General features: G+C 36.6%; 2 protein-coding genes and 1 pseudogene across 3 annotated transcripts; 1 reads left to right on the forward strand and 2 right to left on the reverse strand.

Annotated features, from left to right (window-relative positions):
- Positions 1–4,224: 4,224 nt before the first annotated feature.
- LOC113306950 (ralA-binding protein 1-like) lies at positions 4,225–8,482 on the forward strand. Of its 2 annotated transcripts, XM_026555870.1 has the most exons (7): positions 4,225–4,344; positions 4,441–4,696; positions 5,288–5,383; positions 6,096–6,157; positions 7,070–7,293; positions 7,911–8,043; positions 8,161–8,482. In XM_026555870.1, exons 2-7 carry the CDS (start codon positions 4,681–4,683, stop codon positions 8,299–8,301), a joined length of 672 nt encoding a protein of 223 aa, XP_026411655.1. In that variant the 5' UTR covers positions 4,225–4,344; positions 4,441–4,680; the 3' UTR covers positions 8,302–8,482. The 2 variants fall into 2 exon arrangements, with proteins under 2 accessions (XP_026411655.1, XP_026411654.1); XM_026555869.1 differs by lacking the exons at positions 4,225–4,344; positions 4,441–4,696; positions 5,288–5,383 and adding an exon at positions 5,444–6,007.
- A 400-nt stretch (positions 8,483–8,882) lies between these two features.
- LOC113305296 lies at positions 8,883–10,534 on the reverse strand (annotated as a pseudogene).
- Positions 10,535–65,083: 54,549 nt separating this feature from the next.
- LOC113301341 (cytochrome P450 704C1-like) lies at positions 65,084–67,566 on the reverse strand. Its single transcript, XM_026550104.1, has 6 exons — positions 67,100–67,566; positions 66,765–66,980; positions 66,404–66,694; positions 66,006–66,326; positions 65,604–65,807; positions 65,084–65,422 (listed from the first exon to the last, which is right to left on the reverse strand). Exons 1-6 carry the CDS (start codon positions 67,409–67,411, stop codon positions 65,237–65,239), a joined length of 1,530 nt encoding a protein of 509 aa, XP_026405889.1. The 5' UTR covers positions 67,412–67,566; the 3' UTR covers positions 65,084–65,236.
- Between the last annotated feature and the right edge of the window lie 4,523 nt (positions 67,567–72,089).

Here is a 72,089-nt window from a genome sequence, read left to right on the forward strand (position 1 = left end):
CAAACAAAAAAACCTACAAAAAAGGTGCATAAACGGGGATAGTCCCCCGTCAAAAAAAAAAAGTCGAAAAGAAAAGAAAAAGTTTTAACGTGGGATTGTCCCCCATTTTGTACTAAAAGTTTCTTTTTCTTGACGGGGATAGTTCCCAGTCTAGTGTGAAACTCCCAACTACTCGTTCGGCTGAACGAGTGTGTGGAAGGATTTGGGAGAAAAGTGGGTTGAAACCTACCCATATGAGAGCCTAATTTGCTCAAATTGGTAGTGCACTCTTTCATTTGAAAAGGTGACACTACCCATAACCCTTGTTCTGAGGGAATTCACGAAAAAAATTTCAACATTGTTAATGGGTACCATCTTATTGTGGAGGGTACAAAACCATATAAAACAAACTAAAAAAATACCATATTCTAGTACCCTGATTTTAGTATATCCTTCCCAATAAACGTGTACCCTATTAACACTATATATGTAAATTTCGGGTAACTTACTCTGTTCGAATTGTCAAATCAATTAGGTCAAGACTGGTCTCCTGTACCTGATAGTTTGTTAGAATTTGATGAAGTGTGATATTATCAAGGTGGTGAAATCTTTTTAGAGAAGTGGGTGGATTGATTGGAGATCAAAGTCTAATATTTTCCTCTTATCTACGTAGACAGGGCCGGCCCTGGGATTTCACTGCCCCGAAATGAAGGAAACTCTGTTGCTCCGTCCCCATGATCTCTGCTATCGTTACCAGTAATACCACTGCATACTTCTCAGTTATGGCATACATTAAGCATGCGATCGATATGTATCAAGTTGCAAAATGTTTATCGAAAATAGAACATACTTTACAATTTTTACACATATCAAACAAGAAATGGTTCATAAAGTAGTAATAACAAAAGTTCAGAAGATATGAAAAGCCAACCTTTAACTAAGAAATACTTCTTTCCCTCTAGGTGCTTGTGACTAAAATCAAAAGCAACCGCATTTGGAAAGCATCCATTCTTAATAAAAACTGTAAAACTTCTATTGGCTTACTAAACACATGAATTAGCTAATAAATTTATCATGAATATTGATTCCATATATAATACCCTGCCATTAATATCACTAGATGTTGTCAATAGACTATTACCAATATCTCCAACGGTTTATGATACACCTTGATATACCAAGTTTTCAACCCTGTATACATGGGAAATGTGTTCCTTCAGCTATGATTCCTATGCACATGAAACAAATTTCAATGAAAATTCAGTGTGATCTAGATACTGCTTTTGTGACTATTATTGGGGCACCAAGAGTTCATTGTGCGTAGCCGAATCGAAGCTGATTTCGTCGGTTGATCGTAGCGATGACGTAATACTCTCTAATTCAGTTGACTATGATTTCTATTTTTCTACACCATTTTCTTAAGAAGAACATGATTTTGGCTAACAGGGTTCAGTTCTAAGTGTTTGACGATGATGTTAGTGGAAGACATAGTAACGTACACAACTAAGCTAATTAATCCTCATGAAAGGGAATATGGATACCAAGAAACAACGAAATGTTCGCCATAACGATACCGCGAGTAAATCTAGCGAAATCCCACCGGATATGGAGGATCAAGTGGAAGTCTTGTAGGGATAAAAAAAAAATTGGTCTGTGTAATATGTGTGTGTGACTTCTTATATATTTAGCACTAGAAAATTCTCCTAAATCTCTTAGAATTACATCCTCTTTTTATTCGTAATTACTATTAAAATTTTCCTTTTCGTTTTATACAGAAAACCACCCATAGACAAATAACTGATTTTGCTGCCCCTCTTCACTGTTGCCCCAAAGTCAATCTTCGTTGACTTTGCCTCAGGGCTGGTGCTGTACGTAGAGGAGTATGCTGAAGAGGTGAAGGAATTGACATCCATAAATCTTACTAGTTCCATTTACAAAGCCATTCTAAAGTTCTTGCTAACAGATTGTAGACTATATTTCACAAGTAAATCTTTATCCACCGGTCTTCCTTTGGGAAGGGGAGATAAGTTTTGGAATTCATCTTATTTCAAAATGAATATCTGGATTCCAGATCAAATCCAAGGTCCTTGGTATTTTTCGCAAAGTTGATTGTGAAAAATTATTTGACAATGTTAAATGGTCATTTGTGGATCACATTCTTGTATGATACCATATGCTATTTTAAACCCATACGACTAATAATATATAAGGGTATCGATCATAAGTGTAAGTCTAGAAATACTCCAGAGTATCTAGGAGTACCCTAGAGTGTACTTAATTAAGTCAATATATTTCCTTGAGAATTTCCGGATCATTGAGGATGTGCTCTCTCAAGCCTATAAATATGTAATCTTAGACTTAAAGCTAAGGATCCAAAATATCTCATCCTTGACCCCAATTTGAAAAGTTTATTAATGAAATGGAAGTTCTTTCACTAGTGTCTCTTTTCTTATGCTTTAACTTAGTATTGAGTTTATCTCTACATGGATATAAGGGGTTTAGCTTCTAATCAACTACATTATGTCGCCGTTTAAGGGGATTTTTTGACTCCACTTTATGCAACCGAGATAAAGTTAGTTAGTTATGCTTTCATTTATGATTTTTACTACTGTTCTTTATTTCTCACCAAAGTTGTTTTAAGTTTCTACTCTGCATGATTACTATGCAATATTTATCTTTACTTTCAAGCTTTATTTTACGTTCTTTTCTGTTATTATCCGATCCCTCACGAATGTTATCCCCATTTAGCCATTGCGGGTGGGTTTTAGCGGGTACCATCGTGGTCATCCAGCAACAGCTTCCAGAGAGGTCATCAATCGTTGGATTATTCTCACCCGAACACACCTAACTGCAGAGTTTATTTCAACTTTGGAGCCAACCACTATCAAGTATCGGATATTATAATGTCATCCTCTTAGATTAGAGTTGTCCCCAGCCATGGAATATAAAGCCCAGATATCCAACGTTCTCTGCTACTGATGTGACCGGTACCTGACCCAACCCAACTAGCGAACTCTCTCACGTTCGACAAGTGACCAATCATCGGTTTTGATACCATATGTAATGACCCGATCATCCACTGTTATTATCCCCACTTAACTACTGCGATTATCATGTAGTGTGAGATTTCCAATGGACATCGCTGCAGTTATCCAACAATAGCTTCTTAGGAGGTTACTCATCCCTGGATTGCTCCCACTCGAGTGTGCTTAACTGTATAGTTTTTTGCCAATTCTAGAACCAATTGTGCTGAAAAGGCCTGTGTGTTCAAAAAGGAAAATCCATTACTTATATTCCATTCGGAGAACCCTACCTGTTGAATATCGGTATTACAATACCACTACCTTAAATTGGAGTTGTCCTCGGCTCCGGAATGTATATATAAGCTTAAGTCTCCAATGTTCCTTGCCGCTCATGAAACCAGTACCTGGCCCAACCCGTCCAACGTACTCTGTCATCTTTGACAAGTGACTCATCATAACCTCCGATAACGTTTGAAATGACCCGATCCTCCACTGATATTGTCCCTACTTAGCCACTGCAGTCATCCAGTAGTATGAGATTTTTATTGGCACTACTGCGGTTATCCGATATCAACTTCCCGAAAGGTAATTCATCATGTGACTACTTTCGCCCAAGCATGCTTAACTGAGAAGTTTTTCCCACAACTCAATCAAGTTTAATCATCACGTTTCGACTCAAACAATCACTTATAATCCCTTTGGCTAACCGTCATAATTTTTCGTATTTTCTTTTACAGTTTTTCACATGAGTAAATCAGAAAACAATACGAGGAAAAAAAACATTGAAAAAGCAAGTGTAATCGACTTTCTATCCATTTTCATCCTATAAATTCTTCAAGTTTTTTGTTTTTTTGGAGAAAAAGAAATCCTGCTAAACATGGAATCAATAAATATGTTTGTGTACCATGTAGCTCCATCTTCACTCCCCTCCTTACCATGTTCTATCTCTAGTTGATCTCTCACTTAATTATGACTACCCTCATTCTTGACTGTTCAAATTTAGTGTAATGCAACCATTTAATATGTCAAATCTTTTTTATGGGGTAATTTACGTTACCTTCCCTGCCGAAGATCATAATTTAAGTTACCTCCCCTACATAAATAAAATTGATGAAACCTCCCCTGGTTACGTATTCCGTCCAAAAGCTCTGTTATCTGCCAACTAAGACGTTTACGTGTGGCATATAAAACAGATCGTCACACGTGTAGCACTTAGATACCTAAAATTTCCTCGACAAAAAATAATACAAAACCTCCGATCCAACAGGGGTAGAATGCTGGAGACAGAGATTCTGGGTTCATTCAACAACTCGTTAAAAATGCTCCACTATTTCCAGATCTGGTTCTCTTCCAATTTTTTTGTTGGGTTGTTTTGATTAATCAAGAAATGAAAATTGTTTTCGATGATGATATTAATTCTCTGGTGTCTGTTTTGTAGATATTAAGGATGGCTACCATTATTGAATATGAAGGACAGTGGTTTGAGTCTTTGAGATGAGCAAATTCACGGAGAAATTGGAAAAGATACAAAATCCTCGGATCAATTAATCATCTGATTAACTAAGGTACCGATTCAATTTGTTTTTCATATCATCAGTGACTCTTAAAGACGATGATGACCCACTTGCTGTAAGACGACGGAGACCAAGAAGAATTTTGTGGTAGCTTACGATTTGATATGGACGGAATTTTGGGTGAGTTAGGATTCAACAGCTGAATTAAACATAAGAGTAGCTGTTCTAAAGGAACTAATTTGTGATTGCTTGATGTATAATTTGGGACCTAATTTTGAATATACTTATCTGTATATAGATTTGCGATTAATTGGTAGTGGTGGTGACGATCAACGAAGACCTTAAGTACAAATCGGGGATTCAATTCTTATTTTTTTCAAAAATTTTGTATACTTTCATCATATCAATTGCCGTTTTTTTTTCTGTTATGAAAATATCAATTGCAGGGTTAATTGAGAAGAAGAACAACCATGGTACAAAACCGTCCGATATTTTCGTCTGATGGTGTACTCGTGTCTAGAAAATGTCCTCCCATATAAAATCAGTACTTGCGAATTTATTTATTTTTTTCCTGTTCTTATGAAGAACAACGTCACCGGAGATAAGAAGATGACAGAGATAAAGAAGAAAAAAGCATGTTCACTTTTTTCTTTGTTTAGATATTTTGTAATTTTCTCTTTTTTGTGCCACCCGTATCTCTTTTTGCCACGTGGAAATTTTTGCTGAGTCAGCGTATTTTTTTTTGCCATGCGTGTATTCTTGCTGAATCAGCTAACTTGGTTTGGACGGAATATGTAACGAGGGGAGGTTTCACTAATTTTATCTCTGTAGGGGAGGTAACTCAAATTATGATCTTCGTCACGGGAGGTAATGCAAATTACTTTTTTTTTTTTTGCTTTTTTTTTTGGATAGGATAATACAGTGGTCCCTAAATTATATCCAAACTCTTTTAAATAAAATTGATTTGAAAACTACGACGAACCCCTAACTCGGCGGTGATAATAGCGCATAAAAACCGTCTGACCACTTGATAGCTTTCGAAATACACTACTAGATTTTTGAATTATGACATTCAGCGTGGCCCAGGGCAAGAGGGACAAATAACTTTGATAGGTCATCCCGACCTAAATATAATTTACTAGGGGCACCCAGGTCCCACACCCATGGTGGGTTGACTAAAAAGTCAAGATATATGCCGAACTCATCACTCTCATAATAGATAATAGGTTTTCTTCCCGACTTCCCCAAACCAAAGCAGCCATCTTTAACAGTAGAGGCGAGCAGCAGAAAACGAGAGAGAGATGGGAGGGAAAGGAGTTCGAAGAAGAGAGAAGAACTATAACAAAGCACATGGAGACAAATACAAACGTCTACCACCACCACCTAAATCTAATGACATCGATGCTATGCCTTCTAAACTTCGTAAACTCATGGAGTTCACTTCTCCTAAACCTAATATCAAGGATATCCCTCATTCAGAATCAAACCTAAGTACTCTCTCTTTCTCTGTATTTCTGTTATAAGTTACTTCTAGGTTGATTTTTATTTTAACATTTTGGGTTTTATGTTGTTTTACCAGGATCTTCAAAAGGTAGTGAAAGTAGTAAAGGCAAAAAGAAAGGCACCACTGGAACTGATAAAGTGAGTCTGAAATTGGGATTCTTTAAAGTATTTTTCTGGTATTGAAAAATTCTGTGTAAGTTGGTTATTTGCTAGCATAGGGTTTTATTTTTTGTATGAAATTGGGGTTTTAGGATTTAGGGTTTGATTTGTTTTTGGAAAAGGAAGTTCCTTAGGGAATTAGTATGTGTTTCATTGTTTTGCTGGGTTTTTGTATAGTAATACAGATGGGATTATATCTCTATGCTCCCCATTAATGTTTCAATTTTTTTATGTTTATGTTGATTTTTTTCTTTATAGAACTAACTTGCTTTTGTTGGGCATGTCTGGAATGAAGTTTTTAGAGCTTGGTTAGTTCAAATACAGTTTACTAATGATACACATGATGTATGAATGCGTGAAATGTTTGGAGTCTGTAGTCTGTACCTATCTCAGTGAGTCAGTCGCGTTTATATACCTACATTTTCAGGATAATAAGTGGCATTGGTGTTTGTGATGGCATTGATGCTATTGTAGTTCAAAAATTACAGCGGCTTTCTCAGGTAGTTACTTTCTAATGATTGAAACACTAGTGGAGGAAGATACTGGCTTTTGTTTCATTGTTAACATTCCTTGCATTAGATAAGATAGCTAGCTCGCTCCATTAACAAGATGTTAGGAGATTACAGTTAATCAACAGGGTTTATTTCTTGTGTTTTGATGATATAGATGCTAGATGTTTTCGCCTTTTCATGACTTGTGTGTTGGGTATTAGGCTTGATGTAGGGGCGTCTTGTGATTTTTTATTCATTAACATCCATTATGTTGTATGCATTTTATTTTGGTTACCTCGAGTGATGCTACCACATCATCTTTATTGAGGCCACGAGCCGCAACAGTATTTAGTTTTGGTTGGTTATCTTGTGGTTGTTCTAAGATATAGTTTGTTTTCAGAAACCAAATCCGAAGGATGAGATTGACTCTAAACCTGCTAGATTCAGTGAGGATGGCGATGATGAAAATATTGTAACACCTAAACAAGAAGACAGCGGAGATGAAGGTGTGGACAAAGATGATAAGAAAAATAAAAAGAGGAAGAGGAAGCCAGTTAATGACCTTCGTTTCGACACATTGGAAGGTCGTCCCAAGGGATTAAAAAGAAAGGAGCGCAAGAAAAAGTAAGTATCCTTGATCACCTGCTAAATTCAGTCTTCTTGATAACGAGAAAGGTGTTTCCTAGTTTCCTGGATAAGGGTTTGATAGTTTCCTTTTTCTTTTTGATAATCCCTCGGCTTTCCTTCTATTTTCGTACTAAGCTGCATAGGGGTCTAAGGTATTTACAATTACGGCAGTATCTTCTTTTTTTTCTTTTTTTTTTTTAAATCTGGATAAGTCAAAAAAATAATCTCTTATTGGATCTTTCAGCTAAAATGTGTAGTTAAAAAAAATGTTCATGAGTAAAGAGGTTATATGTGCAGTATGCCCAAAGTGCTTTGTCGAGTAAGCCGTCAGTCAGCCACATCTTCTCTTACATAAATGTGTAAGCTGACCTATCGGTCTATCGCCATCTGTAACTAGATTCGTTTAAAATATAAAAAGGGTAAACATGAATAATATGTATTTGCTCATCTCTATAGAAAGCTAAAATTCCATCTTTATTTTCTCTACATCTCTGTGGTAAACTGCTTGCTGGTGCGCAAGATCCATCCCTCGTGTTTTTTTAGAGGTGATAATCTTAGCTCTGATATGTTCCTTAAATTGAAGATTCTGATAATTGGAGGTTATGTTCATTTAGGTACTTAGAAGCCAAAAAGAACAAACATAAAAAAGGAAAGACAGAGGATGATATGCTGGGCTTCCAAGGACATGAGAAAATCAGGTTTGGAGATGTAGTTGAAGCTCCACCAAAATTGACTACAGTTCCTAAGGTGAATTTTCAAAGTTCTCATACTGAAGAATCTAACTAAATACTTGTCAGTTCTCTTATTAAATCTTGTAAGAGTAGAATTATGACACTAAAATCAAAATTTTGTGTTCTGTTGTAGGCATCAAAACAACCTGTCCAAGCTGCTTTTCAGGAAAGGCTTCGCTTGCAGGCCATTGAAGCTTACAGAGACCGTAAAAAATGGGTCTCAAGGCCTGGACTTCAAATTCCTGCTGCTGAAATTGCAAACCCATCTGTCTAATACTCTAATTTCTGTAAGTTTAAGGTAGAATGTTTGTTATTTTATCATGCCATCTCCTAAGCATATTTTTGATTAATTGAGACTATAGTTTTGAAGTTACATGGTTCATCTTCTCTGTAATTTTGGAAATGACATTAGTTTTGTTACCCAAAAAGATTAAAAAAAAAAATTTGGTCCAAAATGTTTTTTGTACTCATCCCTGGCCTGAGTCGCATCTGAAAGTATAAGAAATGAAACACAGATTCTAGCTTTTTAGTTTGTTCGTTTCTTTGGTAGAATGGTAAGATAGTATATTGCAATAGTTGCATTATAAGAAGATATACCAGGTCAATCATTATAAGAGATGATTATTTTCTTGCTATGATAGAACTGGTGTTTACTTGTACAAATGCACTTTAAACCGAAAAAATCAAACAAGCCTTAAATTGATAATAATGAGATCCCAACTTTTCTCTGTCTAGATGACATTTTTATCCAATTTTGGGAAAAGCATGAAGATGTAGTCCACCCTTGATATGAAGATTGATCATGGTTCTGTAGTTGACTACTTTTGTCTGATCAACCAACTTGAATGTGAAGAATCACAGTAAAACGGCAGAAAAAATCTTCATTTGCATATACGCAAAATCTTTACCCAAACAAATACGAGGCCCTGCCTGTAAAACCAACAAAACTATCAACAGTTAGAAGTTATTCATTGTTGTTTTGTTTTGGAGGGCTTCTTAGGTTTGTAATTTAAGCTCTGTTGCATAATAAAGAAATCTTATTCTTAGTAGATGGACTGAGAGGTGTGTGAAGAGCCCTTAACAGCCTCTCACCAAGGGTAATCTGGTTACTCAGGGTAATTGTTTCACCTGAAATGCTGTGAACTTAAAAGGGCTCTCATTTTGGAAAACCCCATTATTGTTGAGCCATCTTTCTGGCCGGAATACTTCTGCATCATCTCCCCATATAAATTTCATTCTTCCCATTGCATATGGGAGATAAGCTACCAACATCAAATCCATCAGGCAATGTATCGTCAGAAAAACATATCTTTGCATCCTGCAGTTCCAGGAAGACAATTCCTAGGGTTTAAAACATAGGTCAATAGACGAGTGCTGGAATCGAACTCATACAGAAACAAGTTTTGTTATGGTTTATGATATTACTGCCGAGGATAAAAGAGGTCGATAGTTAAAATTACCATAGGAACTGCAGCTATAAACGTAGAAATGTAAAACTTGACTGGGCTAAGTCTTTAGAAACTCACAGAAGCATCATTTGGTGAACAAGACATTTGATCAATCTTGGTATGAATTAGTTTATAGACAAACTCGTCAATCACTTTCACATTTTTCTTTAGTTTTGCTTCGGGTCCGATATTTAGAAACCTCTTGATCGTCCATGAGGCATCAACATAACGCCACGCCGTCATTTCACTTGAATCATCAAATGCATTGGCAAACAATGTTCCTTCATCACTTGATCCGCACATGCTATCTAGCTGAATACCGAAGGCGACTTGTAATGTTGAATCCAAAGTTGCTTTCAGAAACAAATCCTGCCAAGGAATAAAATCAGAAAAGGTCCTATTAACATACTTGAAATTTTGAATTCCTGTCACTCAATGAAAATCTATTGAAAGGTTGGAGTTTGCATCCTCAGATACTACTCGAGCAAGTTTTGCTGCGTTCTTTTGGAAGACCACACTACTGAAGTTTCTCAATACTCGAACTCATAGCTAGATATTTTTCTCCGATGACGCCATTTATCGCCATCTACTGCGAAGATTCCATCCCCCAAAAGATCTTTCAAATTGTTGTAGTTGTACGATCCCTACAATGAGTATTTATTTTTTATAAACTAAAACAGACGATCTAAAATTCCTTCTATGTTATAGCCAGAAATAAGTTTTTAGTGTCAGATTGAAAATTGAGAAAATTTGATTAATCGATTCTTTCATTGTCACCTTGCCTTAGTTTTGAAAGTTGGGTTTGAGTATGTACTCAACGTTTGCAGGATCAGATGTATAAACCTCGCTACGGAAAGGACTGAGTAATCTATAAGTTTTATATTTGAAACAATGATCTGTCATATAGTCCCAAACTCTATTGAAATTGAGTAGTTGATTGACGGAAATGCTATTCCCCTCACGTTTAAGCACTCTACTATGCGCACCGTACGACGTGGCAAGGAGAGTTACCACGTCATCTTTTACTCTCATTGATTTTTCTCTCTCCAACTTTTTCATCTCTGTGAAAAAAACTTTCCCTTCTCTCGGGTCCGGGTCTTCCTGGATATCACTAATTCCGGACCCTACTTATAAAGGTTGGGTCCGGTTCTTAATGGTTCCGGGTCCGGTTCTTAATATGTGTACCCAAAACCGGACCCGTTTAAAATCGCGGGTACCCGTTGGTTCCAAGTACCCATTGGATATTAAAAAAACTATAAAGAAAATCTTTAAAACTTAATTTCTTTTTCTTTTTAACTTGAATCTAAATTATTTTTATAAAAATTTATTATTATTTCTTTATTAATGTACTAAGTAAAGATTAAATGTAAGAGAAAAATTAAAAAGATCAAAGCCAAACTAACAAAACACCTATAATTTTGCTAAAAAGATGAATAAAACTTATAAAAGGATAAATAACCGGGTACCTAGCGGGTATTATCCGGTCGGACCCGTTAACATTCTGATCCAATCGGGTAATTACCCGTCGGGAGTTAAGTTACTAATGGGTCCAACTTTAGGACCCAGAACCGGACCCGAATCTAGCGGGTCTGGTTCCGGCTCTGGGTAATGGGTACCCATTGACAACCCTAGTATCTTTTCTTCCTCCTCATCTTATCATCATTTGACAATTGCCGGCGACCGGATAATACTCTGACGATGTAGAGGGAGAAAACTAACAGTGATATTGTTGAGAATGCAGCGTAAAAGGTGTTTTTGAAGCATTCCATGAGTACTTCCAGTACAACTGTGTCTTGAAGCTTTTCTTAATTATCAGTATCTCAATGTTTTTGGTTTCTTGTTTTCTTTTATGTCTAGTATGTTTGGTTAGTCCGAAAATGTTAGGGAGCTCCCACTTTTATACCCCAAAACTTTGACACCGCTAGGTGTCAAGTTTTCATTGGTCCATTCTTAAAACAGACCCCCTGTATTTTCAGGTGGGGTAGGGTGAGATAGAAAATCAACGGTGGATGTTGATGACACATAGTGGTGTCAAAACTTGGGCTAGGGAGCCTCCGCTTTTATACCCCAAAACTTTGACATCGCTATGTGTCAAGTTTTCATTGATCCATTCTTAAAACGGACCCCTGTATTTTCAGGTGGGGAAGGGTGAGATAGAAAATCAACGGTGGATATTGATGACACATAGTGGTATCAAAGCTTAGGGTATAAAAGCGAGGGCTCCCTAGCATCTCCCTAGTCCACATAAAACTAGTAATGTGGACTCACTACAACACTGGCAAAGCTAGTAATTATATGGACGTATAATGCAGAGACAGTAGGTGCAGGACTGCAGCGCAGACATGTAGTTAGGGGATGAAAACGGATTGAGAGATTTACTATTTAGTCCAGAAAATCCGACCCGGATTACTGGATGGTCCAGCGGATATAACAATTAATGGCTAGTCCAATAAAGTTTAAAAACATGTTATTTTACCTATATACCCTGGACCACGTGATATGTGTACAGTTTCCGTCTGTTTTCTTTTCAGTTTTTTTCCAGTTGCGTTCTCTATCTCTTCTGCAACCTAAATTGAAAAACGCAAACTGCTTCGTCTTTCTTCACATTCAGAAAACTGCTTCGTCTCTCTTATGCAACCTAACTCAATGGATTAATCACCATTATCAGAAAAAGATCGAAAAATCACCATTATCAGAAACGAAAACTGCTTCTTCTTTCAGTTTCTGACCTAATTTTCATTAAATTCAATTGAAGAAGAAATGGGTACAAGTAGAAAAATTAAGAGGACGATTACAGAAGAAATTACTGAAGTATCTCCATCACCAGTGAAAAGAAGAAAGAAATCTGACGATGATTCACCAACAGAAGCCTCCCCTGCTTCTAAATCTCCTACACTATTGAAAAGAAGAAGGAAATTTGTCGATGATTCAGTAACAGAAACCTCCCCTACTGCTAAATCTCGTACACCAGTGAAAAGAAGAAGGAAGTCTACCGATGATTCACCAACAGGAACCTCCCCTACTGCTAAATCTCCCACAACAAGAAGTATGAGTAAGGTTCCTCAGGAAAAAGGTAAATCAAATCAAAAACAAAGCCTAGAATATACTTCATATTGACATGCAATATTCCCAAAACCTAAAATATGTATTGTTACATATTGAAATGTAGTGTTGTTTAACTAATACATAATAAAATTTAGTATGTCAATTTATATGTGTACTACATATCAATATGTTGTCTGCAATTTGTACTTCATTTTGACAAGTTATATGTTGTACCATACTGATATGTAATGTGTACAAAACTTTTGGTTTACAAAAACAGCAAAAACCAAAGGAAAGAAAGCAGATGCTGCTCCTGAAGCAAAAAGCAAAAGAAAAACAGCAGCGGCAGCTACTAAAGCAAAAGGAAAAACAGCGACAAAGGCTACTACTCCTTCACCACCAGCAAAGGGGAACAAAATACTTTTCCTGAGAGCTGCTACTCCTTCTCCAAAAGGAAAGGGAAAAGCAAAAAGGGGTAAAGCAAAAGCGCTCCTGAAAGAAGGTTTGTAATGTTAAAAGTGAAGATAATTCTTAATAACGAGGGGGCGCTGCCCCCTCGACCCCCGTAAATTGTGGTTCATATGTAGTTATCAGTATGTAGTTATAAAATTACAAGTATGTTGTGGTATTTGATATGTAGTTGTTTCATGTTCATGGTAGATACATTAACTACATATTTGATATGGTGTAGGGGAAGATAAGGGGAAGAAAGCACTTTCCATGAGAGCTGCTACTCCTTCACCAAAAGCAAAAGGCGGGAAAGCAAATGTAGAAGGTATGTAGTACAACTACATATAAGAACAAAGCGTATGAATAATATGTATCCTTAATAACATATGTTTATGAGTATGTAATGATGCATTGTTGTGTGATAGACGCATTTATGTGTCTAATATGTCTCTATTGTATGTATTGTTAGTGCTCAATTTTGTATTTATTGTGTTCTTTTATGTCTTTGTAGGAATTTTTAGATAAATAAGCCCTTGCGGCGAAATGGGCTCAAAAAGCAGTGTTTTACACCCCGGAGAAATGTATCGTAGGCACCCCAGAAATGCACTGGAAGAACCCCAGAAATGTCCCGGAGGAACCCCAGAAAAATTACTGTTTCAGCCCCAAAAATTACTATTTCCACCCAAATTGCTAAGGGGACACCACTGTTTGCTAAGGGGACACCATATTCACGATTCAAAAAAAATGAATTTGGAGGGAAGAAAACATGCAGACACTGTTGAAGTTTGGTCGGATTGTTGGAGGAATTCTAGCGAGATTCAATCGCTGGAAATTATTGGGTTAAGCCTGTTAAGGCTAAACAGGCCGAATGCAAATGATTTTAGCGATCAAGTTGGGCTGAAATGACCGGGAGAGAAGATCAAAGTCCAAACAGGGGATAACAATATTTTTGGAAACATAGAGAGAATATCGAGTTCTCTGTTGGGTTTGTGGAAGATACTCGAGTAAAGAGGGAATATATGGTACCTATATCGAATCCTAGAAGATTGAAAAAACGAAATATCTGCCATTAATGCGTGAACAAAGTCCACAGGGAAAGAAACATCGAATATGGCTGTGAAGAATATTGGAAGATATTCGGGATTAAATCAAGGATATTTTGAAGGTTGTTGGGTATAAAAGGACCCCTTGGGTTTAGTAGAGAGGCTGTCGAGAGTTGGGAGGAGAGAAGGAACGCTGCAGAATCGAGAACCATGATTGCTCTCTGCTGCTACTGCTGCCATTGATGAAGATGAAGAACACGAAGAACGGACTCGCAGCAGCAGTCGTTTATCAACAATGTCTAAGACGCACACTCGTGGGTCGTAGTTCGTCGTACAACAACAGTTATCATTTATCGTTCTTCTTGTAACAGCTGAACAACGCCTTTGCAACAGTTATTTCTGTTGCGATTTTTCTGTTCAATTGTTTTATACCTTTTCATCATTTGTAAACCACTTTTTGAGCAATAAATAATTATTTTGAGAGCATTTTTACTATGATGAGCTAAAACCCAACACTGGGACGACGGAGGAGGCCAAACTTCATACTTGGGGTAATTTCATTTAATTCTTTTTTATGACTTTTGCATTAATTTAAAATTTAAATATGATTTGAATTAATTGGTTGTTATTTAATTTGATGATGTATGCTTGGCTTAGGTGTTTTGATACATCATGCTTAGGACTTACAATCAATGTTTTGAAAATCTACTTTGGCAAAATAAGAGTCCATATAATTTATGTTTTGAGCGATTATTGTCGAGAATAAATCATTGAGCCCTATTTATGAAGATTGGCCGAATCATTAGTCCCAGTACCTCTCTCCCATTGTGACAAATATTGTGTATATATTTTTATTTTTAAATCTTTACAAGTCCGAGCAACGAACTTTTACTACCACTTTCAAAATTAAAACAAAAAATGGCGCCGCCGACGCGGACTTGTATATAGATTGATTTATTTTTTTTAGGTTTATTATTTTTTTAGAATTGTTTGTTCCTTTTTACGTTTCTTTTTGTCTTTATTTTGCAGGTTCAAAGTGAAAACTAAGGACTTGGAGAGGAAAAATCTTAAAGCGAAAAGAGAAGAAAAAGGACAATTTTAGGATTTAATTTTTAATTTTTTTTTTTTTTTAGAGTGTGTGAGGAAAACTGTAATTTTTTTTTTATTTATTTTGGACTTTGGACTTTAAACAATTGGACTTTATTTTTTTAACCCAACGGAAGGGTATTATTATTAAAAAATAAAATAAATATTATATAAACTGTGTGCAGGGAAGGACGACGATTACTATATCGTCTCGGTCCCTCGGGTTCGCACACGGCATAGGAGTCGTGGCCCGAGTCGACGACAACGGTTCATCGCCCGTCTGGTACGGGAGGTAAGTCCAATCGAAACACCCGCGAATCTCCTGCAAGCGGGTTACTGTCTGCCTTAAGGTGATAATTGTTTGAGGACGAACCGGCTGTCTTTATTTTCCTAGTAAATGGCAAGGCCTGGCCTAAATAAGATAAGGGTTCGGATTTCATCACCGTTCCCTTCTTGCCCGCCTTAGGAAAACGAAACCTAACTCGAACCCAAGCTTAAAATTTGGAATAGAACGAGACCGATAGGGTAACGAGCTTAATAGGAAACTCGTTCGAAAAATATTGGTTGCTCTTTAAGCACACTCCAAAGTTCATGATGGTTTCTGTGAGTTGAATGCGTGACTGCGCCGCCTTGTGATAGCGGTGAGGCCTTGGGTATCAAATCTCCACTGAGCTTCCCTCGCCTCAATTCAACTTACTTTGACTCGGATTGATTCCAGAGGGGTTTTCTCAAATTGCAACGAATTCCCTTTTGAAAGATAGAAGCTGGTCTAGAAACAATCTAAGTGGAGCCATCATGCTTTTTGTTTGCTAGAAATCTTTAGGTTTGTTTTGGTGGAGTCGAGTCGGCCTTGTTTGTGGTTGTGTAGAATTCCCTTGCAATTAAGAATGTCGAGATGGTATGATAGAAGCCAATACAATGAATATCGACCTGAATTTGAATATGGACACCATCCTTTTTATGACCATGTTGGGAATAGTGGTTGGGAACGCCATCCTTTGGAAGGATATGGGTCATACCCTGGTGAGCCCAATTACTATCCACACATGCATCAGTCTTACGAGCAAGAAGATTATAGTACTAGTTCTTCGTCTCTAGAGGAGACAATCAAACTATTGAAAACTAGTCCCTATTATGATCCTTCTGAACCTGTTCTTCCTCTAGAAGAGTCTCTCAAACAATTAACTGAGAATACAAATAGGTTTGTATTAGAAATGAATAAACAAAATGCACCCATGAGTGAACCTTTTATACACAATACCATAAGGAAGCCATGTGAGTCGATTCAAAAGCTTTTATTAGAGGCCCAGAACAGAACTGCTCAAGATAGTCTTAATTTCCAATATAGTGTTTCCAATAGTACCCTTGAAAATGAGGATAGTTGTTTGCCTAATTTAGAGGACGAGGTTAGAATTGGTAACACTACTTGTTTTGATAAGGTTCGATCTTTTTCATGTTATTATAGTGATGATTATGATGAGGATAGTATTGATGAAGAACATGAAATATGTAGGCATAGTGATCAGGAATTTGTTACTCCGATTGAGCTTTATAATGATAGTGTTGTTTCTAATAAAAATCCAAATAATTTTAATAATTATTCACCTATTCAAAAGGACGAGGATTTAACTAGAGATACCATCGTTTTAGACGATGTAGTTCAAGATCCTTTATCCTGCAGTATGTTGGATAATCCATTATTTGATGTGCCTATTAGTGAATCGGAGGAGGTAACTATGATTAAAACCTTAGTTTATGAGCCTTTCGCTGATAATCCTTTATATGATTGTGATGATAGTTTAGAGGAAAGAGTTTACCCTGAGAATACTATTTTAGAATCTAGCGATTTAGAAACACTAGTCTTAGAAGATGATAAACTCGTAGAAATGAGTGAGGATGAACCCAACTTAGAAGAATCTATTGACCATTTCCAGGAATCTGATGACCTAGAAATTAGGGAAGTTGTGACTAATCTTTCTAGAGACACAGAAAACTCTAAGTTTGGGGGTGATTATCATTCTCCGTGTGTTTTAACTCTTAGTAAGTACCCTCCTGTAGGACTTGACATTTGTGCCTCAACCATCTTACAAGATTATCTTCATACACGTTTTTCTGAACCTAATGATGTCCAGAAAGAAGCTCAGTTGTTAGAAACCCATCCTCTGGTTGATGTGGTTAACCCAGGCTATGATACCAAGATTGACTTTGTTTTCCCACCAAAAACTTTTCAACCAATTGTGGGAACTTTTGATTTTAAGATGTGTCGGTTATTAAGTTTTGAGACTAAACCTAATCACTTTAGGATATTAGGGTCGACACATTTTCTTCAGGAAGACTACCTCTTTCATTGTGATCAGCTGTGTGAGTCAAATCTGATTGACTTAGAGGATCCCCAGTTATTCAGGTTGTTGTTATGTGCTTATAAGTTCTTAGTTGAGTTTTTCCAGACTCTAATACCTGAACCGGATCTTAGCTTTGAGGAAATCCAACCGATGAAAACCTGTTATCTAGACCCAGTTATAGAACCTGAACCTGAGCCACAACTAGATGTAGTTGTCTTAAACAAGGGTATGTTTGGCATATTTTTGGTCTGTTGCAGTTTCCTCTTCTTGTGGGTAATACTTTTTGATCCAGATGACCCACAGTTATTCCGACTACTTCTATATGATTCTATGAGGTGACTAATTCCTTCCGATGTCTGGCTGAAGACTTTAAACTTAGCACTTCTTGGGAGGTAACCCAATCTCATGCAACCCGGTAATATCCTTCCTTCACTCTTTTGCTTCAAATAGTAACTGTCTCTCGTTGTTCATGCTTTTAATTTCATCTTTAGAACATTGAGGACAATGCTAATTTTAAGTTTGGGGGTATGGGAAAAACTTTTTAGTTGCAATAAATAAACTCCAGAGCCTAGAAATTTACGCCTATTAAGGATAGCACTAACCAATCTAAGTGGATGGAAACATTTTTGTTTTAGGAGTTGAGGAACCAATCTGACTAGATGGAAACATCTATAGAGTCTATTCATAAAAGCACAGAGCTCAGGTGTTAGAAATAACATGATAGTTTCGCCATATCTTGTCGAGTCCTTTTCACTTTCTATTTTTAGTTTTCTTTTGTTTCAAGTGATTTGGTGGGGCACACGATTCAAGTTGTTACCTTTGCTAGGGTGAAATAGAGTGACTGAGTTAGCTTTTCCAAAAAAAAAAAAAAAAAAAATTAGACCAGACCAGTTAGACCAATCGGAATAAGTATTAACACTTGGATAGCAATATGCGTGTGTTCTCCCTGTTTCCGTCTCCTAAGCAAGCGTGGAATGCAGGACCCGTGGGAACTATCGTGTAATCTGCTGACAAGAAGCATGCGCTTGGATCCAAAAGATCTATTCATGTCGTTAAGTTAAAAAAAAAATGGTTATTGTTATGTGTAGTCAACTGCTGGTTCCCTTGTATTTGCCAGTTTGTTGATATAGATTTAAGTTATTGACCACTGGTTCCCTTGTATATGCCAGTGTGTTAATATTAGTCAGACCGGTATCTTAGTCATTTAGGTTAGGTTCATCTTGGCAGAGGCCTTCATACAGATATGGGAAACACCGTTCGCTTTTCAACCATCTACATTTTTCTTTTTCCATCTTCTTAATCTTTTCATGTGATTAGTCTGACTCCGAGTATAATGTCCATCGTGAAATTATCTTAGTAGAGATCTGTCACTTATATGAATTTTAGTATGCTTGAGTGCAAACTCGTATACAACAATTGGAATTTCGCATCAGGGTTCTTCCTCTTAGAGTCAATAATTGTATGCCAACCAAGGAGGTTCTTTAGTGCTTTCCAAGGTTCTGCGTAGATATCTAGGGTCTGGAGTATTGGTTTTTTGTGGGTACACCTCTGATAAACCCACCCGAGATTAACTCGGTCACTTTTCAAGAATAAATTTTGCTCGAGGACTAGCAAATAATAAGTTTGGGGGTGTTGATAGACGCATTTATATGTCTAATATGTCTCTATTGTATGTATTGTTAGTGCTCAATTTTGTATTTATTGTGTTCTTTTATGTCTTTGTAGGAATTTTTAGATAAATAAGCCCTTGCGGCGAAATGGGCTCAAAAAGCAGTGTTTTATACCCCGGAGAAATGTATCGTAGGCACCCCAGAAATGCACCGGAAGAACCCCAGAAATGTCCCGGAGGAACCCCAGAAAAATTACTGTTTCAGCCCCAAAAATTACTATTTCCACCCAAATTGCTAAGGGGACACCACTGTTTGCTAAGGGGACACCATATTCACGATTCAAAAAAAATGAATTTGGCGGGAAGAAAACATGCAGACATTGTTGAAGTTTGGTCGGATTGTTGGAGGAATTCTAGCGAGATTCAATCGCTGGAAATTATTGGGTTAAGCCTGTTAAGGCTAAACAGGCCGAATGCAAATGATTTTAGCGATCAAGTTGGGCTGAAATGACCGGGATAGAAGATCAAAGTCCAAACAGGGGATAGCAATATTTTTGGAAACATAGAGAGAATATCGAGTTCTCTGTTGGGTTTGTGGAAGATACTCGAGTAAAGAGGGAATATATGGTACCTATATCGAATCCTAGAAGATTGAAAAAACGAAATATCTGCCATTAATGCGTGAACAAAGTCCACAGGGAAAGAAACATCGAATATGGTTGTGAAGAATATTGGAAGATATTCGGGATTAAATCAAGGATATTTTGAAGGTTGTTGGGTATAAAAGGACCCCTTGGGTTTAGTAGAGAGGCTGTCGAGAGTTGGGAGGAGAGAAGGAACGCTGCAGAATCGAGAACCATGATTGCTCTCTGCTGCTGCTGCTGCCATTGATGAAGATGAAGAACACGAAGAACGGACTCGCAGCAGCAGTCGTTTATCAACAATGTCTAAGACGCACACTCGTGGGTCGTAGTTCGTCGTACAACAACAGTTATCATTTATCGTTCTTCTTGTAACAGCTGAACAACGCCTTTGCAACAGTTATTTCTGTTGCGATTTTTCTGTTCAATTGTTTTATACCTTTTCATCATTTGTAAACCATTTTTTGAGCAATAAATAATTATTTTGAGAGCATTTTTACTATGATGAGCTAAAACCCAACACTGGGACGACGGAGGAGGCCAAACTTCATACTTGGGGTAATTTCATTTAATTCTTTTTTATAACTTTTGCATTAATTTAAAATTTAAATATGATTTGAATTAATTGGTTGTTATTTAATTTGATGATGTATGCTTGGTTTAGGTGTTTTGATACATCATGCTTAGGACTTACAATCAATGTTTTGAAAATCTACTTTGGCAAAATAAGAGTCCATATAATTTATGTTTTGAGCGATTATTGTCGAGAATAAATCATTGAGCCCTATTTATGAAGATTGGCCGAATCATTAGTCCCAGTACCTCTCGCCCATTGTGACAAATATTGTGTATATATTTTTATTTTTAAATCTTTACAAGTCCGAGCAACGAACTTTTACTACCACTTTCAAAATTACAACATTGTGCTTGTTTTTGGTATTAAGTTTTTTTACATTTTTATTGTATCAAAGCAGATACATATGCCATACGTACTATTACAAATCGATATGTAGTTAAAATAATACGTGGTGGTATCTACTATTATATATCAATATGTAGAGGTAAATACTTATACTCTCATAACATATTACATATCAATATGTAGAGGTAAATACTTATACTCTCATAACATATTACATATAAATATGTAGAGGTAGATACTTATATTCTCGTATGTACTGTTAATAATATGTAGTTTCAAGACTTGGTAGATATTACAATTACATATTGATGATGTAACTACATATTTGATATACCATATTGATATGTACTGTAATAGTTTTTGGTTCTTGTTATTGTGTAGGTGCTAATAAGCGTAAGAAAGGAGATGGAAAACCACGAAGTTTATACCGTGGCGGTTTCAGGGGCTTGTGGGGGATTGCGAAGACTATTAGGACCACTAAGAAGGCTATTGCGAAGTCCACTGAAAACCTTGAGTTGAGTGAGTTGCAGCTGAAGATGATTTCTGAAGCATCATTCGGTAACCTGTTCCTAATGTTCTGGTACACAAGATTTGAGTTGGAACATTGGTTGAAGATTGAAGATGCAATGACGAAAATGTTACGCTGTTACGTTAGAGGTCAAGATCCAAACAAGCTTAGATTTGTCTTTAAAAGGCATGGCCAACCGAATTAGCTAGTATCCACACCAGAAGAAATGACACTTATTTATGGTCTTTTTGGTATTAACTTACTAGAACAATTTGTAAAGGCATGGCAACCTTACTCATACTTCTTGTTATGAGAGTTTGCAGACCTCCTTCCAGATAACAACGATGGTCTTTTTGGTATTAACTTACGAGAACAATTTGATAATCTGTTTGGAAGAGATTTGCGGCCTTTAAAAATTCCACAAGAAACAACTGAGAACAAGAACCCATTGAACCGAAAGATGCAGGTGAAGTTACAGGTAAGCAATAAGAATACATACCTACAACCAGTTCAAAAAGTCATTTGGAGGTTGCATCACAAGATCCTTTGGATGTTTCATCACAAGATGTTCTGGATGTCCCCTCGCAAGATGTTTTGGAGGTTCCATCACAGGTGAATGATATGTACTAAAAATCTCATTTTGTGTAGTTAATATTACACTAAAAATCACTACATACTGATATACATATCAGTATGGTAGCACTAGAAATCACTATACCATACAATCATATACCACTACATGCTTCCAAAAATGATTAGGTGATGTAACTATGTTTTATGCAATATAGATATTTACATATTTTTTTATGTTGATTAAAAATGCAGGAACAGTTTAGCCCAAGCCAGAAACAAAAAATGGTAAAAGTGAACAAAAAGCATGCTACAAAGCCCGAAAAGCAGCAGGTAACAACACCCACCAGACCTGTTACTCGTTCCCATCCTGCAAAGAAGGTAGATGATATATATGAGAGTGGAAGTAAGTTCTCACCATCATATAAAGGACCGAAAGCTGCAGCAGCAGAAGCACTACCACTAAACAAAAAGAGAAAGCTTAAATTGCGAAAATATTTCCGGAAACTGACTAAATCACCATTCTATAATGACATGAACGATGAACAAAAGAGTACTCTTTACACATACATCAATAATGCAAAAAATCTTAGGTGAGTTCTCAATTGACACTTTTATATTGATATGTACTATTAGTTTGTGTATGTACTTTTGATATACATACATATTTGTATATAAAATACTGAGAAAGACATATCAGTATGTACTGTTACACAAAGAATACTAACCTTTACGTCGTTTATTTTCTAGTTCAATTGCTTGGAGAGTGGTAGAAGGTGGTCTTTGTGTAAGTGGAACTAAAGTTGATGACTTGGTGCAGAACGATTTATTAGAACAAGATCTTCTCAACTACGCACAATACAAGCTTAACACCAAATTTCAGAATGAGCAACCGATACACGAAGTATACAGGAAATACTTGCTTGTGTTGCATCTGGATCCGTCCGCTTGGGTAAGTTGTTATCTTACACTGCATATTTACTACAACACATATTCAAAAACTAAAAAAGTATGTATAATGTCAAAATTAGATATAAACTATTTCAAGTACATCCACGTTTTCAGTAGAATGTCGAGTTCTCGGATAACCTCAAAGGAGCAGCACATGATTATGTTTACAAACCAATATTGGCGATGGATGAAAGTATCGAGAAGATTCTTGTACCAATGTGCCACCACAATCTTCATTGGACGCTACTTGAGTATGACTGCGAAAAAATGGTGTTCAACCACTACAATTCTTCTAAGGCTGAATAGGGAGGTATTTGTTATCCACACGCCTGCAAAATGGTAGATTACATGTACGTACCTATCAACGTGTACTTGCTAGAGAAGAACAAAGTAACAATGAATAATGTAATAGTGAATGAATGTGAAGCACCTCAACAAGGGGGATCGCCAGACTGTCTACTGTTTGTGATGCATATTATGAAGATGAAGTCAAAAAGAAAATATGTGGGAGTGCCTATGGGAGATTATGAAGAAGTGAAAGCGAATATTCGTAACAAAAGGGTCCCGTTAGCATGCAAATTTCTGAAAGCATCTCCACCAGAAATCAGTTGGTAGATAACACAAAAATAGTCTTACTTGCTAAAAGTAATCTGACAGTACATATCACTGTTTACCTATTTTCTTTTCTTTTTATTCTTGGTTACATTTCATTTCATGAGTTCAAGAATGTCCAAAAACATATAGCTTTTCCAAACATGTTTTTTTTTTTGGGTATATCTAATATGTAGTGATTTTTAATTTGAATTTGGGTTTAACTTTAATGTAGTGATATTTCAATTGTGTTACTTAAACATGATTTTGTGTTGTTGATACGAGGGGGCGTTGCCCCCTCGACCCCCGTGAAGATGGTGAATCAGCTGGAAAACCACATATCATAATTAAACTAACCACTACATATCAGTAAGTACTGATTGTTTTCTTTAATATGTACTAACCTGATTGAAACCAAAAAAGTTTTTGTGGAATTGTAATTATGATATGTTCTAAATAATCTTAGTGGAAGATGGTTAAACCACAAACCAATACATATTTGATTGTTTTCTTGTTACAAACATATAGTATTGTTACACTACAACCACTACATATCAGTATGTAGTGGTAGATACTAACACTACAATACTGACATGTAATTTCAGTATGTAAATACTTCACTACTGGTGATAGATACTGACATTTTGATAGACTTAACAACATATTTCATTATTCGAAAATAACTACAATAACTACATTTTGATAGACTTATAATGTTTCAAAAACCAAAAGATGTTCTAAGAAACAACAAAAACAGTATTTTCAGTACACTTGTAATGTATGTACTGTAAATGAAATACTTATTAACCAAATTCAGTTGGTACTGACAAAATCAATTAGAAAAACGGTAGAATAGAACAAGGGCTAGAGGAAAGAATTGTGGAAAAGGAATCTGGCAACATCATCGATATAACATTCTGCTGCACGTTCAAGCCTGTGATAAAAGAAAAAGAGAAATCAGAACACTACTTGCTTAAAAGTACATTGTATTGTATCATACTTACTTAATTAAGAAATTAATATGTATCTGACTGAAATACATACCTGACACAAAATCATTCTTCAGAAAGTTCATACTGTCGGATAAGATTGCATGTTGCCTTGTAGTGATGAGTCTTCAAATTACAGTTTGAACACTTGACAGATTTTCTACTAGTCTCATATGCAGACTTAATACGTTTCCCCTTTTTCCTGCCTGGTGGAGACCTAATTACTTCTGCTGGGAGAACGATATCGTCTACGTGATACTCATCGGGCCTGTGAGAAAAAAACAGTATCATATAAATGGAATGAACCACAACTACATATGAATATGTACACGGTATATTGTTCCTGAAAAACAAATATCAAAAAATGTAGTGGTGTCTACCATTACATATCAGTATGTAACATCCATATGTAAGTAGGTTTATGTTGACAGTTTCAATTGCTATGCAAAATATGAAAATGTACTGATTAAAGACACATACATGTCGTGGTTAGGAGCGGGTCTAATAGCTATTGAATATAGATTACGAAAAGTGATAACTTTGAAATAATCTTCAACGTAATCAAGAATCCTTCCTACAGATCTAGTAATAGCTGCAGTAGCGTGCGAGCATGGAAAACCATAAACGCGCCATCGTTGGCAAGTACAAGTTTTTCTCTCTAGATCTACCATGTGATATCTGCACAGTACATATTCATGTGTTATTTTTCAGTACACCTAATATACACAGTACATATTTATATGTTCTCACAGAAACATGGTACTTAAAAAAAAGAAAGAGAAAGTAAATAACATTCATATGATAGAGATTAGGGATAAACGCTAACCTTGGAGAATGCACTTCATAACGATTAGCATCTGACTGGCTAACTTTCCAGGGACGGCCAATTTGGATGTGTAGTTCAAGCAAGGCTTGATACGTAGGGGTTAGCGGTTCTGGGTCCATCAAGAGACTCTCTTCACGACATTCTGACATCATTTCCATCATACGTATCCTACATGACAAGGGAATAGCAAGTCTATTATACTAAAAATATACGTAGATTAACAGAACATATATGTTAATACTGTTACAAAAAGAAAACTAATACAAGCTTGTACTCTGACTAAGGAAACTGATACAAACCTGATCGAGTCAACGAACGCACACGCAGGTAATTTCTTCTCTTTGTTAATCCAGCTATTGAACGATTCAGCAACGCTAGATGAAGTGTAACCATAACTACAACCCTTGAAGAAAGCATTGGACCACTTTTCTTTTGGAATGTTGCGGCAGTAGTCGGCAACCAAAGGCCTTCCCAAATTAACCATTTCTTGAAGACCTTCCTCGTATGTTGCAGGAGAAAGAGCATATGTCTCCTTTCGGAAAGCATCAGTCACTTCCTTATACTTTTCATCAGACTTTGCGATAGGTAAGTTTTTGTCCAAATGGAAGTAACAATATCTTTGATGAGAATCAGGGAACTCTTTGGGAATATATTTAACCAACCCTTCACCTCGGTCAGTCATAAAAGTGATTGGGCGATCATCATTCAAAGCCTCCTTCAGTTTCTTGAAAAACCATTCCCAGCTGATATTTTCTTCACCGGGTACTAAAGCAAACACAAGTGGATAAAATCCTGCAAAAAGTAATTACTAGTTATGTTAAGCAACTAATATTAACACTACATATTGACATGCAGTATGGTTTACCTCTTTGTTGATATGTGAAAACCTGACACTACATAATGACATGTTAAGCAACTGATTGACACTACATTTTCACATGCAGTATGGTTTATCTCATACTCAGTAAGGTCAATATGTAGTATGTAGTATGGCCAATACTCATTGTCAGATAGTGAAGTAAGGTCAATATGAGTGATCTAACTACCAGACACTACATATCAAAAAAAAAAAAAAGAACCAGTTACCTTGATTGCCATTAAGACATGTTGCTGCCATGAGACCTCCTTTAAAAGTTCCAGTGAGAAATGTACAGTCACAGAAAATCATGGGACGACATAGTTTATATCCCTCTATACAATATCCAAAGCAAAAAAAAAGTCTATTGAATCTTTTTGTAGCATCATTGAAATCGAAATCAATAAATGACCCAGGGTTTGTTTCCCTAACAGCATTCAAAGCAATACCAGTGTACGACTTCACATCATTACCAAAAATATGTTTATGCGACAACTCAATTGCATGATATGCGTGGTGATACTGGATTTCAATGCCACCACCAACTTTAAGATAATCTATGATCTCTGCTGGTGTTATGCGAGGGTTGTGCCTGACCATCTTATGAATTAGACTGTTCATGAGTTTTTTTGTAACTCTTGGATTCTTCAACATATAACCACCACCACAGGTGTGCCTTCCCACTGATTAATAATTTTTCGTGGGTTGTAGTAATGAGGTTCAAACTCTCGGACTTGTGAAGGATAATTTTTTAAACTTAATAAAAAAGATAAATATATACAATAAAAATATTAACACTGGTGCGAGAAACTGGGACTAAAGATTCGGCCATTTTTCATTTTCAAGTGGTTCAGAATTTAATTCTAGGCGATTATAGTTCAAAAAAAAAAATATATTAACTCTAGTTTATTCCCAAGATAGATTTTATAAAATATTACTTGTATTTCTTAAGCATGGCATATCAAAAATCCCTAGGACTAAGCATACTCCATCAAATGAAATCACAAGTAATTAATTTAAAATCTTAATTCAATTAAAATTAGTGCAAAAAGTAAATAAAATAATTAATGAAATTACCACATGGATGAAATTCGACCTCCTCCGTCGTCCCAGTGTTGGGTTTAGCTCATCATGATAAAAACACGCTCAAAATATTTATTTATTGCTCAAAGGGTGTTTACAATGATGAAAATGGAGATGAAATAATAAAACAGTGAATGTGCGACCCACAGAAAGCGTCCAAAATGAACGACACAGAAGAAGTGCTATTGTTATTGTGGCTCTAAGACCCACACCTACGACCCACGCCTGTGAGTCTGTTTCACTGTTGATAAACGACTGCTGGTGCAGGTCCGTTCTTCATGTTCTTCATCTTCATCACGAACAGCAGCAGCAGCAGAGAAAATTCGTGATTCTTCCTCTGCAGCTTCCTCTCTTCTCCTCCCAACTCTCGACACCCTCTCTAGTAGACCCAAAGAGCCTATTTATACCCAGCAATAGCTCCAAATCTCGCCAATAACTCCAATATAATTCTTCATTATGCGGGCAGTGAATAACAATATTTTCCGAATATTTTCTTACCAAACTTGGAATTTATTGCGTAAACTTCCTCCCTCCACGCTCCAAATCGATTCTTCACGACCCAAAGTGATGCTCGAGCCATTCCACATCATCAGAACACGTCCATAACTCTCCATGACGCGTGATTATCATCCTCCAGTGCATGCTTGCCCTGTTTTGAACTCGAGAATCAAAACACGTATTCCAGCCAAATTTGATCGAAACCACCACCCAAACTTTGTTCCTTATGCCAAATCACATCTTTCTGCCAATTTTCAACGATTGAATCGCACTCTAACCCATTCATTTTGACAATCAAAATTCTGCCAGTTGAAAACTTCATTTCCCGCCAAAAACACAAATTCAAATTGTTGAAGAAGGTGCCCCTTATCCAGAGTGATGGGGTGCGTATCAATTGGGGTGGAAATAGTAATTTTTCTGGGTTCCTCCGGGACATTTCTTGGACGCTTCCGGTGCATTTCTGGGGTGCCTACGGTACATTTCTCCTGGGTGTAAAACACTGCTTTTTGAGCCCATTTCGCCGCAAGGGCTTATTTCTCTAAAATTTCCTACAAGAACACAAAATAACACAATAAGTACTTAATCGAGTCTAACAATACAGAAAATTGAGAACAAAATAGACACATAAATGCGTCTATCACCCACATATTCCTTTATCTTAAAAACATCAATAGAACTACCAATGGAAGTTTCGTGAAGCTTCCATGAACAACCTTTCACACTACATACGACGGTGAATCTCTCAAGGTCATTCTTCTTCTTAATTACCTCATATCCAGTTCTCATGCAGTATTTTTTGGCATGCTATACGTACGGAATCAACACCACCATAGAATAATTGATTTGTATCATCAAAAATCTTATCCCAACCATCTGGAAAAAACACTCTTGGGGCTTCTTTACCTTCTTTCAAATAACTATTCTTTGGACTGACAACTAAGTCTGCATTATTGTCAACTTCCATATGCCTAGATGCGCCATTTGATATTACATCCACGTGCAAATCAAAGAAAGCTGATTGCTTTGAAGAATGTAATGCAGAGATGCCCTAGAGTGTTACATCGGCAAGAATAGGAACTATCGCTTGATTCTGGAAATAGTTAACCAGAATAGTCGATGGAGTCAACCAGCTCCACATATTACAGATGCAAAATTTCAAATCCTATAAAGTTGAAAATGATGTAACCTCATATGCAAAATGATATTGCTTATGGTATACATGAGAATAGATGGAGAAGTCTGGTTTGGGAGCAATGTCAGACATGTTAACCCTGTAAAAAATGACATGTACTGCGATTTTGTATTGACATGCTATAAGCAGTACGTATTGACATGTACTGACTCATATTGATATGTATTGGCATCTACTGCAGGATGAAAAAAGAGCATGCTATATGCAGGACGTATTTACGTGTACTGACTCATATTCATATGTATTGGCATCTACTGCAGAATGAAAAAAGAGCACGCTATATGCAGTACGTATTGATAATACATACTACAAGATCTGTCTAATAAAAACTAAACAGAACAACAACAGAAAAACGTAGAAAATACAAAAAATCAGATTACAAAAAACAGAACAGAAATCATAAAAAGAAATCATACCTTGTTCGAATCTGAGATAAACCTAATTCGAAGCTCAAATACCTAATTGAAACACACGAAAATTACTTAAAAAACGAACGGAAATTACTTCGAAACTGAATTGACATTGTAAATCATCACAAAACAGAAATCATAAAAAGATAACAATGTACATCATATACAATTATCCTAATAGAAATCGGATCAGAATAAACCTAATTATTCATCAAGATTTCTAGAACAACAGCAGAAGAGGATGATTGAAAGGATAAATACCTTGGTTCGAAGCTCAGATGACCTAATTCGAAACTCAGAAGAACCTAATTCGAAGCTCAGATGAAGATGATTGAAAAACAGTACCAGAAATTGATTCTATCCAAAACGCAGAGTGAGAGAAAACGATCTGAGAAGAAAAAAAGAGGAAAGAAACTGATTTGGTTTTATGTTCTTCACTTTAAGTTGCAGAAGGGTATGTTGGGAATATTTGAAAACTGGTCTTGTGTAAACCGCACGTGGATGGACTAGGGGATAAAGTTTCTGGTCCAAAAACATGTTTTTGGACCAGAGGATAAATCAATTCTGAGAGTGGACTAGCCAGTAACAGATTCCCTCATTCCTGGACTAGCCAGTAATTCCTAGAAACGGATTTCACATGTCCGTTATTTTATTTTGGAGGGGGTTGACGCATCACTGTCTTTGGCACATATCCCCAGGACATTTTAGGATTATAATATCCGTTATAATAAATTGTATTAGCCCCGTTGAGAGAAAACTACCGTCTTTTGGTACGCACCAAGATATTGAAAGCGTGAAGCGGAGAGTGTAGTGTTTTTCATTTTTAGGAAGCGATGCTTATACCGAAACGTGAAGCGTCGTCGCTTCATGGTTGATGTTTGGAGAGAATGTTTTCTTATAAATAAATTAGTCAGTTTATTAGGAAGATAATGTCTATATAAATTTTATATAAGTCTAATTATTATCAAAAACAAAGTGTGTGCACACCAGTTCAACCTTCTCCGGGCGAGTGGGAGGTGGGGTGTTTGATTCTCCCTTAAGATATTCATATTTTTCTTTTAAAAGCTTTAAAAATTAGGCGGGAAAGGAGTTGACTAAGTCAAAAAATGCACTTCACATAACCGCTTAGGAGTGAAATGCTGAAATTTGAAGCGAAGCGTACCCTCGAAGCGTGAAGTGTACGCTTCATGAAAGATGCGCTTCACATAACCGCTTCAAAGCGAAATGCTGAAATTTGAAACGAAGCGTACGCTTTAAAAAACCATGGTACATACCTCAGACCATTTTAGTATTACAATAAGCTATATTATTAATCTTCAAATAATTGGATGTCATTAGTACTTTAATAGTATATTTACAAGTCATGTTATGAGGAAAGAGAGTGTCCGCAACGTCATCCTGACATGTGCTTAGTTCTTCCCTGAATGTGTTCCATCAATTTTTCCCTGAGAACCCAAAGCCCTAATTCAATCACTCAATCCTCAGTCGTGTCTTCTTTACTAGCATTCTCTGTATACACGTTCACTCACAACATTTGGAATCTCAGAATCTCAAAAAAAAAACAAGAAAAACTTTCTGTTTAAAACTAAATTGCTCTTCTTTTCACAAGAGAAAATTGGCATTGGTAAAGTTCACTACAACATCATCAATACCCAATTAAACAACTTACAGACCCGTTCAAACCATTACATATCCAAAGTTCAAAATAACCAAAATATTTGTCCAAAACGTTACAACTTTGAATTAACCAAAAGATGCACTAAATTGAATCCAACTTACTTGCGCACTGCCTGTTACCACCAATCTTACTATCTAAACAACCATACTTACCAGATTCAGAAAAAAAGAACCTACCAGGAGAACACTCTTGATACCTTTTCTTATTCTCAGCAACTGTATTTTCAAAAGAAAGCAAAAACCACCCGGAAAGAAGGAAAAACTTCTTTACAGACTACTACCACCACCTGCAGGAAGCTTCAGAGGAATAAGAGAAAGTATTGGAATTACCATTGTGCAAAAAAATTGTTGACCATCTTCAAAATCTTTTCAAAATTTGAAGATTTGGCTAATCCCAATATTTGTGAAGAGCCGACTAATAGTCACCTTCATCAGAATCCCAATCCTCCTCTTCTCGGAACCATTCATCAACACTTTCAGAAGGCGCATGAGATGTGTCGTCAAACGATGGAGTATTCTCAACATCATCAGCATCACTTCCATTCTGATCCTCATCGGTTTCATCCTCTAGGGTCTCCTCACTTTCACTGCTACTCTTCCCCTCACACATTATCCTTGCATAAATCTTGGGATTTAAAAGTTCAAAGTCAAATCTCCCCTTCAGTTTCCTGTCATAATATTGCTCCATCCTTGCTTTATCCTCGGCAGCATCAGAGTCCAGATCACTGGTGTTCACCTCCACAAGATCATGCTTCATCCCTTCTTCTGAATCCTCAGAATCCTCATCTGTTGCACTCCCATACCCTTTATACCCTGAATGTTTCTCTATCCATTCTTATCCCGTACTCTGATCATACGCTAAAAACTTTGGCTTCCATGCAGCAAACTTGCGATCATATTTTTCCTTTTCCTCTCTTCATCTTTGCTCTTCCTCTTCCTGCTGACGAATTATCTCATGATGGCGATGATCAATCTCTGCTTGAATGTGATCTCTCAATTGCTGAAGTTCGCTGGTACTCAAAGTTGGAACAAGCTCTCTGGCTTGTTCAAAGGGGGTTGAAAGTGGAGAATCATTTTGATTATTGGAAACACCATTGTTTGAAGCAATTTCATTACCTTGATTTTCCATCTTCTAGTTTAACAAAACTTTCCCTAATCCATTCCTCTTCTGATAAAAAAAACCAAAGTTTTAAGCTCTGAATATGCTAATCTCTTCCATAAAACCCCTTTTAAAGAACCTATAATGCTTATTCATTACCATTTATGGCGCTTTGTTGTCGCTTTGTTTACCACGCCCATTCAAGACCATGCTATGGTTTAACTACAGACTATAATTACCATATTCAACCCTATTTTCAACACCTAATTCTTCTCTTAGCCATTACTTCACTTGATACTGCTATTAAGCGAGTATCTGGTAGGTCATCTAACATTGATATGCATTTTTGGGGTCTAATTAATATTTTATGTTTTATGCAGATTAGAAGAATGCAGCATCAGTTGAGAGGCACCATTGCGGTCTGGGGTACGTCTTCCAGATGGGTTACTAGCTTCACTACCAAAACTATGCCTACAAATGACCTACAACAACCCTTTCAAAACCATCAACTACAACATAATCTTTCCCTCCATTCCCATCTTTATTTACCAGTCCTTATTTTTACTACCATAATTACATTTGGTAGTTTGTACCATCATACCTACGTCAGTATAAAAAAAGACAAACCCATCAATAATCCACCAACCCCAAACTACGTCAAGTTTACATACCATTCTCTTCCATCCCAAGTTTACATACAAAGTATTATGGGATTTGTCCTTACTTGGGCTTCTTATCATCAAACTCACGTGAACATCCCAAATCTGAAGCTGCCCATAAAGTATGGATATGAAAATGACATCTCTTATGATGAACCCTCTCCCCAACACAGTCTTTGCAGTATCACTACAACTACCTTACACCAATTTTCTCCTGGAATCTATTCAAATTCTAGTCAACAGCTTTCTCATTCCCTCTTTAAGGTCCAAACCTATAAACAAATAAAATCCCCTTGCCTTCTCCCCATCCTTATTGTCTGTAATCAATTCCAGTACAGTACCAACAAGAGATTCCTTTCTCTTCAGCTACATTTTATATTAATTATCTGTAACACTGATCTCAACCAACATATATTCATATATATTCAATTCTCTTACCTGATGGAATTCTCAAATTCCTCAGAAAACCCCCAAAAGTTAGATCAAGATATTCAAAACCTGTCTACTCAAATGGCTGAAAAATTAACATTACCTTCTACACTTGCTGAACCAGTGTTCATAGTCAAAAAAGTTGTTCTAGCTGAATCTGATAGTAATTGGAAATGATGTATGTCGGGATATTTATGCTGTGAAACGTTGGTTCCTACATCCTCAATCCGTTTCTACATATGCAATAATTGGCCTTTAGCCCAACCTCCTATTTTCACCACCTTTAATGGACTGCGAAACAAAGTCCTTATTCGTTTCTTATCAGAAGAGGATTTCAATAGAATCAACTCTCAGAAACCTTGGTTCGTTTGTGGTTACTTAATGGTGTTAAAAGTGGTTCCAGTTGAAGGATGGATTGCAAACCATCAACTCCATTTTGATGAAGAAATTATGTGGTTTATTTGTGCAACATTCCAAACGAATGTACAGAATTTGAAGATCTTCAGAAACTTAATCTCAGCATGGGCGAACTCATTAAAGCTCAAAATCCTTTTGGTAAACACCCTCTAAATTAGAATGTCAAGGTGTGTGCCATAATCCTAGTGCAGAAAGCTTTACTAATAGGCATTCCTCTCTTTACCAGTGGTAGAACTCAACCATTTCTGATTGAATGGATATACATTAAAGTTCCAAGGTATTTCTGCACTTCTTGTCGTGTTCTTGATCATAAAGATCAAAACTGTCCAGCTTGGAAATTGAAGCAGAAAAAAATTAAAGAAATTGAAGCTTCTAGCAGCAAGTATGTTCTCCCTGCTGTCTCAAGGTTAATGATGCCTCCTCCAACGGTAAACAAGCAAGTAGACTCTTCCTCCACTGCTCTAAAAAATACCATTATGCAATAAAACGAGACTGTGCTCGAAACTCAAATCGAACCTCCTGCTATCGCAATATGCAACAAAGGAAAAACAAGGGATATTGATCAGAGAATGGAAAATACTACTCATAAAGGTTTATCCAACACCTTTCAGATGGGGCCCTTTGTAAACAGATCCACTACCCTGAAGATCTTCGATGTTGGTCCTGTTCAACAACATCCAACTCAGCTGGATAATGGTTTACCAATCATTTTTAAACAAGTTACTACCCAAAATGTTACTGTTGAAGCTTCTATTTCTGGTTCCGAGCTAATTCCTAGTGGACCGATTCGTACAACCAACTCTTCAAGAAGGTTCAAAACTTCTGCTGCCCCAAACACAAACCCCATTTGCACTAGAGGAGCTCTTAATTCAACTGAACATGATGCTTTAGCAAATCTCAAAAGAAAGATTAATCTCAGGGCTGATTTGAGGAAATGTACGAGAGCTAACTCTAGTTTGGCTAATATAGTGGTTATTCCTGAAGAACATGATACCACTGAACCTGATTATGCTCAATTATGTTCTCCAATTACCAAATTGGGGGATTTACCTGCTATCAATATTTCTACCTGTTCTCTCAATACCCAACCCGAGGTTAATTCTTATGGGAGATACAATGTACTTGCTGAAAATTCCTCAAACAACAATGGTGTCTACAATAATTCTCATCTCAATGCTGCTACTTCTAATCTCGATTCTTTCCAAAATGCTTCTCAAAGTGGTGATGATACCAGTGCTTCTCTTGGTGGTGGGTCTGACTCTAACACTCAGGTAAATCAGCCTCTCTCAACCCCTTTAATTGATACTTCTAATAATACCATTAACCAATTTTCTGCCAATAACATCAATCTGATTGCTTGGAACCTTAGAGGATTTGGTAGAAAATCTGCTAATAAGGAACTTGGTCTACTATGTAGGAATTTCAACCCTGACATCATTTTTCTCTCTGAAACAAAAATGAACAAATATATGGTTGCTAGAAAGTTAAAAAACATGGGATTCCCTTGTACTTTTAATGTCCCCAGTATTGGTAGAAGTGGTGGTCTTGCTCTTGCTTGGAAGAAGGAAGTTCATCTCAACATTGTTTCATCCAGTATGAGGGGTATCTATGTTACTTCCACTGACATCATTCACTTTAATACCTGTCATATTCATTTCATGTATGGTGAACTCAATAGTAGTTTGAGACAAGCCTTCTAGGAACAACAATGTCAGCAAACTAATGCCCCCTTAGATGAACCTGTTTTTTGTATAGGAGACTTTAATGCTCTCTTAGGAACTGAAGATAAAAATGGTGTTCTATAAGTTGATGATCCTAATTTTCAAAACTTTAGAAACTTTTGTTCTGTGTCTAACTTGCATGATCATGGTTTTTCTGGACCTAGGTTCACTTGGTCCAATATGCAACAAGGTCCTGATTTAATTCTTGAAAGATTAGATAGATATCTTATTAACCAAACATCTGGAGATATTTGTCCTAAACTTTGTGTTAACAATATCCCCAGGGATTCTTCTGATCATTGACCTATGCATATAGGTTTTAACTATGAGGATATTTGTATGCCTAGACCTTTTCATTTTATGGCTATGTGGTTGAGGATCCTACTTGCATAGACATTATTGTTAACTCCTGGTCTGTCAATGTGGTAGGCTCCCCTGCTTACAAGCTTAAAGCTAAACTGTTAAGTACTAAGAAAGGTCTAAGAGATTGGAATAAATATTATTTTGGTACAGACCAGCAAGAATCTTGATCATTGAGCTCAAATAAATAAATATTGCTCTTATCCCCAAAGTTCCTCTTGCTGAACTTGTCTCTCAGTACAGACCAATAGGGCTCTGTAGCTTTATTTACAAAGTTCTTTCTAAAACCCTGGCTAATATACTTAAACCCTTTATGAACAATATAATATCCCAAAATCAAAGTGCCTTTATTTCTAAGATGAGTATTTATGATAATATTCTTCTAGCCAATGAGGCCATATATGCTGTCAATCACAATGAAAAAGTTGAAGGCATAGCTGCTATCAAACTTGATATGTCTAAAGCATCTTTGTAAACAAATGGACTCTCACCTATGAAAATTCTGGTGGGGTGAAACTTTAGACCCAAAAGATAGGAATCTGCACCTGCTTGGTTTGGACATTTTATGCTCCCCCAAAGCTGAAAGTGATTTGGGTTTTAGAAAGGTTGAATTAAATAATCGGGCTATGCTAGCTAGGAATGCCTGGAGAATCCTGGAAAATCCTAATTGCTTACTGGCCACTGTTCTTAAGGCTAGATACTTTCCTAGAACTGATTTCTTGAATGCCAAGTGCACTGGTAAGTGTTCTTGGACTTGGAAGTGTCTACACGCCATAAAAGAACTAATCAAGCCTTTCATTTCTTGGATAGTTGGGATGGTCAATTTATTGACCCACGATGTGACAAATGGATACCCTCCTTGGGTTCTGTCACACCCAACCCTCTAGTCCCTCCTGATCCTAGTATCAAAGTTTCTTATTTTATTTATTCTCAAACCAGAAGTTGGGATGAGTCTGGACTTAACACCCACTTTTATAATGATTCTGTTCAGAAGATTATCACCATTCCCTTAAGCCAGCTTTGCACTCCTGATAGGATGGCTTGGGATCTTTCAAAGAATGAAATTTTTTTTTTCTAATTTTGCCTACATGGGGCTCAGAGGTCTTAGGACCTCCCATTGTAAAAATATTCGGGTGCGTATCTGGAAAATCAGAGTTCCTTATAGAATTCAAGTTTTTATTTGGAGAGCAGCTAGAAATGCTTTGCCCTCCAGAACTATCCTTCACACTAGAATGCCCATGCATAGTATGGATTGTCCTAGGTGTACTGATCCTCATGAAACTATTATGCATGCTTTGGTCTTATGTCCCTTTGCTAGTAGAGTCTGGTTTATCTCTGATTTCAACATTAATACCCATTTTTTCCAAAAAAAGTCTTTCATTGATTGGCTTCTTTTTTGGTTAACTGATTCTCAGTCTAAACTCTCTGATGAAGCTCAAAGTCTTTTTGTTGCTATCTTATGGTCTCTTTAGACTAGTAGAAACAATTTCATCTTCCAAAATATTTCTGAAAATCATACTACTGTCTTAGCTAGAGCCAAAGCTATGCTTCTCACTAGAAAAACTAGCTTGATTGTTTCTACTACTACTTCTGTCAGTATTTGTGATAAATGGATGCCCCCTCTTTTGGTTGGATTAAATGTAATACTGATGGTGCCTCTGATGATACTTCTGGAGCAAATGGTGCAGGGTATGTGATGCGAGATTTCTCAAGAAAAGCAACCTTTTGTGCGTCCTTAGTCTTTGAAGTACACTCTGCTGAAGAAGCCGAAGCAAGAGCCATCTGGGCAGTACTTAAGAAAGCCTTGGAGCAACAGTTAACTCACATCATCATTGAAAGTGATGCGAAATTCCTCATCGACCAATTCTCAGCTGGAAATTTTGAAGGGAATCCGCGTACGGATGCAATCTTTAAGGATATTCAACTTTTCTCTTCTAAGTTAGTTTCATGCATTTTTAGTTTCCAACCTCGTTATTGTAACTCTGGAGCTCATGAACTTGCAATGTGGGATAAGAAAAACAATTCTACTATGTACTGGTTTGTCCCTCCTGTTTGGCTCCTACCAATAGTTGGAAGGATCATTAGCCTTTTTGAAGGCCTTTGCTTATTAAAATAAAAAAAATAAAAAATTACAAAGACTTCGTTGATAGTCTCGTATTTCTTGATTGATAATACAACCAGAGATCAGCAAACTCGGGAATCGGGCATGTGAAAGCCAACTATTGCTCATCTTACATCACAAGATTGCTAATAGGGGCAGGAGCGGAGCCAAAAATCTAATTATGGAAGCAAAAAAAATTATTGGGGTGCAACTATGATAAAATAGGCTTAAAAATACAATAAGTTAAAATAATTGGGCTAAATTAGGTTTTGGAACCAGTTGGGTAGGATGTGTAATAGGGGTACCAAATTATTTGGGAGTTTGCACTTTACGTATAAAATAAAACAACAATTTTCCTTTAGATTGGTACATCCCCAAACAAATTGATGCCCCCATTAGCATCGTTGGTAATATAAGTTACTTGATTTTCGTTTTTGGTTAGATAAGATTCAATACACGATGTATTTCATTTTAAATAATGCACTCTTCCAGACATATCTAGTCTAGTGTTGTCATGTTTTAACGTAAGTCAATAAGGCACGCACGATCTTTGGGTGATCAATGTTGCAGTACACGATTGAATATGGACACATTCTTGTACATTTTTTTAATAAGGAAACCAGGTTCAACCGTCGATAGACATACCATAGTCAATTACATTTCCTCCCTGTATGAGGTTCACCAAAAAAAAAAGTTAATATGAGACTCATCCCACTCTGAATTAAGTTTATGGGCAAGAAAAACTCCAACTAGTTTACTTGCCATAAAATTTTCAGACTCTGGAACTCGACTAAGCTTCTTAAGGTTTCTAATACATAAAATAAAATTCCTTTTCTTTCCGGCGTGCATCATCTGGATGTTCTTTTCTGCTTCTCCTAGCCCGATCCTAACAGCTTTTAGGACTTTATCATTGTCGCCTTCAAGATCGACCTGCGGGTGATTAAGTTGTTGTACCCACTAAATTTTCATGGAAGCTGTTTCATCCACTAGATCTTCCTCTGTACTTACTTCGACGTTTCTGTATCTTTCCTTTGAGATGTTTCCTACATGATTAGACAAGATTAGACCTATTTATACCTCTAGATTGTTATTACTAACTCATAGGCCTATATTTATCTTAACAGACATTAAGATAGTAGCTAAGGGGTTAGTATTATCTACACTTTGAACATCATTGTTCAGATTTTCCTCTCTCATATTCCTTATACTACAACTTACCATGGTAGTAATATTGAAACTTACTCTCTGAGGGTTATGTTTTATCTTCTTAAACATTAGGTCACACCTGCATTTCCATAACTCCCAAGTGATTTCCTGAACATCTTCTAATCTATCCCACCCAGATTATCCAATCTTCCCCTATGGCAACTAAGAAAATCAGTATGGTTGCCGGCATGGTTGCCGGCATAGACTGTGAGTGTAACTCCCATTTGAATCAAAACCTTTAAATTGGACTCACATTTCAAAAAGATATGTGATAGTGTTCATCAGGCTTTCCACATAGGGGGAAAGATTTGTTTATGTGGGGCAAAAATCTTGGCATTCTCTCATTCAAAGGGAGAATATTATGAACACACTTCCAAATAAATGTCTTTATTCTTAAAATTGTGTTCGTTCTCCAAACTTTCCTCCTAAATAATTTCAAACCCATATCCTCCCGCGGCCCTCTAAGTATGATTTTCTTGTACAAAGACTTAATTGTGAATTTCCTATTCTTCTCTAATTTCCATCTTAGCTCATCCCTTTTGTTTTTGTTTATCTTAATCTCTTTGATCTGTTGCCTAACTTGTGGATCAAAATATTGTGCCAACTTCAATTCATCCCAAGCTGATGATATTTTTCAATGATGTTGTAGTAATAAGTTCGTTGAGACTTGTGAAAGCAAAAGACTTTAGACTTATAAAACTTAAAAATAGAAAACTTATTGCAAAATTGATTTCAAGATATTAAAAGTAATCAAGACACTAGATTCCACTATTACACATGAATGAACGATACCAAATATGTTTCAAAACTCTAATTATTCTTTAATTCCTTTATTTCTTAATTCACACATAATCAAACATATTCCCAAATATTAATTGTATTCCCTAAGAATAGACTATCAATCAATTAAACAAAGTATAATCTATCAAATTGAATCACAAGTAATTAAGAAAATTATGTGAACATTTAGAACTCCGCAAAAGCGGTGATTGAATGAATTATAAATTGTAAATTAGAGACAATAAAATTGTTACCAATCATTCATGCATAGATAGCTTCATCCATTGCCTTGGTTGCGCGAGAATTAGCTCATCATCATGGAAACACGCTCAAAATTCATTTTTATTGCTCAAAGGGTGTTTACAAAGATGAAATGGGAGAAACAATGATAAAACAATGATTTTCTTTTCTCTCTCAAATGTGCTCTCTAGCTCTCTATTTATACACACGAATACACATCACTCAAATATATTCTTCCATAACTCCAAAATCTTCTTCTTTTTAATTAAAAATATCTTCAGAATTTTTCCTTCTCTTTATTCTATATATTTCTTTACTAAACCCATATCTTCTGTAATTCGCAGAATAAAATCCAAGATAAAATCTTCTAAGGATATCTTTCTTGTTTAATACAAGATAACTTCCTTTTTCTTCAAAACTTCATGTTTATAAGGCAAAAAAAATATTCTTATCTTAAAGATAATAAATCCTTTACCGTTGAAACCAAACTTCCCGCCAATTTTTTTCTTTTCAAATCAAGGAAGAAGATGGAGCCCCCTTAACCAGTAATGGGGTGCGATTAGCAGTTGGTTCCCTGGGGTGCCCCTTATCAGTTAGGTGCCCGTATCCAAAACTGAGAGTCCGAATAACATGTGTCCTCCGGGTGCCTATACCAACTTTTCGGGCCGAATTTTCCAAAAATGTTTATTTTCCAAAAATACCTACAAACACATAAAACACCATAATAAGTAGAAAATCGAGTACCAACAATACTGAAAATTGAGGATAATTTGGTCACAAAAATGTGTTTATCACAAGCCAATCCCTCTCCCTTCTGAACCGTTAACTCATCCACACGTTATTTTTTGGTTTTGTTGCAATAACTCACATAAATGTTGGAGTTGCCTTGGGTACCACAATTCCTCCCAAATTCTAATGGTTTTCCCATCCCTCACTCTCCATTCATTGTTCTCTCTTATTTTTCTCCCTTCCTTCATCAGGTTCTTCCATACCCACGAGTCTCTGTCAGAGCACTTGTAGTTAGAATTTAGCAGGTTGTACTCTGGGAAGTATTTGTTTTTGTAAATGGACCCCCACAATTCATTTGGTTCTTTCAACAATCTCCAGATAACCTTGGCAAGCATTTCCGGGTTAAAATATCGTTATTTCAAGATCCTCATACCTCCCATGCTTTAAAAAAACTCGTTGTTCCCATTCTCATTTTTCCGTAAAAAAAATCCCTCTGCATTTTATCAATACTTTACTGCAACTGGAACTCTAAAACAATCCAGCTGATACATTGGCACAGTGGAAGAAGATGCTTGTATCATGGTTCCTTTTCCTACACAGGATAAATGTTTTCCTTTACATTCCTTTAAATTTTCCCCCATTCTGTCTAGGATAAACTGACAAGACTTAACTTTATACATGTATGTAAACAATGGAGACCCTAAATAATTATCATTCAGAGATATTCTCTTCACACGTAAAGTGGATATGATCTCACTCATAGTATTTTGGTGTGAGTTTTGGCCAGACGCCAAGATAAAACCGTTAAACACTTTCAAAATGTTCTCACTCCTAGTCTTATTAGCTTTACTGAAGATCAACAGATCATCAACAAACATAAGGTGGGATATGGCAGGGGTTTTATGTCCTACTTTTATCCCATGAATGAGTTTGGAATCTTCAGCTTTGGACATATCTCTAGATAGCATCTCCATACATATGATGAAAAGGTAGGGAGATAGCGGATCTCCCTGCCTCAACCCTCTAAAAAGGTTGAATTGCTCACAAGGACTTCCATTTAGGAGGGCTGAGGCAGAAACAGTGCTGACACACTGGTGAACTAGCTTACACCACTGTTTTCTAAAGTCTAATTTGGCCAGAATCTTTCTAGAAAGTTCCCCACTGTTTTTTTTAGGTATCTCAATCACCTTATTTCACCCTAGAAATGGTAACAACTTGAGTCGCATGACCCACCAAATCACTTAAAAAATAAAAACAGAAGGGATTAGGATTCAACGAGTTATGGCGAAACTACCATTTTTTTTAATTCTAACACCTTTGATCTGTGCTTTTATGAATAGACTCTTTAGATGTTTCCATCTAATCAGATTGGTTCCTCAACTCCTACAACCAAGATGTTCCCATCCACTTAGATTGGTTAGTGCCAAACTTAATAAGCGTAAATTTCTAGGCTCTGGAGTTTATTTATTGCAACTAAAAGCTAACAAAAAGTTTCTTCCCCACCCCCAAACTTAAATCTAACATTGTTCTCAATGTTTCTAATGAAAGAGCAATACCAAAAAGTAAAGTAACACGAGGAATCAGTAAAGAGAGAAGTCGGAAAGATAGTACCTGGGTGAAGAGAGAAATCAAAAACTAATATACAACATACAATTGCCTCGATGGTCAATCAAGGGTAAACAAGGTCCTCCATAGGGACCTCCTCAACGTCACCTGTAGGAAAGGACTCTAAAAAGGGTTTCAATCTCTGACCGTTAACCTTCGAAGAACTACTACCATCTGGTGTCTCGATCTCAACATCTCCATGAGGAAAGACAGTGCAAACAATAAAAGGACCTGTCCACCGAGAACGTAACTTCCCAAGGAAAAGATGCAAGCGGGTATCATACAGAAGAACTTTTTGACCTGGAGAAAATGACTTTCCTAAAATATTCTTATCATGCAAAAGTTTCATTTTGTTCTTATACTCCTTCGGACTATCGTAAGCATCTATACGAATCTCTTCCAAATCATTGAGCTGGAGTTTCCTATGGGCTCCTGCCTTGTCAAGTGAAAAATTTAGCTGCTTAACAGCCTAATAAGCTCTATGTTCTAACTCAACAGGTAAATGACATGCCTTGCCATACACAAGCCGATAAGGCGATATTCCAATGGGGGTTTTAAACGCAGTACGGTAAGCCCATAAGGCATCAGTAAGCCTAGACGACCGGTCTTTCCGATTAGGATTAACTGTTTTCTCTAATATACGCTTTATCTCCCTATTGGAAACCTCTACCTGACCACTAGTCTGTGGATGATGGGGTAGCTACCTTATGTGTAATACCATATTTCTTCATCAAAAGCCTAAAAGGTCCATTACAAAAGTGCGACCCTCCATCACTAATTATAGCTCGCGGTGTACCAAAACGTGTAAGTATATTATTTTTCAAGAACTCAATCACAACCCTATGGTCATTGGTTTTACACGCAACCGCCTCAATCCACTTAGAGACATAGTCTACAGCGACAAGGATGTAAAGGTTACCAAAAGAATTAGGAAACGGACCCATAAAGTCAATACCCCACACATCAAAGACCTCAACAACTAAAATAGGGTTCAAGGGCATCATGTTCCTACGGGAAATGGTTCCTAATTTCTGGCAACGTCACAAGTAACACAGTAACTGGGAGTCTTTAAACAACGAAGGCCAATAGAATCCACACTGCAATATTTAGCAGCAGTCTTCTTAGCACTAAAGTGACCCCCACAAGCATGATCATGACAAAAGGAAATAATACTGGACTGGTCACTCTCAGGTATACATCTCCTAATAATCTGGTCTGGACAATACTTAAACAAATAAGGATCATCCCAAAAGAAGTGCTTCACCTCGGCTAAAAACCTAGAACGATCTTGTTTACCCCAATGTTGGGGCATTCGACCAGTAACAAGATAATTCACTATATTCGCATACCAAGGTGCTTGGGTAACAAAGAACAGTTGTTCATCAGGAAAACTATCCCTAACAGGAGGAGAATCATTAAGGGTATCCACAACAAGCCTAGACAAGTGGTCTGCTACTACATTTTCTGCACCTTTTTTATCTCTAATGTCTAAGGAAAATTCCTGCAACAATAGGATCCATCTAATCAATCTAGGTTTAGTATCCTTCTTGGAAAGAAGATACTTCAAAGCAGCATGATCAGTAAAGATTATGACCTTAGAACCTAAGAGGTAGGATCTAAACTTGTCTAAGGCAAACACAATAGCTAATAGTTCCTTCTCCGTAGTGGTATAGTTCAACTGGGCATCATTCAGAGTTTTGCTAGCATAGTAAATCACATGAAGTAACTTATTTTCTCGCTGACCTAGCACAACACCAATAGCATAATCTGAAGCATCACACATGATCTCAAAGGGTAGGTTCCAGTTGGGTGCCTGGACTATGGGGGCGGTAGTGAGTAAATTCTTAAGCTTCTCAAAAGCCTCTAAACAAGCATCATCAAAGACAAACTTAACGTCTTTTGCAAGCAAATTGCAAAGAGGTCTAGAAATTAAGCTAAAATCCTTAATGAATCGACGATAAAAACCTGCATGCCCTAAGAATGACCTAATATCTCTTACGGTTTTTGGGACCTGTAAAGTTTTAATGAGGTCAACTTTGGCTCTATCTACCTCTATACCCTTCGAAGATACGATATGCCCTAGAACAATTCCTGAACGAACCATGAAGTGACATTTCTCCCAATTAAGCACTAAATTCTTTTCCTTACACCTAGTCAAAACTAATGACAAATGATGCAAGCACTCATCGAAAGACGAACCAAACACTGAAAAATCATCCATAAAGACCTCTAAGAACCGTTCTACCATGTCAGAAAATATGCTCAACATACAACGCTGAAAGGTCGCAGGGGCATTACATAGCCCGAAAGGCATGCGTCTATACGCAAAGGTACCAAAGGGACAGGTAAAAGTGGTTTTCTCTTGGTCTTCTGGGGCTATGACAATCTGATTATAACCGCAGTATCCATCTAAAAAAATAATGGCCCAGCTAATCTCTCTAGCATTTGGTCGATGAAGGGAAGGGGAAAGTGGTCCTTCCTAGTGACCTTGTTCAATTTCCTATAGTCAATACAGACACGCCAACCCGTGGTCACCCGGGTTGGGATTAACTCATTGTTATCATTCTGGACTACAGTAATACCGGATTTCTTGGGAACAACCTGAACGGGGCTGACCCACTTACTGTCTGAAATGGGGTAGATAATGCCTGCATCTAACAGCTTAAGAACCTCGGTTCGAACTACTTCTTTCATATTAGGGTTCAGTCGACGTTGCATCTCCCTAGAAGGTTTGGTGTCACTCTCTAAATAGATATGATGCATACAATCAGTAGGACTTATACCCTTAATGTCTGCTATGGTCCACCCTAAAGCTTCCTTGTTATTCTGAAGGACAGTCACTAGCCTACTTTCCTGATCACTATCCAAGTCGGATGCTATAATCGCAGGTAAAGTTTCAGATGGGCCTAAAAACACATACTTCAGGGAATCTGGTAATGGTTTAAGGTCCAACTTAGGAGGCTTTTCTAACGAAGGAACTAGGGTAGACTCAGAAACGGGTAGAGGTTCGAACTTAGGTTTCCAGCCATTACTAGTGTCTATCAAAGGGGTTGAATCTAACAAAGCATTCACCTCATTAATCACATCGTCATCATCAAAATCAATCCCAAAGTGGGCTAGGCATTTCTCTAATGGATCTTCTAACAAAGTGTTTGGTAATGACTCCTCGACTAATGTTCCTATCATGTTCACCTCTTCTATGTTCGAGTCATCTAGTTCAGAGGGTAGCTTACTAATATTAAAAATGTTCAGCTCAATAGTCATATTACCAAAAGACAAATTCATAATACCATTTCGACAGTTAATGATCGCATTGGATGTAGCTAAAAACGGGCGACCTAAAATCACTGGTATTTGGTTCTCTGGGTCAGGGACAGGTTGGGTATCTAGGATAACAAAATCCACTGGATAAATAAACTTGTCGACCTCAATAAGAACGTCCTCGATCACACCACGAGGAATTTTAACGGACCTATCAGCTAACTGAAGTGTCATCTGGGTAGGTTTCATCTCACCAAGTCCTAGCTTAAGGTACACATGGTATGGCAGTAAGTTCACACTGGCTCCTAAGTCAAGCAAAGCTTTCTCGACACGGTATTTACCTATTGTGCAAGAAATAGTAGGGGACCCTGGGTCTTTATACTTAGGAGTAGTGGTATTCTGAATAATAGAACTCACATGACTAGCTAGGAAGGCTTTCTTCTGGACACTAAGTTTTCGCTTTCGCGTACACATATCCTTAAGAAACTTGGCATAAGCGGGAATCTGCTTAATCGCATCTAACAATGGGAGGTTGATAGTAACCTGCTTAAAAACCTCCAATATATCATTAAAGTTGGACTCCCTCTTAGTTGGAACTAGCAGCTGGGGGAACGGGGCTCTGGGAACAAAGCCGGGCTCAGCAGGACCCTCATTGGTCTCTTTGGAGACTCTATCAGTCTCCTCATTTTCTGGCTCAGAAGGGTGAACTACACATGTTCACTATCAGGCATGGCAACCTTATTGTCAACTTTCTTTCCACTCCTAAGGGTTGTTATAGAATTCACATGATTGTACGATTTCTCTCCTTTAGGGTTAGGATCAGTTTGACTAGGGAATCTTCCATCTTCTCTTTCACTAAGAAACTTAGCTATTTGGCCGACTTGAAGTTCTAAGTTAGCAAGAGACTGGGAATTATTCTTAAAATTCTGCCTGGTTTCTTCTTGAAAACCACAGTGGTTCTTTGATAACATCTCATGGTTCTTTGCTAACATAGTAAGGGTTTCTTCTAAGGTGGAGATCTTTTTCTCATTCTGAAACTGGGGTTGACCTGAAGAGTTCTTAGCATAACCAAAACCTGGGGGAGGCTGAGAATTACTAGACTGTCCTTGATTCTGACCCTTAGACCAAGAAAAATTAGGATGGTTTCTCCAACCAGGGTTGTAAGTCTCTGAGTATGGGTCAAACTTCTGACGGTTCTCAAACCTAGCATTGTTATAGACAACAGGGGCTCTTCACTAACCTGACCTTCCCAAAACGAGTTATTGGGTTCTACTCCACAACTAGACACTTGAGAGGCTCTAAACCTATCATCAGGTTCAACAAGAGACCTATGTTTAGGATGATTCAATTCCAAAGCTTCTAACCTTCTAGACAAAGCAAAACTTAGCATCAGACCCGAAGCTTGTATCTACCACATTGGTGCTACTTCTATTGACCAAGAGTCTTTTGGGGGGTTCAACACAAGACTCCCACTGTTGGGATTTTCAGCGACAGCTCCTAAGAAGGTGAAAGCATCATCAACACTTTACTAGTGAACTCACCAGCGCACATAGACTCAACCATGGCTTTGGTTGAATAGTCTAAACCATCATATAATCTCTATGAGTTCATCTTATCAAATCCATGGTGAGGACACTGGGATAGGAGATCATTGATCTCTCTAAGAACCTATAAAGAGACTCTCCCTCTTGTTGCACACTAGCACTAATTTTCTGCCTAACAGACGCAGTTTTATGCTTAGGGTAGAATTTCATATAGAAAGCAGCAATAAGTTCCTGCCATGTTTCAATGGATTCAGATGGTAGGTTGTTCAGCCAGGTCTTGGCTTTATCTCTCAAGGAAAAGGGAAACATCTTAAGTTTCAAGACTTCATCAGTAAGGTCTTTTATTCTAATTGTCCCACAAATTTCCTCAAAGTCCCTAATATGAAAATAAGGGTTCTCATCATCTTTCCCTAAGAATATAGGGATCATCTGAAGAATACTAGGTTTTATCTCGAAATTAGCCGTAGTGGCTGGCAATTTAATGCACGAAGCTCGGGTGGACCTAGTTGGGAACATGTAATCTTTCAAAGTTGCCATTGCTGGCACAGCTGAAGTACTAGGGGTATTTTCCTCACGAAGAGACAGATTCTCAAAACTGAAGTTTCCAAAAACAGGGCTCTCAAAAGAAGAGTCTTCGAGCTCCCCGCCTTCACAAGAAGAACTACTAGGTTTATCACTAATCAAACGACCTAGAGTGTTTCTTTTCCAAGCCCGCTCTTTAATAACCTTGGGCATACACTAGAAAAAAAAAAAAAGAAAGAAATCCTAAAAGGAAGGGAAGTTCTATGCAAACACAAACAAGGCTGACTCCACCAAAGCAAACCTAAAGATTTCTAGCAAACAAAAAGCATGATGGCTCCACTTAGATTGTTTCTAGACCAGCTTCTAATCCTTCGAAAGGGAATTCGTTACAATTTAAGCAAACCCCTCTGGAATCAATCCGAGTTTAAGTAAGTTGAATCGAGACGAGGGAAGCTCAATGGAGCTTTGATACCCAAGGCCTCACCGGCGTTACAAGGCGGCGTATTCAACTCAGAAACCATCATGAACTTTGAAGCATGCTTAAAAGAGTAACCAATATTTTTCGAATGACTTTCCTATTAAGCTCGTTACCCTATAGGTCTCGTTCTAGTCAAATTTTAGGCTTAGGTTCGCGTTTGGTTTCGTTTTCCTAAGGCGGGCAAGAAGGGAACGGTGATGAAATCCGAACCCTTATCTTGTATGGCCAGTCCTTGCCCTTTACTAGGAAATTAAAGCAGCCGTTTTCAAATCCTCAGCATATATGCAAACGAAGGAATACAGTAACTCGCTGACAGGAGATTCGCGAGTGTTTCGACAAAACTTACCTCCCGTACCAGACGGGGGATGAACCGCTGAAGTCGACTCGGGCCACGACTCCTATGTCATGTACGAACCCGAGGGGCCGAGGCGATATCGTAATCGCCGTCCTTCTCTGCAAACAGTTGATATTTAAACTACCCTTCCGTAGGGTTTAAAAAAATAAAGTCCCAAAGTCCACAGTCCAAAGTCCAAAAATAAAGTGCAAAAGAAAAAGATAATCTAAAAAAATAAAAAAATAAAAAATTGTCTCTCTCTCTCTTTTTTTTAATTAATTTTTATTCTCCTTTCTTTCGCTCTTTGCTTTGCTTTACTCCAAATCTTTAAGTATTCACCAAAAGCTTTGGCAAATTTTTCTTTCGCTCCAAATTCCAAAATCTGTAAGGAAAAGACAAAAACCCAAAACGTAAAGAAGAACGAATAAAATAAAAATTAAAAACAAATAAAAACCTAAAAAAAATCTAAAAACTCTAGCCTAAAGACAAGTCCGCGTCGGCGGCGCCAAAAATTGAAATGTTTTTCAATGATGTTGTAGTAATAAGTTCGTTGAGACTTGTGAAAGCAAAAGATTTTAGACTTATAAAACTTAAAAATAAAAAACTTATTGCAAAATTTATTTCAAGATATTAAAAATAACCAAGACACTAGATTCCACTATTACACATGAATGAACGATACCAAATGTGTTTCAAAACTCTAACTATCCTTTGAGTCCTTTATTTCTTAATTCACACGTAATCAAACATATTCCCAAATATTAATTGTATTCCCTAAGAATAGACTATCAATCAATTAAACAAAGTATAATCTATCAAATTGAATCACAAGTAATTAAGAAAATTATGTGAACATTTAGAACTCTGCAAAAGCGGTGATTGAATGAATTATAAATTGTTAATTAGAGAAAATAAAATTGTTACCATCATTCATGCATAGATAGCTTCATTCATTGCCTTGGTTGCGCGAGAATTAGCTCATCATCATGGAAACACGCTCAAAATTCATTTTTATTGCTCAAAGGGTGTTCACAAAGATGAAATGGGATAAACGATGATAAAACAGTGATTTTCTTTTCTCTCCCAAATGTGCTCTCTAGCTCTCTATTTATACACACAAATACACATCACTCAAATATATTCTTCCATAACTCCAAAATCTTCTTCTTTTTAATTAAAAATATCTTCAGAATTTTTTCTTCTCTTTATTCTATATATTTCTTTACTAAACCCATATCTTCTTTAATTCGCAGAATAAAATCCAAGATAAAATCTTCTAAGGATATCTTTCTTGTTTAATACAAGATAACTTCCTTTTTCTTCAAAACTTCATGTTTATAAGGCAAGAAGATATTCTTATCTTAAAGATAATAAATCCTTTACCGTTGAAACCAAATTTCCCGCCAATTTTTTCTTTTCAAATCAAGGAAGAAGATGGAGCCCCCTTAACCAGTAATGGGGTGTGATTAGCAGTTGGTTCCCTGGGGTGCCCCTTATCAGTTAGGTGCCCCTTATCCAAAACTGAGAGTCCGAATAACGTGTGTCCTCCGGGTGCCTATACCAACTTTTCGAGCCGAATTTTCCAAAAATACCTACAAACACATAAAACACCATAATAAGTAGAAAATCGAGTACCAACAATACTGAAAATTGAGGACAATTTGGTCACAAAAATGTGTATATCACAAGCCAATCCCTCTCCCTTCTGAACCGTTAACTCATCCACACGTTATTTTCTGGTTTTGTTGCAATAACTCACATAAATGTTGGAGTTTCCTTGGGTACGACAGTTCCTCCCAAATTCTAATGGTTTTCCCATCCCCCACTCTCTATTCAATGTTCTCTCTTATTTTTCTCCCTTCCTTCATCAGGTTCTTCCATACCCACGAGTCTCTGTCAGAGCACTTGTAGTTAGAATTTAGCAGGTTGTACTCTGGGAAGTATTTGTTTTTGTAAATGGACCCCCACAATTCATTTGGTTCTTTCAACAATCTCCAGATAACCTTGGCAAGCATTTCCGGGTTAAAATATCGTAATTTCAAGATCCTCATACCTCCCATACTTTAAAAAAAACTCATTTTTTCCCATTCTCATTTTTCCCTAGAAAAAATCCCCTGAATTTTATCAATCCTTTCAGTTACTGCAACTGGAACTCTAAAGCAATCCAGCTGATACATTGGCACAGTGGAAGAAGATGCTTGTATCATGGTTCCTTTTCCTGCACAAGATAAATGTTTTCCTTTCCATTCCTTTAAATTTTCCCCCATTATGTCTAGGATAAACTGGAAAGACTTAACTTTATACATGTGTGTAAACAATGGAGACCCTAAGTACTTATCATTCAGAGATATTCTCTTCACACGTAAAGTGGATATGATCTCACTCATAGTGTTTTGGTATGAGTTTTGGCTGAAAAATACAGCAGACTTCTCCATTTTTATGATCTGGACAGACGCCAAGCTAAAACCATTAAACACTTTCAAAATGTTCTCACTCCTAGTCTTATTAGCTTTACTGAAGATTAACAGATCATCAACAAACATAAGGTGGGATATGACAGGGGCTTTATGTCCTACTTTTATCCCATGAGTTTGGACTCTTCATCTTTGGACATAGCTCTAGATAGCATCTCCATACATATGATGAAAAGGTAGGGAGATAGCAGATCTCCTTGCCTCATCCCTCTAGAAAGGTTGAATTGCTCACAAGGACTTCCATTTAGGAGGGATGAGGCAGAAACAGTGTTGACACACTGGTGAACTAGCTTACACCACTGTTTTCTAAAGTCTAATTTGGCCAGAATCTTTCTCAGAAAGTTCCACTCAAATCTTTCGAAAGCCTTCGACATATATATTTTGAGACCCATAAGAAATCTACCACCTCTCTAAGCCCTCATGGTATGAATCATCTCATGTGCGATGAACACATTGTTTGAGATCTTCCTCCCCTAAATGAAGGCAACTTGATACGGGGAGATAATATTTGGCAGAAGCTTTTCCAATTAATCTATTGGCTAAGAATTTTGACATGATTTTTTATATTATATTACTTAAGCTGATTGGTTTATAGTCTCTAGCTGCTTGTGGATATTCTATCTTAGGTATAAGAGTGATGAACGTAGTGATTACCTCTCTTAATATGAACCTAGTAGTGAAAAAGCTTTCTATCATGTTAAACACCTCTAGCTGCACTACTTCCCAGATCATCTGAAGGAAGCGTAGTATGGAACCATCTGGGCCTGGTGTTGTGTCAGGTTTCATGGTGAAAACAACATACTTGATTTCCCCCATCGTATAAATACCAGTCATCAACTCATTATCCTCATCTGATATGATTGAATGCACATTATCCAGATAACTGATCTCAGCATCTGGATTAGAAGTGGTGGCCACTTCTTTGAAATGCCCCGTAATGATTCCAGCAACCTTTTAATGTCCCTCTACCCATTGTCCTGCACTGTCTTTTACAACCTCTATTTTATTCATGTTATACCTATTTACATCTTTCCTTTGAAAGTAAGTTTTATTCCTATACCCTAGTTTTATATTCTGCTCATAACTCTTGTCCTTCCAAAAAAAATCTTTAATCATATACCAATGCTCCGCCTCCTTTTTACATTCTCTAATTACATTACTCCTATTTCTAAGGTTAATGTTAGAGCTACCATGTTTAAGACTATTTTTAGCTCTTAGCAGATTAATACTTATGTCTCCAAAATAATTCTTGTTCCACCTGAAAATCTCTTGCTTAGTCCCCTCAACTTGTGAACCATTTTGTAAGCTTTGTTGCATGTACCCTTATTTGTCCAACTCTCTTTTATCAACTTCCTACAACCTGAAACCCATGTTCCCATCACCCTGAAAGGTATGTTTTCCTTTTAGGGGACAATTTTTGAATTGAGCATAATTGGTATGTGATCAGAACCCATCCTTATCATGTGATTAACTATTACATTCCTATTTTTTCCCCACCACTTCCCACTGGCTAACACCCTGTCCAGTCTAGCTTCAGTTAGAGCTGCATCTTTCCTCTTGTGGTTCCAAGTGTAAGGATTAAGCCACAAACCCCAGATCCTTCTACAATATATAATTTTATCTGACTCAGTCTTATTATAGCTTCAAGTACCTTTCTTATCTTGTTCCATCAATGTGAGGTTCAGGTCCCCTAACATCAGCCAATCTTGGTTTTTTTCCCCTGCCATTTGTGTTATATATTTCCAGAATATGTACTTCTCATTCCACTCTGTAGGTCCATACACACAAGATAGAGTGCTTTCCAGTTTTGTAACTCTTGATAGAACAATTGATTAAGTTTTTGGAGAACACTCTTATTCTTAGGTTTGCTCCTATTTTCCAAGCCACCACAATCCCTCCTGAAGCCCCAATTGGATCTACAATGAAGCAGTTCCTATATACTAATTTTTTCATCATATGATTCACAATTGTTCTGATATTTTTTGTCTCATACAAAAATAGGGTATCTGGATTTTTTTTCTTTAATCATGTCATTTAGATATTGTTGGGTAAATGGGTTACCTAATCCATGTTGTTAGAGCATATCTCGGTTGAACTCACCGAGCGTTGGTATGTCAAGTTTGGTTGTTATATTTTAGTATCAAAACTGATCTAGAGTCGCTTGATTAAATACTAGAGTCAACTTCATTTAGGTTGGACTAGAAAGTCTAGGAATGTTGAGAATACAAGTATTACTCCGAAGACATGAAGAATGAAAAGAAGTAAGGACTACAACGACGACATCATCCTTCCACTTGAGGTTAGTAATATTGACTTCAACTTGTTTCAATTCCTAACGTATCTTTCAAGTCGTGCTATATTGAAAACATAACATGTGAAGTTGTATATATTGTATATTATACTCAAGTGGAGAGACATAATCATAATAGTATGATCATAGTATTAAGGAATTAGACTACGAAGTATAATGCTTAACTTTTGAACTTCGTGGAAATGACATTGACATAATTTGGTATATAGTTTATGATTATGTGTATGGGTGTATGGTGAAGATTTCATCCTAGGAAACAATGTTTTACATTTTTTTTAAAGGAAGTACATTCATGAACTTGTTTCATGAATCGAAAGGAAAATCAATAGGTTTATTGGTCTGGATATTCATTGCATATTCTTTGATGACCAATATGTATGAGTTGGTAGAACCGATCTTAACTCCGGTTAAGTATCTTGCTATAACCAATCACAATACCTAGACTTATGATTTGGTATGGACTTATGATTTGGTATGAACGATCCTGGTAGTTGGTGTAACCGATCCTAAGTAATCACTATGAGATGGTATGACCGATCCTTGTAATTTGTGTGACCGATTCTGGTAATTGGTGTGACCGATCTTGTGTGACCGATCCTTATAATTGGTATAACTGATCCTAGTGACTGGTGTGACCGATCATAAGTAGATACCATGTATAGGTAAAACCGATCCGAACCCATGTATGTGACTTGGTAGGACCAATCACAACTTACCATTATGACTTGGTATGACCGATCACATAGTAATCTTGGAAGTCTAGTAGAACCAATTCTAAACTTTTTTGGAAGTATGGTAGAACCGATTCCAAGATGCAAATCCATGTAGATACGGAATAAGGATTTGCAGTGTAAAGATGTCAACATACTTTGGACATGATAAGTAACTCTTATCATTTATTGTTCAAAGATATTCCTTGGTACTCAAGGTGATCCTGTGCCGAAATAAATTAAGAATCTTGTAATTAAGGTTTTAAGTTTTATATGCTTTGATCACCAGCAATTAATGCATAGCTCTAGAGAATAAAAATTAGTAATGTGCATTTACTAATTGGAGATTTTTAATGAGAGATTTTAAAAATATTGGACCAACATTTATTGGAATTAGGAAAACCGAATTTGGCATTCATTGCATATCTTGAGAATATTTTCGGTATGGATGAACATAGTTTCGGTTTTCCGCCAGAACCGGACCGGTTAGGAAGAAACCAAACCAAACCATTTACTAATGGATTGGTATGGTAAAAGAAAATTGAAAACCGACATTACTGGTTCGGTTTTGGTTTGACCTGAAAACCGAACCAAAAACCAATGGAAAACCGATATTTAAGTCGTTCATATAATTTCCTCTAAATCTAATCTTGACCGTCCATGGTACCCTTATAATGTCTCATCACATCTCATCTCAACTTAAATCTAAATTCCTTTTCTCGTCTCCTTCGTAGCATAGTGGTAATAGCAGCCATAACCCAATCGATCGACCACTCTCTTATTATTATTATTATTCTTCTTCATTAATAAAGTTTAAGCAGCAGAAGTAACACCATCTCCTTTTTCTCCTCCTCCATTTTCCTCTTCCTCTCTATTCTAGGCTTCTATATGTAACCCTAAATCGATTAGGCGAGAGAAAAAACCAGAATAAAAGATGAAACAAACAGCCAAATCAATCACAATCTTCATCAAAAGGTACGATTTATCATTCCATCTTACTTGTACTACTCGAATTTGACGATTTAACTTTAGACATTTTCAATTTTAAAAACTAGGATTTCATAAAATTGATTTTGCATGATTGATTTTGCTTTACTATTCTTTTGATTTTGATTATTGTTATTGGGTTACTGAAAAAATTGGTTTTAATATCATTGTTTTTCTAGGTGAAGATTTAAGAATTTAGATGTTGATTATGTTCGGAAACATGGGTTTGAAGTAATTCATACTTGGGTCTGTAACGGATTCGAGTATGCAACAAAGAATATGGAAGTTAGGGTTTAACCCGAGATTGAAATTGAAGCTGCTACTGGTGATTTTCATGGGGTTACTAATGGATCTGGTGGTTGTTTGTTTGAGATAGATGGTGATTCAGATGGTATAGCAGAGAAGAAAGGGAAGAATTGTTTTTTCTTAAATGGAATCTGGTGATGAAAGAAAATGGATGTCGAGATAATGGAATCTGGTGGAGCAGATGCAGTGGTGTTATCTCAATCTTGAGTTGCAGAATAGAGTTGAATGTATGATTGCAACAACTGGTGCTACTGAAATTAAACATGGGTTCGATTGAAGCAGTCTGCTGGAGTTCTTGAGCTAATGATGAAATGAATGCCATTTCCTAAATGGGTTCTATTGGTTGTGAGAGCACCACTCGGTCGATCTCGCAAGCGTTGTTATCTCAAGCTTGTTTTTCAAGTTTAGTTGCCAAAACTAGAAGTTTTGATTTTTAATCTACTTATAGCTAAGTCTAGGATTAGGATAGTAAGTGTAGTTGAGCATTAGACTTCACGGCGTTCATTGATTGAAGACGAAGAACTACTAAGAGGAGCTTGTGGAACTTCATCAACAAAAGATATGTGAAGACTTGAATTAATCTATCACTCAAAAGTCTATCTACTCTATCTCCTATTTGAGACAAAAGTCGTATAGCTATAAGGACTTCGATTAAACACATTTGATATTTCGAGCTGAGTTTAACTCGATAATATATTTCTCGAAATATGTGTTGGTAAGCTTTCGCTTTAACCAAGTTCATCTTTATTCTTGATGAAAGTCAAAAGATGATCATGTGAAAATTTCCTGGTAACATCTTACATGATTTGTGTGAGACAGTCATTTGATGTAGACTCGGAATGTTTCGTATTGATCAATCGATCACTTGAAATTTGCTTTAAAGCTAATAGTTTGTGTGATACAGGTATTGTCGTCTTCTAAGAATGTTTCAATGATTGAAATGGGAGTTTAGAACAATTAACCATGATTGGATATAGCACAATATGCATACTTGTATGCTTAGAGCTGGCAAACAAGCCGAAACCCGCGGGTTAACCCGTGCCCAACCCGTGAAAACCCGAACCTGGACTGGCTGGTTTCTAAACAAGCCGGGTTCGGATTGGAGAAATGGTGACCCGTCGAGAAACGGGTTAACCCGGCCCGGACTGTAAAACCGCGGGTTAACCCTTTAACCCGCACTTCCCTCTCAGTTAGTATACGTGTCCCTCTCCTTCCCTGGGTATAAAAACATAAAAAACCCTAGCTTCTTATCTTCTCTGCTTTCGTCTTCTCCGTCCGTGTATTCTCTACTAAAAAAAACCCATCTATTGTGATTTGTGTGAGTAAAAGCTAGGTCTTGATTCTTGAACAAAACAGAAAACCCCTTTTTTTCGGCAGTGAAAGTGAGTAAGAAGATTCGAAGAAGGTATACGATTTTCCTTTTATCTCTCTATCATCTCCATCTAAAATTTTATTCTCTTTGTCTTTTTTCCTCTCAATCATTCCCTCAATTTATCATTTTTTCTGATTGAGTGAAGTTATAGAAACCTCATATTAAGGAGTTTCCGAACAAATTCTGTTTTTTTTTAATTTAATCTAAGAGTAGAATACCAGAATACCGCCGGCCAGATAATCTTGTTTCTGTTCAATGTATAAACATAGTTTTTTTTTTTTATGAATAAAAAATTAGGGGTTTTCTTAGATCTGCAATGCATGTGTCTTTGAGACCATTTTTTGCTCGATTACAACTGTAAGAATTGATAAGATTTCATTTTTTATAACAAGGGTTTCTGAAATTGATGCTAATCGTACCGTCTATTAACCTTTCACGGTTAAAGAATTAGGGATTTTGATTTTCTAATTTTTATGGTTTGTTTAGATGATTCTGGATATATTTTTAAGGTTTTCATTAAATCTTATATGTTGCTACTGATTTGGTGTTTTTTTTAACTCATACAATGGTTTGTGATTTTTCTTTGCAGGTAAGATTTGTGGGTTTCTATGTATCATCAGCATCAACAACTCAGGAGTGAATTATGGTAGATTCTGTTTTTTTTCCCTGCTTAACTTTTTTTGTATTCATTTTACAGTTTGAGTGGGGTTGGTTTTTTAGTTTAGTTTATGCATTTTTTTGTTTTATATGATTTTGTACACTTATTAACATGTTTAGGCAGTCTTGTATTTGAAGCAGCAAATAGATTGTATTTTAGTGTTAATCTTAGTGTTTACATTTGTCGTAATTACTTCGATCTTATGTTACAAGTAATTTTAGATCCCTGAAATATCATGTTTAGGTTGGTTTTATATGATTTGATTACTAAGATCAGTATCATGTTTAGTGAATCATGTATCTAAATGATGATGTTTGTATCAGGGACGAGCCTGTGATTTTGCTTCCCCGAAGTGAAGAAAAAACTGTTGCCCTGATCATAAGGATTTTTGGTAATGCTTATGCACAATACTAACTGGATTATAGGTTCTTGATTGCAGTTAGCTAGTTATCATCATTTAAGCTGAAATGATTTGATATATATGATAGTAAATGCTGCATGATTAGGTCCGTGTTAAACGGTTGACACCCTTGCTTATTAGCACATATTATAGAGTCTATGAAGTAGAGTTCATTATAGCGTTTATCTTGATCAAATTTCATACTGCATTTGGTTGTGCAGTTTGTAACCATACAGATTATTGTATGATAATGAAGTTCTGTGACTGTCAAGTAAGTAATGTACTGATTTTTGAGTCTTTGACATATTCTTTGTGGCTCCATCCAGGTCCAGTATGTCAAGTGTACAAGAACAAGTTGGAGCAACTCAAAGATAAACATGGAAAATGAGAATGTTTTTTGGACAGACAGTTATCTCACAGTGTCTCCGCTTTTTGTATAAAAAAGAGATTTGATTTTTTTTTGGACAGTTATCACTTTTTTTGATTAACCACAAATATATATTTTGTGCAGGAAGTCCAGAAGTGGTTATTAATATCTTTATATTGGACTTGGTGATACAGAGTACAAACAATGGTAATACTATTTACTACGGTCTTGAAGGTTATTTTTTTTGTTGAAGATATCACGAACTGATGATGTAAATGTGTTCCTTTTGTGACTCTATAGTCTATACTGTGATTCTGTGAATCTGAGACTGTGATACATTGTTAAGTTTTGCAATTTTCTTGATCTTTGATTCCTTTCATTAAGTTTTGGTGTGTGAAGTCTGAATTTGTCACTGTGAGTCTGTGGTTGTTGAATCTGTTGATTAGATAATTTGGATTGATTCATAAATCAGAGGAAACTTTGTCAAATCGGTTTCTGGCGAGTTGACTCACCATAAACGGGTTAACCCGTGAACCCGCAGATTTAACCCGTTACGGGTGCGGGTTGATGAAATGACCACCCGTGAAGAATATCAACCCGCGGGTTTTGACCCGTGTTAACCCGAATCCGTGTAACCCGTAACAAGCCAGCCACGGCCCGCCCGTTTGCCGGCTCTAGGTATGAGTGAATATTTCATCTTAGGAAACAATGTTTTACATTGGTTTAAACGAAGTAAGTTCATAAACTCGTTTTGTGAATTGAAAGGGGAAATCACTAGGCTTATTGGTATTGTTATTCATTGCAAATCTATTTTGAATTACTAATATGTGTGCTTAGTATAACCGCTCATAAAATTGGTTATGTATCTTGGTAAAGCTATTCACAATGCCTGACTTATGTATTGGTATGACTTTTATTAGTGAAACCGATCTTAAGTAATCACTCAAGATGGTATGATCGATGCCTTGTAAATAGCAACTTTTATCTAGTCATTGGGGAACCGATCCTAGTAAGTGGTGTAACAAATTTTCAAGAGGGAATCGATCCTTGTAAGAGGTGCAACACATTTTTAGTAGATGGGGGAACCGATCCTACTACCATGTGCAACAAGCTTGTAGTTTTCGGGGAACCGATCTTATGGACATGTGCAACCGAATACAGGTAGTTACCATAACTTATGGGGAACCGATCCTAGTACCTAGTCAACCGAATTTTGGTAACTAGCGTGACTATACACAATACTCACATGGAGGTAGAACCGAACTTGTTTTGGTAGAACCGTGAAATCCATAATTGGTGATTTGATAGGATAATCAATCAAATAGTTCTTGGAATTTAGACGAACCAATTCTAAACTTGTTTGGAAGTGTGGCAAATCGTTTCCAAGATTGTAAGTATGAAAAAGGACTTGGAATGTAAAAGATGTCGACATACTTTGAACATGTGCAGTAACTCTTATCATTAATTGTTCAAAGATATTCCTTAATAGCTAAAGGAGAATCCCAGGATCGAAATAAATTGAGAATCTTTTAATTAAGATTTCTTAGTTTTTATATGTTATTTAATCTCCAGCAATTAAATGCATATATTTAGAAATAATAATTAGTAATGTGCATTTACTGATTATAGATTTTTCTATTGGGATTTCGGTCAATATTTGGACAGTGCATTTCCAGGAATTATGAAAACTAATTTTGTGTTTATTGCATATCTTTGAGAATATTCGGATTTGGAAATTCCTTGGTGTTCAAACTTCCTTGTCTATAAATATTGAAGTTTGCATTTCTAGCAAACTAATCCTCAGAGCCAGCAAAACTACCTAGTTGTGTTGATACTGGTGGAGCCGCCTATTCGGAGAGGAAAGTAACCTAATTAGGCGAAATCTCTTATGTCCGCGCAGTTTAAAGACTTCTTTGGGTTTTAGAATCTCTATTAGTACCGTTGGTGGGAAAATAGATAATTGCGGTTTATTATTAGTTTTCGATTGATTTGATTGACTAACGGTTGTTGAACTTTGATTGCACCTAGTTTGTTTATGCTTGAGAATCTTCTCTTCTAATATAAGATTCACTCAAACTAGATCGAAGTTTTGACGTGGATCTTTAGACTGTTTGTAGATCTAAAGACGTCTTGTGATAATCCAACGTTAACAGACTTCGTTCTGTGTGCGATTGATCACAAGAGATTCAAGTTAATTGTGTACAGGTGCTGATTGAAGATTAAAGAATATTTGAAGACAAGAAGACTTTTTGGGTTCATAATCTTTGGTGTGCACAATACTTGTTTCGGCTGGAAAGGGATCTAACTATAATCGGTTTATCTTTTTGATAGGTTGGATTGATTAGTTGAGCAGATCGGTATCAATACACTTCTTTGTGATTAATAGTATTGATTGCATAGTCTAAAAATTACTTTGGTGATAGTTGAGAGATTGATCTAAGGACACAACAAAGGATTTTATTGGTTTTACGGAAGAGCCTTTGTCAGACTCATATCACGTTGTTTGAAAAGTGTTGTTATCGAACAGATTTTTTGTTCCTTTATTGTTTGGAATATGAACCAAAGGAAATGTTCCAAGTGCGTGACTTATTAACAAGTTGGAGGCGCAGGGATACTGAGGAAACTAGGTGAACTTTAGGTTTAGTTGCTTGGTCTCAACTATACGAAGTTGGTTTGATTTTGTATAGCGGCTTAATTATGAGAGTATTCAATTCTGGACTAGGTCCCGGGGTTTTTCCGCATTTACGGTTTCCTCGTTAACAAAATCTTGCTGTGTCATTTACTTTTATTTTCCGTAATTATAATTGTTGTTATTATAATTTAAAGTAAATACACAAACGTTAATTCCTATTTTACTTGATAGATAATCCTATAGTTTGGTTAAGTCCGAACCTATTATGAAGTAAACATACTTCGTTGTTGTTTTGTCTCGATCTTGTATCCATAGTCAATCACACAAGTCATCTTGTTGTTGTATTGTCTCGATCTCGTATTCATAGACGATCACGCGAAGTGTGAACCGATTAGTTGTATTGTCTCGACTCAGTCTATAGACAATCACTTTCGGAGAAAGGACTTATAGGTGGAAAATTTTTAGATTAAGGTATATTTGGGTACCCTCGTCTTTTCAGGATTTTTATGACATTCAACCATTTCCTCATCATCTCTTAGGATTAGATTTATCTTTTCTAGAGGAGAGGCCATACTTGTTTCATTAACATCTCTTTCTCTTTGTTTAATTGGGACGGGTGTCTTGTTTGATCTGGGTACTTTGTTTGGGTTTTGAATTGGAGATTTATGATTTTCCTGACAGTTTGTTACATCCATTTTCAAAGTATTTGACTCACTGATCAAGTATCATCTTTGATTGGACTTTGGGTAATGGGGGAGACTGTTGTGTTCATGATGGTGTAAGCTGAGAGGTGCTTGTCCTCTATAATAACCCCTTTCTTGTACTGCATCATATTCCAGTTCTTGCTTGCCATAATATTTTCCTTATAACCTTTAACATAAGTTTATTTTCCTTTAAAGTATTCCTAATCTACACCCAACGTAACTATTTTATTTGTCCATTCTTTCTCATACCCATCAGTCATTGTTGTGTCCTTGATTCGTAAGCTTTGTATCATATTCTTCCCCCCTTTCAGCAGATCTTGTTCCCCACCCTCCTGTAGATAAAAGTTCTGTTTTTCCTTCTCCACAGGAACAATAGCCTCATCACTCCTATTAACTCCTAAACTAGACCCTTTCCCTCCATCTGATTCCTTTTGGAAAGAAGGGTTGATCTATTGTCTGATCCCTTCACAATGCATCTCTGAGTGATCCATAATATGGCATTTTGTGCACAGATTTGGAGGAAGGCAGTCATATTCAAAGTTTGTAGTTTTTCTTTCTCCCTCCTCATCCACTGCCACCATCCTAAACTTCATTTTTTTATTGACCTCCACCTTCACCTGGATCATAACATCCTTCTCCAACAAATTGGTACCCACCAGAATGTCATGTTTCTGGTAAACCCTTGTGTTTTTTACCACTTTCTTAAGCACCTCCTCTGATGTGTATGCTATTGGAATTTCTATCTCCTTCAGCCAAAACAATTCATGTTCCAAATCTATGCTCCCATTTGAAGGTATTCCCAAAACTGGAATCTCAGTTATTACCATTAGGTCCCCTTTGAAGAACCAAGGTTTGCATTCTTTGATTTTATGAAAATCCCGATTCTTTGTTGTATTTGAGTATGAAAACATTCTTATACTTCTTATGTTTGTATGGGGATATCATCATTGTTCTTGTTAATCTCCAATTAGGTCTGACATAATTGATGTATTCCTACTGCAACACGATCCTATTCACACATATTCTGCTCAGCATTATCAGGTTCCAATCGATTACTTCTTTTTCTATAATCTCCTTGTTTATAATCACCACTCAGACTCTTTCTCTGGCATGGTCAGTTGTTCTTCCATCTGATTTGCTAGTCTATTCACCTCCTCCACTGACTCACCCATATTGACAAACACTTTCCATCTTCCTTTAGGTTTTTTCCATATTTCTTCGTATCTTTTTATCAAAATCAATAGACCTTTATATAGGCTTACAAGTGCAAACCATGAGATAAATCTTAAACTAATTAAAATGTTAAAATAACAAATATCCTAAACACTAGGAATTATAAAAACGTGAATGGAGTTCTAAAGACTAGGATTACATTAGACTTTATTCAAAATAATTCAGAAACCAAACCCTAAAATATTTGAAATTCAAAATCCTAATAAACCGATTGACAGGTTTGAATTAATTCCAACAAAAACCATGTTCAAGCTGCTTTTCAGGAAAGGACTAGCTTGCAGGCCATTAAAGTTTATAGAGACCGTAAAAAATGGGACTCAAGGCCTGGACTTCAAATTCCTACTGCCGAAATTCCAAACCCGTCTGTCTAGTGCTCTAATTTCTGTAAGTTAAAGGTAGAATTTTTGTTATTTGATCATGCCATCTCCTAAGCGCAAAAATACAGAAAATGGGTTAAATGGACGGGAATCAACAAAACCTGGTTGATGTGGACATGTAATAAATTGGTTTAGGTGAAACTGATGGATGACACGTCGTTTCAAAATAGACATTTGTACCCCACTCGTTCTGTTGATATTGAAAACATTGACTATAAATCTTATCTCTTTGCTAGCTTTCTTCTTCCATCACAAACAACATTTATTTCTCCACCATCTTCATCAGCAAAAAAACCAACGCCACCAGGATCAATATTATCTCCACCACCATCAGCATCTCGTTCTCCACAATCACAAACACCAAAATCAATATCATCAACACTACCATCGTAAAAACCAGCAATATATCATCTCAGCCACCACAAACAACAACCCCACCATCAAAGACACCACCACCAACAAAAACATCAGTATATTCTTTCCATTTCTCGACCACCACAAATACCAAAAACACCATCGTTAGCAACACCACCAACACTAGCAGTGATTATTTTTTTTGAATACCCCAATTCAAATTAAGGTTAATTTATGAGATTGATTGAAGCTAAAAGAAATTGGGTTTTGTTTTCTATCAATTTCACAAAATGAGTAAGTTTCCTAAACCTAATTTTGATAAATCCCTAATTTTCTTTTCGATGCATTTGCATAAATACTCATTTACACTTTGTTGAACTTGTTTAGATTAAGGGTTAGAATCTGATGCAACTGAGTACATCCTTGTTTTTCATTTGTTAGAGGAAAAAAAAGTTCATCTAATAAAACATGGTTTCATCATATATTGGCATTCGACGAATCCTTTGTACATCTTGGTTTACCAATGGATGAAACTGGTTTTATCATGTATTGGCAGTGAATGAGTCATGGTTTTAGCATGTGTTTACATTGAATATGTTTCATATATTTTGTCTTATTACTGGATGAAACTGGTTTCGTTTTGTGATTCCACATGATGAGCCTGGTTTCATCATCTGTTGATACTAGTTGAATCTGTTGTACATGTTATGTTTTTATTAAATGAAACTGGTTTCATTTTGTGTTTCCAAGGATGAGCCTGGTTTCATCATTTGTTGCTAATAGATGAGTTTTTTATACATCTTGTTGTTTTAGATTGCATTGAATTTAGTTTCATCCTATATTTATACAAGGATGAAATTTGGTTCATCCTGTTTTATATTGGGTTAAAATTGATTTCCCCCATTTTTAACTAAGATGAAACTGGCTTCATCTTGTTTTACATTGGGTTGAATTTAGTTTCTCTCATGTTTAAAGTAGGATGAAACTAGTTCATTCTGGCGTAATTAGGATTTTTGTGGTGGGTTTTCTTAAAATTGCTTAAAACAAGTTTTTGTTGCATTCTGTGTGAGTTTCTTATGATTTATGTAGTGGGTTTTTCATGGATGGTGGATTTATGATTTTGTGCGTTGTTTGTATTTGCAGGGATTGTTGAGACGGAAGGAGGTTAATTGTGACTCAACTTTGCAGTTCGCAAGTCTGGCCTCTCTTATAATAAGCAACAATACTCAAACAGACGATGTTCCACATACATTAGGAAATTCTCTAAAGCTGGCGTCTTCCAACCAACTTACATGTTATGTTCCATAAAAGCTTATTCACTTATATGTTGTTGATAAATCTGAATCTCTCAGGAAATCATCTTAGGGGTTGATTCTTATTCAAGGTTCTCATATGTTTGAATTGTTAGTTCTACTATCTTTTTCATCTCTAGAATCCTTAGATCTCTCGAAGAACTCGTTAGCAAGTATTTTGCCTTCAGATATATGTAATTTGGGGATATAAACAAGGTATGTCGGTGGAAAGATGATTAAAAGGGCATTTTAGTAGGTGAGTATAAAAATTAGTTATTAAAGTTGGGTGAAATAACCAAACAGGATATTTGAAAAGTATCTTTTTAATTCCTGGGCATTCAAACAATATCAAACTTTACATGTCTTTTTCACCTAGAAATTATTGTTTTTTAGCTATTTGACCAATTTTCTGTTTTGATTAATTGAGACTATAATTCTCAAATTACTTGGTTCATCTTCTCTGTAATTTTGGAAATACAATTACCAAAAGGTAGTTTTTTTTTTGTTGTCCAAATGTTTTTGTACTCTTCCCTGGCCTGAGTGGCATCTGAAAGCAGAAGAAATGAAAACACAGATTTGAGCTTTATTTATTTATTTTTTTCTGTTTCTTTGGTAGAATGGAAAGGTAATAGTATAATGCACTTAAGAAAAAATTTGTTTGAGAAAAAGTTATTCAGGAGATGATTATTTTCTTGCTAAAATAGAAGTTGGGTTCGCTCTACAAATGCACTTTAAACGGAAAAATTCAAACAAGCCCCGGATTGATAATGAGATCTCAAGTTGTCTATGTCTAGGACTTTAGATGACATTTTATCCAGTTCTCAGAAAAGCATGAAGATGCAGTCCACCCTTGATATGAAGATTGATCATGGTTCTATAGTTTACAACTTTTGTTTCATCAGCCAACTTGAATGTGAAGAATTGCAGCAAAACTGCAGAAAAGATCTTCATCTGCCTATAAGCAAATTCTTTCCCCAAGCAAATACGAGGCCCTGCCTGCAATACAAACAAAAGCATCGACGTTAGAAGCTTTTCATTGTTGTTTTGGTTTGTGGGGCATCTTAGGTTTGCTGTTCAAACTCTGTTATGACCACTTGCTTAGCGTAATGTGATTTCAAAAGGACTCATTTTGATCTACATTTCAGGGTAACGTGGTTACTTAGGGTAAGGGTTGCACCTGAAATGCTGTGAACTTAAAAGGACTCTCATTTTGGAAAACCCCATCCTTATTGAGCCACCTTTCTGGGCGGTATACTTCTGCATCATCTCCCCATATAAACTTCATCCTTCCCATTGCATATGGTACATAAGCTACCATATCTCCTTTCTTGACATCGAATCCGTCAGGCAATGTGTCGTCAGAAAAACAAATCTTTGGATCCTGCAGAGCCAGGAAGACAATTCCTAGAGTTTTAGCAAATTCTATCAAAAAGAGGAGGAGCTTCTGTACAGTTCTATGCTGGTGATTCACATCAAACATAGACCAATGAAATTCTGATAGATGAGTGCTGGAATCGAACTTGTAACTACAAAAGCAGGTCTTGTTATGCTTTATGAATGAAATTGCAGCAAAGATTACCATAGGAACTGCAGGGTGGAGCCTTAGAGTCTCAGTTATAGCTGCATGAAGGTACTGCATTTTTTCTAAGGCTTCTTCTGTCACTAATGCTGCAAACTCTTCAAATGACAGGTTATCTTTTACTCTAGTGGCTTCCCTTACTTCTTGTGCAACAGTTACTTGGATGTGTGGGTGCTTGCAGAGCATGTAAAGGAACCAAGAAAGAGTTGCAGCTGTTGTATCTCTGCCAGCAATTATGAAATTGAGAATTATGTCCCTTAAATATTTCGGATCTGTTACGTTCGATGCTAGAAACCTTGACAGTATATCATCTTTCTTCATCTGTCACCCCAAAGTGAAACATGTGAATAAAGGTAGAAAACTAAAAGTTGACTGAGTTAAAAAACATAAAAACTCACAGAAGCATCATTTGGTGAATTGGACATTAGATCAATCTTTGTATGAATTAGTTTGTAGACAAACTCATCAATCACTTTCACATTTTTCTTTAGTTTTGCTTCGGATCCGATATTTAGAAACCTCTTGATCGTCCATGAGGCATCAACATAACGCCACGCCGTCATTTCACTTGAATCATCAAATGCATTGGCAAACAATGTTCCCTCATCACTTGATCCGCACATGCTATCTAGCTGAATGCCGAATCCGACTTGGAACGTCGAATCTAAAGTTGCTTTCAGAAACAAATCCTGATAAGGAATGAAATTAGATTTAACTCAACTTTTATTGACATACTTCAAATTTTGAATTCTCACTCACGAAAATATCTACTGTCGGTTTGGAGTTTGCATCCTCTGATACTACGCGAGCAAGTTTTGCTGCGTTCTTTTGGAAGACGACACTGCTGAATTTTCTCAACACTCCAGTAGAGAACTCATAGCTAGATGTCTTTCTCTGATGACGCCATTTATCGCCATCTACAGTGAAAATTCCGTCGCCCAAAAGATCTTTCAAATTGTTGTAGTTGTACGATCCCTGCAATAGGTATTTATAAACGAAAAACAGTTGATCTTTAATCTTTCTTGGATCCATGTTTTAGCTAGAAATAGACTGAGAATTGAAAAAAATTGATTAGTTGGTCTGTTCATTTTTACCTTGCCGTAATTTTGAAAGTTGGTTTTGAGTATGTATTCAACGTTTGCAGGATCAGATGTATAAACCTCGCTACGGAAAGGACTGAGTAACCGGTAAGTTTTATACCTGCAACACTGATCTGTCATGTAATCCCAGAGTGTATTGAAGTTGAGTAGTTGACTAAACATAGTACCAGCAACCGGATGGTATCTCTTCTTCCGCTTCACCTTATCATCATTTGACAATTGACGGCGACGACTGAATAATACTCCGAGAATTAACACTAGTATTGCTGAGAAAGCAAAGTAGAAGGTATTTCTGAAGTAATCCATGAGTACTTCCAATACAACTGTATCTTGAAGCTCTCTTAATTTTCAGCATCTCTCCATCTTTTTTGGGTTTTTCTTGCTTTCTTTTATGCCCAGTTTTTGTTTTTCTGCTGGGACCGCTGGGTAGTTGGCTTGATCACCCTGACAAACTTGGGAATGCAGCTGGTATAGTATGGACGGATAATGTAGATACTAAGTAGGTGCAGTTAGGGGATTAATACATACAGCTAACGGATTTGACATGTCAGTTACTTTATTTTGGTTGTCTCATCTGGAAATTTATCCGTCTTATGGCACATATCCCCACTATATTGGGAAGGACCGAGAAAGAAAATAAAAGTTCAACTGTATTGGGGAGGACGGAAAAACGTGACCATGTGATGTAAGTGTGTGGAGTCCAAGGTTTGAAAAACACCCGTTTTTTCCAAAAAAACACCTGTTAAAACGGTCACACTCATATACCGTGGCCGTGAGGGTCTTCGAACCCTGTGCCTATATAATACCGATAAATAGGAAATAACGTCTGTTCTTTAGGACTGTTTTTCCGTTTTCACACACGTTATAACCATTTTTCTAAAATTGGATTTTATGTTTTTCCATCTAAATAACATTTTAACGCAAGTTTATTAGACCATTTTCCCGTTCTCACGTCAGTTATAACCGTTTTTTAATAAAAAAGAATATAAAAATATTTTCTTATAATTCTTTATATTTTAAATTAAAGATTAAAAAATTATAACTAATTTTTTAAAAATAAAAGAATAAAATAATAATATATAGAAAACGTTATAACAACATTATTAGACCCGTTATAACTGTTTTCACGCACGTTGTAACCGTTAGATAGGAATTTCAAAGCATAATTCTTTTTCATTTTCTATTTAACCGTTATAACGCCCGTTATTTTACAATAACGTATAAAAAACGCGTTTTTTCCTAAATAATGCGATTCTTTCCCGAAACGTGCTCACACCCGTCAAAACCCATTAAAACGGTCACACCCAGTGATCGTGACGTGAGTTGTGACCTGTTTTTCAAACCTTGCTGGAGTCCAATTTTGTGGACACTCCCTTAAAGAGTGTGCACATAACAAAGAAACCTTATTGGTAAAATTTAGAATCCTATTATTGGGGCTTAAAAAGGGTGGGTCTTTGGAGGCTTTTTGGGGTCATGAAATAACAACCTATATGACCCCTTATCTATATTTTTCTCTAATGTCTAATCTACCCTTAATTTGATTAGTGCTAATTAAATTGATTAAGCTAACTAATCAGTCTTAGTGAATCGATTAGACTGATCCAAACATTAATTTTTTGTAAATCTAAACTTAATTGTTTTGAGTTCTGAAGAAGGAAAAATGGTGATTTTGGTGAAATTTTTTTAACAAATTTTGAAGACAGATGATGAAACCCTTCATCACAAAACTCAAGATAACCTTATAATCAACTCCCAACATCAATTTTATCAGTTCAAATCCATCGAAAATCTGAAGAAAAAAAAATCTGGAATTTTCTACAGTAATGATTGGGTAAACTTGTCGACCCGGCCGAAAATCAACACAACGGTTGGGATATTAGAAATTCCGAGACGTAACAACACAAAACGGTTGGGAAATCAGGAACTCCCAGACGTGATTATAGAAAACGGACAGAAATTTACGAACTTCTGGCCGTTATTCTTCCCTGAATAACCTGAGTCTGCAAAACGGCTGGGTTTACAAAATATTCCCGGCCGTAATTAGATTTGAAAGTTGATAAATTTTTTGATTCAACATGAATTCTTAATACAATTGAAAATTACTAATACTTTCATTAACTAGACCACAATAAAACTCATTACATGCTTAATATATCCCCATTACAAAGTTGGTTTTATTAACATCCCTAAAGATGTATCAAGAAATCTTTGATGATGGTCATTTGAGATTCGAAGTTGAAATTATAACCTTTCCATTTCCTCCATTCCTTGTTAGCTTGAACTACGACTTATTCATCAGTCTCACCTCTAAGTCGAAGTTGCTTGCACATACGAAGTAAAGTCATATATTCTTCCACTTTTTTGCGTATGTTTGAGAATCGAAGATACAATTCAATCCCATCGCGGTTGTTAGGGTTACCTGTTTCACTACAAAAAAATTCAAAAATCTTCTTCCAACAAGATTGACTTGGTACACCACCACTCCTTCGTTCTTCTCCCTTCCTTGGATAGCATAGCACAAAAATTTGACAAAGAGATAAGTCTTCATCCAAATTAAAGTCGGGTTTATCCTTTGAGTACATTGCATTGAGTTATTAGGAGTTTTACTAGAGCTTGTAGGTGTGATTTTGATTTGGAATGGATGGTTATATGGAGAACAAGTTATTTCAAGTTTAAATAGGTGGTTGAACAACTAGAACCATTTATAGATTAGTCTTCAAACGGATATATTTTTTAAAATTCAAAATACTAGCCGATTTGAAGTGGTACAAGTGAAATTATAGAGCATTACGGCTGGGAAATGCTAGGCATACCAAGCCGTAATTCTGTATGACTTGCAGAGTTGGTGGTCTATCAGAGTTACGGTTTGGATTCCTGGCCGTATTCCTGATTTTTTACTTTTATCCAGAAAAACGGCTGGGATTCCTGTCCGTGCTAGAAATTACGGCTTGGATATGTATCCGTTTCTAGGAGCCTTTTTTTTTTGGTTTACCGGAGTACTATACGGCTAGGAATGTCCCAACCGTAAACTGTCACAGATGGGTTTCCGAACCGTTTCCCACATAACGGCTAGGTAGTATCTAAGTCGACCAAGACGTGAACAGGCCACGGACGGGTTTCCTAACTGTGGTGCATTTTACAGCCGTCAGTTTCTAACCGTTTTCAATTTTACGGCTATGAAAGTTTATTTTTCAACATTTATAGGCATTTTCGGCTAGGTTTTGTGAAGCAACGACCTAACCGAAAATGCCTGAAAAAAAATGATGTTATTTTTTCCCTCATTTTTCTTATATTAAACACATTGAAAGACTAACGTTAATTCATAAATGCAAAGTTGTAAAAATCCATCCATCTCAATCCTTAACCAAAGAACGAAAATAGTAAAATGTCAAAGGCTTAGATAACAAAATATTCATGAAGTAAAATACTAAAAAGCGAGTAGATTGTCATTCACTTGATTCCTCCCCATAAGACTTTTCAAAAACGCATTCAAATCGTCCTCTTGGTCCCGTTCAACAACTGGTTCTACAACTCTAGCCTTTTTACCTCCTTTCCTTTACCAGCTTGAGTGGGAGTCTTTTTACCTCCACCTCGAGCAGCACTTGTTCCACCACGGACTTATATTTTTTCCACCTTGAGCACTTGTTCCAGCACGACCTCTTTTTTTGCCGCCTCTTCCTTGCTTTGATGGAGCTTTCTCACGGGGGGGGGGGGGGGGGGGGGGGGGGGGGGTATCCAAGTCGTCGCTAGAATAAGGAGACCTAGCCCTCTTATTTCTCCTTGACCGGTCATCTTCTTGAGGATATAAACCTCCTTTCTCAGGAAATATTATGCCTTGAACTCGATTCCGAAGTAATCTTAGTTCCGGGACGGTTAACTTCTCTCCCGAATCAATCATACGGGTGATCAAATACACTTATTCATAGCTAATAAAAAATATATTTATAAACATAATTAGTAGTATATGTACCACCATATTCTCTCATTCATTTTGTTGATTTATCTCTTCCGCTGATTTTGAACTCTCTTTCGCCGCCTTCTTAAAATATTTCCGCGCCTCGGGATCCAAATTTTTCACATAAGGATGAGCCCACTCGTGATACCATCCCATGTAATTAGCATCCGCTTCGGAAGTCCCATGAGTAGCTTCAAGCCCTCTTTTACTCATTTGGTTTTCTTGTTGGGAATGAGCATTCCAATCTTCGACCGACGGAGCTATTGTTGTTGCATAGTTCAATTTGACATCTTTTTCCTTAAACATGGAGTTGGCTATGCTCAGTGGAAAACGAGATTCTTGAGGTACAATTTTCTGGAAAATACCAATTTGGCGGAGCCTTCTACGAGGATCCAAAATGACGAACCCGGTTAAATGAAACAAAGGTCCCGTATAGGTCGCCATATTAGAAAATACTCTATCACCAACTTCCTCATCTCCATCCTCATCAAGTTCCAAATATGGATCAAACACCATATCATCAATTGTCAAAGCATCCAATTTTCTCTTCATTTCGACCATTTCATTCTCTTTATCCTTGTGTTGGGTCCCGTTAAAGGGGTATCTTCCTCCTGTAGGTTTCTCTAGAGGCCATTTTTTATCCCGAGTAGGCCTCAAGGATTTGAAATGGTCGTAAACCCATGAATACGGAACAAAAATTAATCAATTATACATACAAACCAATATATATAAAAGTAAAATAAACCAACATTTGTTGTATTAACACAAAAATATACCTGTATAAAAGCAACACATCCCGTAATTTGTGTTATGTTCCACCTAGAAGCTTTGCAAAGATTCTCCATCACACTAGCAAGGAGGGTGGTTCCCCACAAGTACCTAGGAACCTCGTTTGTTTCTGGATCGAGACTGAGAGTCTTCAACCACTGAAAATAACAAGCATTTACCTTATTTCCTGAGAAATCGGGAAAAAAGACGGTCCCAAGAGCGTGCAACAAGTAAGCTATAGCCGTATGTCTATCTCTTTCC

Source organism: Papaver somniferum, chromosome 8, assembly GCF_003573695.1.
Source record: "Papaver somniferum cultivar HN1 chromosome 8, ASM357369v1, whole genome shotgun sequence".
In the NCBI taxonomy this organism is placed as follows: domain Eukaryota; kingdom Viridiplantae; phylum Streptophyta; class Magnoliopsida; order Ranunculales; family Papaveraceae; genus Papaver; species Papaver somniferum.

What these genes read in the sequence shown, in the direction of transcription:
- LOC113306950 (XM_026555869.1), top strand. Translation starts at nt 5,818, where the DNA reads ATGGGAGGGAAAGGAGTTCGAAGAAGAGAGAAGAACTATAACAAAGCA. An exon ending in GCACCACTGGAACTGATAAA is followed by an intron (nt 6,158 to 7,069) that starts GTGAGTCTGAAA and finishes GTTTGTTTTCAG; the next exon opens with AAACCAAATCCGAAGGATGA. An exon ending in AATTGACTACAGTTCCTAAG is followed by an intron (nt 8,044 to 8,160) that starts GTGAATTTTCAA and finishes GTTCTGTTGTAG; the next exon opens with GCATCAAAACAACCTGTCCA.
- LOC113301341 (XM_026550104.1), bottom strand. Translation starts at nt 67,411, where the DNA reads ATGGATTACTTCAGAAATACCTTCTACTTTGCTTTCTCAGCAATACTA. An exon ending in ATTCACCAAATGATGCTTCT is followed by an intron (nt 66,327 to 66,403) that starts GTGAGTTTTTAT and finishes TTGGGGTGACAG; the next exon opens with ATGAAGAAAGATGATATACT. An exon ending in TCCACCCTGCAGTTCCTATG is followed by an intron (nt 65,808 to 66,005) that starts GTAATCTTTGCT and finishes CTGGCTCTGCAG; the next exon opens with GATCCAAAGATTTGTTTTTC.